Consider the following 72,089-nt stretch of genomic DNA (forward strand, 5'->3'; position numbering starts at 1 on the left):
ACGGTGGTGGCAGCATCATGCTGTGGGGATGTTTTTCAGTGGCAGGGACTGGGAGACTAGTCAGAATTGAGGGAAAGATAAACGGAGCAATGTAAGGAGAAATATTTGATGAAAACCTGCTCCAGAGCACTCAGGACCTCAGACTTGGACGAAGGTTCACCTTCCAACAGGACAACAACCCTAATCACACAGCCAAGACAATGAAGAAGTGGCTTTGGGACAAGTCTCTGAATTGCCTTGAGTGGCCCAGCCAGAGCCCGGACTTGAACCCGATTGAACATCTCTGGAGAGACCTGAAAATAGCTGTGGAGCGACACTTCCTATCCAACCTGACAGAGCTTGAGAGGATCTGCAGAGAAGAATGGGAGAAACTCCCTAAATACCGGTGTGCCAAGCTTGTAGCGTCATACCCAAGAAGTCTCAAGGCTGTAAAGGTACTTCAACAAAGTACTGAGTAAAGGGTCTGAAATATTTATGTAAATGTCTAAAAACAGTTTTTGCTTTATCATAATGGGCTATTGTAATAGATTGATGAGAAAAATAAAATATTTTATCAAATTTAGAATAATGATGTAACGTAACAAAATGTGGAAAAAGTCAATGCACTGTACATGAAAGGAGCAAAACCCAGATAAAAGGTTAGAGCAAAACTCGCCTCAGACTTCTGAAAACATGACCCTGGGATAGTTTTATTTCACAGCGGGACAATTGCACCAATTTTTATGCCAAAGACACACCAGAATGGCTTTCCAAGAGGTGTTGAGTGTTCTTGAATGGTCCAGTCTCAGTCCTGAATTAAATCTGCTTTAAAATTAGGGACAAGGTTTGAATATTGCTGTCCATCCGTGATTCCCAACCAAATGTACTCAGCCCGAGGAATTTTGAATCCTATTCACAGCTGTAATGGCTCCCAAAGGTGCTTCTACCAAGTATCAACTCTTGGGTTTGAAGATGCACTCAAGACATCGAAATAAAAATGTGAATATTTATATATATTATATATATATATTTTCTATTTCACTTTGAAAGCGTGGAGTAGGTTGTGTAGAAAAAATCTAATGTAATACCTTTTTAGATGACATTTCTATGCAGCAATATGTGAAAACTGTGCAAGGGCTGTGTAGACTTTCACCAGCGACTGTATTTTGCACATGTGTACAGTCGCGGGCGTAAGAAAAAAAGTTTGTTTTTAAAAACCCTTTACAAAAAAATATAATCCAGGAGAAGAGAGAGCGCCGTGTTGCACACACGTTGACGGCAATTGTTCTGCGAATACAGCGGTGCAATCTAACCTTATAGTACCCACAACTGTAGATTGAGTTCTTCACCATATTTAAACAAGCATTGGTTATTTTCATTTATTTTCATCAAAATTGTAACATTAGCTAATATGTTAGATGGATTAAAAAAAAAGTACATGTAAAGAGAACAAGAAGTAGCTTTTTCAAAGTAGTCCTACTTAACTGATATTTGGCCATATGTAGCTCATTGTTTCTCCCTCTCTTGGCATGTGCAACACAAGGTTAAAAATGGGGATGCGACAAGGAGCCAATCACTTCCATCTGATTGACAGCCACACAAAGGCATTTTAGCAGAGTGATTTGTCAATGGCTAAAATCAACACAAAGAGCCATTGATTGGCGGGAGAGAAAAGAGGACCGGGGACAATAAGCTGTGGCTAAAGAAGAGGTGGTGATCAATACTGTCAGTTCTGCTTGAGGGGTCTGTCCCACTCGATGTTTATATAGTGAGACACAGAGTAAAGAGCACCTATTGTACATCAGGCCACCACCGTCAATCAGTGTGGGACTACACAGTGGGGCGCTCACCAACGTGCGCAGAGATATGCACGCCATGCAACAAAAATACACACAGTGTTCACACAATTTCCAGTGGGTGGTGGTTGAGTGTGTGTTACTTGTGGATACGTGGGTCATATGTGCAGACAGTCATGTTTTACTGCCCATAGAACGTGTATGAGTCTGCTATAGGACCAGACGTGTTAGTCCAGAACATGTCCAGCCCGGCTCCATGTCTCTCCTGGGACACTGTATCATCCAATCCCTGTTACACACCAGTGGCTGTATGTATCAAATGTCTTCAATTAGGAGTGCTGATTTAGGATCAGTTTAGTCTTTTAGATCATAATGAATAAGGTCATATGTACAAAGAGGACTGGATCCTAGATCAGCAGTTTCTGCTCCTGTTGACATAAATAAAATGTTACGCAAAGATCTGAGTTGTGCGTGTGTGTAGATACACGTGTGCATGTGTCAGTGTATGCAGCAGCATTCCCAAAACTTGGGGTCGCAACCCCATGTGGGGTAGCCTGATTTGAAAATGGGGTCGCGAGAGAAACTCTGAAATTAAATACAAAAAAGTATGCCAGGTTTACGTCAGACTGGGGGGAAAAGAGAATCTTCAAGATCATACAAAATGATTGCCTGATGATCTTCTGAAATTCCGTAATACTTTTCTGATGCATTTCAGTCCCTTCAAACGAGAGGTCGACCGATTATGATTTTTCAAAGCAGATACTGATACCGATTATTGGAGGACCAAAAAAGCTGATACCGATTAATCAGACAATTTTTTTTGCTTGATTTGTAATAATGACAATTACAACAATACTGAATGAACACTTATTCTAACTTAATATAATACATCAATAAAATCAATTTAGCCTCAAATAAATAATGAAACATGTTCAATTTGGTTTAAATAATGCAAAAACAAAGTGTTGGAGAAGAAAGTAAAAGTGCAATATGTGCCATGTAAGAAAGCTAACGTTTAAGTTCCTTGCTCAGAACATGAGAACATATGAAAGCTGGTGGTTCCTTTTAACTAACATGAGTCTTCAATATTCCCAGGTAAGAAGTTTTAGGTTGTAGTTATTATAGGAATTATAGGACTATATCTCTCTATACCATTTGTATTTCATTAACCTTTGACTATTGGATGTTCTTATAGGCACTTTAGTATTGCCAGTGTAAGAGTATAGCTTCCGTCCCTCTCCTCGCTTCTCGCTCCTCCCTGGGCTCGAACCAGGAACGCAACGATAACAGCCACCCTCGAAGCAGCGTTACTCATCGCTCCACAAAAGCTGCGGCCCTTGCAGAGCAAGGGGAACAACCACTCCAAGTCTCAGAGCGAGTGATGTTTGAATCGCTATTAGCGCACACCCCGCTAAATATCTAGCCATTTCACATCGGTTACACGAGCCTAATCTCGGGAGTTGATAGGCATAGAAGTCGTAAACAGCGCAATGCTTGATGCACAATGAAGAGCTGCTGGCAAAACGTACGAAATTGCTGTTTGAATGAATGCTTATGAGCCTGCTGCTGCCTACCACCGCTCAGTCAGACTGCTCTATCAAATCATAGACTTAGTTATAACATAATAACTCACAGAAATACGAACCTTAGGTCATTAATGTGGTCGAATCCGGAAACTATCATCTCGAAAACAAGACGTTTATTATTTCAGTGAAATACGGAACCGTTCTGTATTTTATCTAAGGGGTGGCATCCATAAGTCAAAATATTCCTGTTACATTGCACAACCTTCTCAATGTATGTCAAAATTACGTAAAATTCTGGCAAATTAGGTGGCCCAAACTGTTGCATATATACTGACTCTGCGTGCAATGAACGCAGGAGACCTGACACAATTTCACCTGGTTAATATTGCCTGCTAAACTGGATTTCTTTTAGCTAAATATGCAGGTTTAAAAATATATACTTCTGTGTATTGATTTTAAGAAAGGCATTGACGGTCGTGGTTAGGTACACATTGGAGCAACGATACGCACCGCATGGATTATATGCAACACAGGACACGCTAGATAAACTAGTAATTTCATTAACCATGTGTAGTTAACTAGTGATTATGATTGATTGATTGATTGTTTTTTATAAGATACGTTTAATGCTAGCTAGCAACTTACCTTGGCTTACTGCATTCGCATAACAGGCAGTCTCCTTGTGGAGTGCAATGTAATTAGGTGGTTAGAGCGTTGGACTAGTTAACTGTAAGGTTGCAAGATTGAATCCCCCGAGCTGACAAGGTGAAAATCTGTCGTTCTGCCCCTGAACGAGGCAGTTCCTAGGCCGTCATTGAAAATAAGAATGTGTTCTAAGCTGACTTGCCTAGTTAAATAAAGATTAAGTAAAGGTGTAAAAAAAAAAAAAAAAATCATCCAAATCGGTCTCTAAAAATACCGATTTCCGATTGTTATGAAAACTTGAAATCAGCCATAATTAATCGGCCATTCCAATTAATCGGTCAACCTCTACTTCAAACCATACTTCCTTGAGATTGATTGGGTGGGTGGCTATGTCTGCCCATGTTAATAATCTTATCTGCCTACATGTATTTATCATGTAGCCTTGTCTCGAGGCCTCTCGAGAGCGGATGTAGACTCCAGATGAGTGGTTCTGGTGGAGGGGTGATCCATCCTCAGGTAATTGCTGTTAGACAGCGCCTGCGTCCCAAATGGAACCATATTCCCTATATACTGTAGCGCACTACTTTTGACCAGGACCATAGGGCTGTGGTCAAAAGTAGTGTGCTATGCAGGGAATAGGGTGCCTTTTGACACGGCATCTGGCAGAGAGGCTTGGAAGCCTCTGTTTATTCTCTGTCTGCTTGCAGCCAGCACCCATTGTAAAGGATCACTAAGGAGCTGTTTATTGTATCCGTACAGATACGGGAATGACATTGGGATGACTAAGTAGAAATAGGTCAAAACTTTTTTTTAAATCTCAGGATGCATGGAATAGGAATGGTATGATAAATAAAATTAAATTCACAATCGATTAAGTTGATGTCATTGTTGTCTATCTTGAATGAAGTCATTAGAAAATGTTATGTTTTTATTTTAATTTAAAAAAAAGTTTTATCAAAATGCTTTTTCATCCAAATTTTTAAATGTCCAGTGCAGGCAAAAACTTGATTATTCTGTGTTTTATATCTATTTCCACTCTATGAGGTTGGAATAATACTGTGATAGTGAAAATTTAGTGTAAGAGCTGTTTGAAAGGACCGTCTGAAATGTCTGCCTGTTTTGATGGGAGGGAGTTTTGGCCTTCCATGGTGATATCACCATGCAGTAAAATGTGTTAATAGACCAATAAGAAAGAGTTTGAAAACCTCTCTGCCCACTCTCTGCCCAAACCCTACCCAGACAGTCCAAGCAAAATTATTGCTTGAAAAAGCTACAAAGCTTAGCTACAAAGCAAGTTTTGTTTCTTTTTGAATTGAAAACAATCACAGTAAGGTACTTACAGAAAGGAAGGTACTTACATAAAATATTATTGAGATAAATAAATAAAAATGGCTGTATTGGACCTTTAAGAAACATTATTCACAAAAAATGTAAACTTCAATGTAGGTTGTAGTACGGCTGGGCAATATATCGAATTAATTCAATTAATTTCAATGTATGTTTTTGCGCGATATTCCAAATGCCTGAATATATTTTTTATGAGCGTTTATGTCTGCTTGAGTCTTTTTGGACTCATCTCCTTCGTTTGTTGTGTGCACCTTCCCATTTACACATACACATACACACCCAGCCCCTCCCCCCACCACTCACAACAACATACAGTGCCTTGCGAAAGTATTCGGCCCCCTTGAACTTTGCGACCTTTTGCCACATTTCAGGCTTCAAACATAAAGATATAAAACTGTATTTTTTTGTGAAGAATCAACAACAAGTGGGACACGATCATGAAGTGGAACGACATATATTGGATATTTCAAACTTTTTTAACAAATCAAAAACTGAAAAATTGGGCGTGCAAAATTATTCAGCCCCCTTAAGTTAATACTTTGTAGCGCCACCTTTTGCTGCGATTACAGCTGTAAGTCGCTTGGGGTATGTCTCTATCAGTTTTGCACATCGAGAGACTGACATTTTTTCCCATTCCTCCTTGCAAAACAGCTCGAGCTCAGTGAGGTTGGATGGAGAGCATTTGTGAACAGCAGTTTTCAGTTCTTTCCACAGATTCTTGATTGGATTCAGGTCTGGACTTTGACTTGGCCATTCTAACACCTGGATATGTTTATTTTTGAACCATTCCATTGTAGATTTTGCTTTATGTTTTGGATCATTGTCTTGTTGGAAGACAAATCTCCGTCCCAGTCTCAGGTCTTTTGCAGACTCCATCAGGTTTTCTTCCAGAATGGTCCTGTATTTGGCTCCATCCATCTTCCCATCAATTTTAACCATCTTCCCTGTCCCTGCTGAAGAAAAGCAGGCCCAAACCATGATGCTGCCACCACCATGTTTGACAGTGGGGATGGTGTGTTCAGCTGTGTTGCTTTTACGCCAAACATAACGTTTTGCATTGTTGCCAAAAAGTTCAATTTTGGTTTCATCTGACCAGAGCACCTTCTTCCACATGTTTGGTGTGTCTCCCAGGTGGCTTGTGGCAAACTTTAAACGACACTTTTTATGGATATCTTTAAGAAATGGCTTTTTCTTGCCACTCTTCCATAAAGGCCAGATTTGTGCAATATACGACTGATTGTTGTCCTATGGACAGAGTCTCCCACCTCAGCTGTAGATCTCTGCAGTTCATCCAGAGTGATCATGGGCCTCTTGGCTGCATCTCTGATCAGTCTTCTCCTTGTATGAGCTGAAAGTTTAGAGGGACGGCCAGGTCTTGGTAGATTTGCAGTGGTCTGATACTCCTTCCATTTCAATATTATCGCTTGCACAGTGCTCCTTGGGATGTTTAAAGCTTGGGAAATATTTTTGTATCCAAATCCGGCTTTAAACTTCTTCACAACAGTATCTCGGACCTGCCTGGTGTGTTCCTTGTTCTTCATGATGCTCTCTGCGCTTTTAACGGACCTCTGAGACTATCACAGTGCAGGTGCATTTATACGGAGACTTGATTACACACAGGTGGATTGTATTTATCATCATTAGTCATTTAGGTCAACATTGGATCATTCAGAGATCCTCACTGAACTTCTGGAGAGAGTTTGCTGCACTAAAAGTAAAGGGGCTGAATAATTTTGCACGGCCAATTTTTCAGTTTTTGATTTGTTAAAAAAGTTTGAAATATCCAATAAATGTCGTTCCACTTCATGATAGTGTCCCACTTGTTGTTGATTCTTCACAAAAAAATACAGTTTTATATCTTTATGTTTGAAGCCTGAAATGTGGCAAAAGGTCGCAAAGTTCAAGGGGGCCGAATACTTTCGCAAGGCACTGTAGATGAGAGATCACTTCTTCCCCTCTGACAAGCAGTTGCAACTTAGTACAGAATTCAAATTCTTACCTATGTGAGAATGCTATTCATAGACTACAGTTCAGCGTTCAACACCATAGTGCCCTCAAAGCTCATCAATAAGCTAAGGACCCTGGGACTAAACACCTCCCCCTACAACTGGATCCTGGACTTCCTGACAGGCCGCCCCCAGATGGTAAGGGTAGGTAACAACACATCTGCCACGCTGATCCTCAACACAGAGGCCCCTCAGGGGTGCGTGCTCAGTCCCCTCCTGTACTCCCTGTTCACTCATGACTGCACGGCCAGGTACAACACCAAAACCATCATTAAGTTTGCCGATGACACAACAGTGGTAAGCCTGATCACCAACAACGAGGAGACAGCATATAGAGAGGAGGTCAGAGACCTGCCCGTGTGGTGCCAGGACAACAACCTCTCTCTCAACATGATCAAGACTAAGGAGATGATTGTGGACTACAGGAAAAGGAGGACCGAGCATGCAACCATTCTCATCGACGGGGCTGTAGTGGAGCAGTTTCAGAGCTTCAAGTTCCTTGGTGTCCACATCACCAACAAACTAACATGGTCCAAGCACACCAAGACAGTCGTGAAGAGGGCACGATGAAACCTATTCCCCCTCCGGAGACTGAAAAGATTTTGCATGGGTTTTGCATGGGTCCAATTAACATTGATTCTGGAAAATGTATGTTCAGTTTGTCACTCACGGTATTGGACTACCATCCTCCATCGATGACGCCATCCCCACAGTGATTGTACGTACCTATCCCAACAAGAAGCCATGGATTATAGGCAACATCCGCACTGAGCTAAAGGCTAGAGCTGCTGCTTTCGAAGAGGAGGCCACTAAACCGGATGCTTATAAAAATCCCCCTACGACTTCCGACGAGCCATCAAACTGTCAAAAAACTATCACGGATTACAAAGGGAAACCCAGTTGCGAGCTGCCCAGTGACGTGAGCCTACCAGATGAGCTAAATTCTTTCTATGCTCGCTTCGAGGAAAGCAGATTCAAATTCACAAGGCTGTGGGGCCAGACAGATTATATTTTTTTTACATTGATTTAACTAGGCAAGTCAGTAAAGAACAAAGTATTTTTTACAATAACAGCCTACCCAGCCAAACCCTAACGACACCGGGCCAATTGTGCACTGCCCTACGGCTGGCTGTGATACAGCCTGGAATCGAACCAGGGTCTGTAGTGACACCTCTAGCACTGAGATGCAGTGCCTTAGACCGCTACGCCACTTGGGAGCGCAAAATGGATTACCAGAATGGGTGCTCAGAGCATGCGCGGACCAGCTGGCATCAGTCTTCACTGACATTTTCAACCTCTCCCTGACCCAGTCTGTAATATCTACATGTTTCAAACAGACCAGAATGCCATGTAACTTGTCTAAATGACAAAAGCCCCATAGCACTCATATCTGTAGCCATGAAGGCTGGTGGTCATGGCTCAAAATCAACACCATTATCCCAGACACCCTGGACCCACTCCAATTCGCATACTGCCCCAACAGATCCACAGGTATTGCAATCTCTATTGCACTTCCCACTGCCCTCTCCCACTTGGACAAGAGAAACATCTATGTGAGAATGCTGTTAATGAACTAAAGCTCAGCGTTCAACACCATAGTGCCCTCCAAGCTCATCACTAAGCTAAGGACCCTGGGACTGCAGTCTCCCTCTGCTACTGGATCCTGGATTTCCTGATGGGCCCCCCCCAGGTGGTGAGGGTAGACAACAACACATCCACCATGCTGACCCTCAACACGGGGGGCCTCAGGGGTGCGTGCTTAGCCCCCTTCTGCACTCCCTCTTCATGGCCGCGCACGACTACAACATCCTCATTAACTTTGCTGACAACACGACAGTGGTTGGCCTGATCACCAACAATGATGATACAGCCTACAGGAAGGAGGTCAGGCCAACAACCTCTCCCGCTTAACGTCAGCAAGGCAAAGGAGCTGATCGTTGACTACAGGAAATGATCACATCGACCGGCTGTTGTGGAGTGGGTCGAGAGCGTCAAGTTCCTCGGTGTCCACTTCACTAAGGAATTATCATGAACAAAACACACCAACACCGTCGTGAAGAAGACTCCTCTTCCCCCTCGAGGCAGAAAAGATTCAGCTTGACTGGCTGCACCACCACTTAGTATGTCAACTGCTTGGGGCCGAACTTCCTGCCATCCAGCACCTCTACACGAGGTGGTGTCAGAGAAAGGCCCTAAAAATTGTCAAACACACTAGCCGCCTATGTCATAGACTGTTGTCTCTGCTACTGCACTGCAAGAGGTACCGATGCAGCAACTCTTGAACCAAAACGACCCTGAACAGCTTCTACCCCCACATAGTTAATTAAATAGTTATCCAATAGCTAACCAAACTATCTGAATGGACCCTTTTTGTTCAAACTCTTTTGATTCATCACATATGCTGCTGCTACTGTTTATTTACTATCCTGGTGCCTAGTCACTTTATCCCTACCTGTATGTACATACAGTGCATTCGGGAAAGTATTCAGACCCTTTGACTTTTTCCACATTTTGTTAGGTTACAGCCTTCTTGTAAAATGTATTAAATCACTATTTTTCCTCATCAATCTCCGCACAATACCCCATGATGAAAAGCGATAACAGGTTTTTAGAAAGAAAAAAAAAAACTTTATTTGCAAGAGTATTCAGACCCTTTGCTATGAGACTCAAAATGTTGCTCAGATGCATCCTGTTTCCATTGATCAAACTTGAAATGTTTCTACATCTTGAATGGAGTTCACCTGTGGTAAATTCAATTTATTGGACATGATTTGGAAAGGCACATACCTATCTATATAAGGTCTCACAGTTGACAGTAAATGTCAGAGCAAAAACCAAGTCATGAGGTAGAAGGATTTGTCTGTAGAGCTCCGAGACAGGATTGTGTCGAAGTACAAATCTGGGGAAGGGTACCTTCCGGCGCCGACAGAGATGGCCGCCTCGCTTCGCGTTCCTAGGAAACTATGCAGTGTTTTGTTTTTTTTACATGTTATTTCTTACATTAGTACCCCAGGTCATCTTAGGTTTCATTACATACAGTCGAGAAGAACTACTGAATGTAAGATCAGCGTCAACTCACCATCAGTACGACCAAGAATATGTTTTTCGCGACGCGGATCCTGTGTTCTGCCTTTCACCCTGGACAACGGAATGGATCCCATGCAGCGACCCAAAAAAACGACTCCGAAAAAGAGGGAAACGAGGCGGTCTTCTGGTCAGACTCCGGAGACGGGCACATCGTGCACCACTCCCTAGCATTCTTCTCGCCAATGTCCAGTCTCTTGACAACAAGGTTGATGAAATCCGAGCAAGGGTAGCATTCCAGAGGGACATCAGAGACTGTAACGTTCTTTGCTTCACGGAAACATGGCTCACTGGAGAGACGCTATCCGAGGCGGTGCAGCCAGTGGGTTTCTCCACGCATCGCGCCGACAGAAACAAACATCTTTCTGGTAAGAAGAGGGGCGGGGGCGTATGCCTTATGGCTAAGGAGACATGGTGTGATGAAAGAAACATACAGGAACTCAAATCCTTCTGTTCACCTGATTTAGAATTCCTCACAATCAAATGTAGACCGCATTATCTACCAAGAGAATTATCTTCGATTATAATCACAGCCGTATATATCCCCCCCAAACAGACACATCGATGGCTCTGAACGAACTTTATTTGACTCTTTGCAAACTGGAATCCATTTATCCGGAGGCTGCATTCATTGTAGCTGGGGATTTTAACAAAGCTAATCTGAAAACAAGACTCCCTAAATTTTATCAGCATATCGATTGCGCAACCAGGGGTGGAAAAACCTTGGATCATTGTTACTCTAACTTCCGCGAAGCATATAAGGCCCTGCCCCGCCCTCCTTTCGGAAAAGCTGACCACGACTCCATTTTGTTGATCCCTGCCTACAGACAGAAACTAAAACAAGAGGCTCCCACGCTGAGGTCTGTCCAACGCTGGTCCGACCAAGCTGACTCCACACTCCAAGACTGCTTCCATCACGTGGACTGGGACATGTTTTGTATTGCGTCAGATAACAATATTGACCAATACGCTGATTCGGTGTGCGAGTTTATTAGAACGTGCGTTGAAGATGTCGTTCCCATAGCAACGATTAAAACATTCCCTAACCAGAAACCGTGGATTGTTGGCAGCATTTGCGTGAAACTGAGAGCGCGAACCACTGCTTTTAATCAGGGCAAGGTGACTGGTAACATGACCGAATACAAACAGTGCAGCTATTCCCTCCGCAAGGCTATCAAACAAGCTAAGCGTCAGTACAGAGACAAAGTAGAATCTCAATTCAACGGCTCAGACACAAGAGGCATGTGGCAGGGTCTACAGTCAATCACGGACTACAAGAAGAAATCCAACCAAGTCACGGACCAGGATGTCCTGCTCCCAGGCAGACTAAATAACTTTTTTGCCCGCTTTGAGGACAATACAGTGCCACTGACACGGCCTGCAACGAAAACATGCGGACTCTGCTTCACTGCAGCCGAGGTGAGTAAGACATTTAAACGTGTTAACCCTCGCAAGGCTGCAGGCCCAGACGGCATCCCCAGCCGCGCCCTCAGAGCATGCGCAGACCAGCTGGCCGGTGTGTTTACGGACATATTCAATCAATCCCTATACCAGTCTGCTGTTCCCACATGCTTCAAGAGGGCCACCATTGTTCCTGTTCCCAAGAAAGCTAAGGTAACTGAGCTAAACAACTACCGCCCCGTAGCACTTACTTCCGTCATCATGAAGTGCTTTGAGAGACTAGTCAAGGACCATATCACCTCCACCCTACCCGACATCCTAGACCCACTCCAATTTGCTTACCGCCCAAATAGGTCCACAGACGATGCAATCTCAACCACACTGCACACTGCCCTAACCCATCTGGACAAGAGGAATACCTATGTGAGAATGCTGTTCATCGACTACAGCTCGGCATTCAACACCATAGTACCCTCCAAGCTCGTCATCAAGCTCGAGACCCTGGGTCTCGACCCCGCCCTCTGCAACTGGGTACTGGACTTCCTGACGGGCCGCCCCCAGGTGGTGAGGGTAGGCAACAACATCTCCACCCCGCTGATCCTCAACACTGGGGCCCCACAAGGGTGCGTTCTGAGCCCTCTCCTGTACTCCCTGTTCACCCACGACTGCGTGGCCACGCACGCCTCCAACTCAATCATCAAGTTTGCGGACGACACAACAGTGGTAGGCTTGATTACCAACAACGACGAGACGGCCTACAGGGAGGAGGTGAGGTCCCTCGGAGTGTGGTGTCAGGAAAATAACCTCACACTCAACGTCAACAAAACTAAGGAGATGATTGTGGACTTCAGGAAACAGCAGAGGGAACACCCCCCTATCCACATCGATGGAACAGTAGTGGAGAGGGTAGCAAGTTTTAAGTTCCTCGGCATATACACCACAGACAAACTGAATTGGTCCACTCACACAGACAGCATCGTGAAGAAGGCGCAGCAGCGCCTCTTCAACCTCAGGAGGCTGAAGAAATTCGGTTAGTCACCAAAAGCACTCACAAACTTCTACAGATGCACAATCGAGAGCATCCTGTCGGGCTGTATCACCGCCTGGTACGGCAACTGCTCCGCCCACAACCGTAAGGCTCTCCAGAGGGTAGTGAGGTCTGCACAACGCATCACCGGGGGCAAATTACCTGCCCTCCAGGACACCTACACCACCCGATGTTACAGGAAGGCCATAAAGATCATCAAGGACATCAACCACCCGAGCCACTGCCTGTTCACCCCGCTATCATCCCGAAGGCGAGGTCAGTACAGGTGCATCAAAGCTGGGACCGAGAGACTGAAAAACAGCTTCTATCTCAAGGCCATCAGACTGTTAAACAGCCACCACTAACATTGAGTGGCTGCTGCCAACACACTGACACTGACACTGACTCAACTCCAGCCACTTTAATAATGGGAATTGATGGGAAATTATGTAAATATATCACTAGCCACCTTAAACAATGCTACCTTATATAATGTTACTTACCCTACATTATTCATCTCATATGCATACGTATATACTGTACTCTATATCATCGACTGCATCCTTATGTAATACATGTATCACTAGCCACTTTAACTATGCCACTTTGTTTACATACTCACCTCATGTATATACTGTACTCGATACCATCTACTGTATCCTGCCTATGCTGCTCTGTACCATCACTCATTCATATATCCTTATGTACATATTCTTTATCCCCTTACACTGTGTATAAGACAGTAGTTTTGGTATTGTTAGTTAGATTACTTGTTGGTTATTACTGCATTGTCGGAACTAGAAGCACAAGCATTTCGCTACACTCGCATTAACATCTGCTAACCATGTGTATGTGACAAATAAAATTTGATTTGATTTGATTTGAGAACATTTCTGCAGCATTGAAGGTCCCCAAGAACACAGTGGCCTCCATCATTCTTAAATAGAAGAACTTGGAACCACCAAGACATTTCCTATAGCTGGCCACCTTGCCAAACTGAGCAATCGGGGGAGAAGGGCCTTGGTCATGGAGTGACCAAGAACCCGATGGTCAGTCTGACAGAGCTCCAGAGTTCCTATGTGAAGATGGGAGAACCTTCCAGAAGGACAACCATCTCTGCAGCACTCCACCAATCAGGCCTTTATGTCAGAGTGGCCAGCCGGAAGCCACTCCTCAGTAAAAGGTACATAACAGCCCGCTTGGAGGTTGCCAAAAGGCACCTGAAGGACTCTCAGACCATGAGAAACAAGATTATCTTGTCTGATGAAATCAAGATTAAACTATTTGGCTTGAATGTCGGCGTCACGTCTGGAGGAAACCTGGCACCATCCCTACGGTGAAGCACAATTTTGGCAGCATCACACTGTGGGGATGTTTAGCAACAGGAACTGGGAGACTAGTCAGGATCGACGGAAAGATGAACAGAGCAAAGTACAGAGAGAGCCTTCATGAAAACCTGCTCCATAACGCTTAGGACCTCAGACTGGGGCGAAGGTTCACCTTCCAACAGGACAACAATCCTAAGCACACAGCCAAGACAATGCAGGAGTGGCTTCGGGATAAGTCTCTGAATGTTCTTGAGTGGCCCAGCCAGAGCCCGGACTTGAACCTGATTGAACATCTGTAGAGAGACCTGAAAATGTGTCTGCAGCAACGCTCCCCATCCAACCTGACAGAGCTTGAGAGGATCTGCAGAGAAGAATGGGAGAAGCTCCCTAAATGCAGGTGTGCCAAGCTTGTGGCGTCATAGCTAAAAAGACTCAAGGTTGTAATCAGGAGTAAAGGGCAGTGGTGGAAAATGACCCAACTGTCATACTTGTCATACTTGAGTAAATGTAAAGATTCCTTAATAGAATATGACTCAAGAAAAAGTATAAGTCACCCAGTAAAATTCTACTTGAGTAAAAGTATTTGGTTTAAAATACATGCAAGTATCAAAAGTATAAATCAAACCAGATGGCACCATTTTCTTGTTTTTTATTTTATTTATGGAAAGCCATGGGCACACTCCACTCAGACATAATTTACAAACATTTTGATAAGTGTGTGAATTTGACCATTTCTCTCCTGCTTAGCATTCAAAATGTAACTAGTACTTTTTGGTGTCAGGGAAAATGTATTGAGTAAAAAGTACAATATTTTCTTATGGAATGTAGTGAAGTAAAACTTAAATCTGTAAAAAAATATATAAATAGTAAAGTAAAGTACAGAGACCCCCAAAAACTATTTTAGTAGGATTTTAAAGGATTTTTACTCAAGTACTTTACACCACTGGTAAAGAGTCTGAATACTTATGTAAATGTGATATTTCTGTGATTTCAGTTTTTGCTTTTTCATTGTGGGGTATTGTGTGTAGATTGATGTGTAAAAAAAAAAAATAATAACAATAATAAAATTGAGCAAAAAAGTCAAGAGGTCTGAATACTTTCCGAATGCACTCTGTGTCACGTTTGTCATAACGAGGAGACCAAGGATACATACTTCCTTTAATGAAGAATGAACACTGAACAAACAAAATAAAACGAACGTGAAGCTGAGACACGAGTACTGGCAACTAACTACAGACAATAACCCACAAAACCAAAAATGGAAACTGGCAACCTAAATAGGATCCCCAATCAGAGACAACGATAAACAGCTGCCTCTGATTGGGAACCAATTCAGGCCACCATAGACCTACATATACCTAGACATACTAAAACCCCATAGATATACAAAAAACCCTAGACAGGACAAAAACACAGTGACAATACAAAAACTAAACCAACCACCCTTGTCACACCCTGACCTAACCAAAATAATAAAGAAAACAAAGATAACTAAGGTCAGGGCGTGACACTCTGTCTACCTCAATTACCTCAAATACCTGCACATCGACTCGGTACTGGTACCCAAGTGTATATATAGCCAAGTTATGATTACTCTTTGTGTATTTTTTCCTTGTGTTATTATTTTCTATTATTTCTCATTTTTCTTTCTGAATTGTTGGGAAGGGCTCGTAAGTAACATTAACATTTCACTGTTAGTCTACACATGTTGTTTACGAGGCATGTGACAAATAAAATTTGATTTGACACACATGCAAGCACACATGCACACACACACACACACACACACACACACACACACACACACACACACACACACACACACACAGCACTTATGTTGCTAGTGGCTGGAGGGAATTTACAATCCAAAGCCTCATGCGGGGAAATTGCACGATAAAGGAAAGAAGAAGAACAAGTTGGTCTTTTGCCATTACAAGGAAGGAAGACTCCATGGCTTGAAAGCAGTGGCATCTTTTCAAAAGCTGGTGACATCTGGTTAGAGGATTTTTTACATTATTATCCCTACACACACTGCTTCTGAGACACCAGTGACACTGTGTGTGTGCACGTGCGTGTGTGTGTGTATGCGTGCGTGTCAGACACCAAGACATCCTTTTTGGGGACAATGACCCCCCACTCTTAGGGCACGAGCGTGATAAAGTGATAATTGCCTTAACACAAGATTGCAGTCGTCACATAGTGACTGGGATCCAATCTCACCACTCAGCAGACAGAAATGATTGGGTTAGAAAGGTCAGAAAGTATCACCTCCAGAAATGGAGTGACATGCTCTTCTCTCTCCTCTATGAGGTTGATATTTAGCTCTCTTTCCAAAACAAAGTGTATTGATCAACATTGGGTAGTTGAAGTGTCATGATGTTTGTGAAAAGTAGAAGAAAAAAAACAATCTTACATAAGGACATAAATCATGTACCGAAACTCAGGGGTTAGACCCAACAGGGGCTGGCTCTCACTCACCTTAGCTGAACTTCTTGACAAGGTCACTAGGTGTTGGGTTAGTCACTACAATATCAAAAGAGACCACAGTCAAACATACTGTAGCTGTTTTGTATGGTTAAGTGTTTTAGGGGAGTGGATTTGCAGCTGTAATCGTTTCTTCCCTTCTTTAGGATTCTTTCCTCATTGTCCATGTTTTTCATTGTTTGATCATCTTTTCTGTTTTGCTTTAAAAGTGTTGACTAGCTGTGGCCCTGTAAACAAGCTCAGCATATCCTGTGTTTGACTGCAGTCAACGGATGTATCAATGAAATCAGTCACATTCTCTTTCTCACACTCTCTCTTTCACACACACACACACACACACACACACACACACACACACACACACACACACACACACACACACAAACACACACACACACACACACACACGCACGCACACACACACACGCACGCACGCACGCACACACACACACACACACACACACACACACACACACACACACACACACACACACACACACACACACACACTGTATGAGTCAGAGCAGTTAATAAGTTGCTCTCAGGTGTCAAATCTGGGGCATGTCTGGGCATGTGGTGAGTCTATGGCTTATTCATATATGCATGTGCGCAAACACACACACACACACACACACACACACACACACACACACACACACACACACACACACACACACACACACACACACACACACACATACCACTTCCGACACACACACCACCTTATATCTGGTTGGAGTCGTTTAAGTTTACACTTAAATGTTTTTTCATCCCAAAAATGATCTGCATTTTTTTTATACTGTGTTTAGGCAACCCGGGGAAAAAAATGCTTATAAGGCCCGCCCAAGGATTACAATGGCAGAAAAATCCTTGTTTGTCACTAACCAAAATTTCCACTTCAGTGTGAGAACAGATGGGAAAGGGTGCTTTGTACAAGCATGAGTTTGAGTGTTTGTTACATTTGTGACAACTGAATTTACACCTCACAAAAGGAGTTACAGTCAGTATCTGAATGGGAGATTAATAATAAACCGGTTTTAAATACATCTCAAAGTAAAAGCATTGAATAGGCTCAAAACATTCTCTAAGACCTACATTTTAACTTGAGTTGTGCATAATAGTTTGGGGATTTAATATTCATTTTTATTTCTATTAATTTTCAGATTTACTCATTTTCATTTAGTTTCAGTTTGATAAAAACATTTACATTTCGTTTTTATATTATGTAGTATCCGTTTTAGTGTTAGGGACAGAAACTAGCCTGTGCGTGGGAGGCTAGGATCCATTTATCTGTTCTAGGTCTGTAGTTAGTTTTTTGGGATGTCACTTCTTACCAATGGGGGGCAGTAATACATAAAGTTATGTGCCAGGACCATGGACTAGGATAGACATAACATCTCTCTATGTGTGTCGTGTGGGCATCTGTGAGAGCATGGGCCATATCCATCTTGAAATAGTCAATTTTCTTCTTCGCAAATAAAATTAATAACCTGTTATGGCTGCATCCCTTTGTTCTCAATTTCCGCCTGAAGACATACCCAAATCTAACTGCCTGTAGCTCAGCCCCAGAGGCAAGGATATGCATATTCTTGGTATCATTTGAATGGAAACACTCTGAAGTTTGTGGAAATGTTAATTGAATGTAGGAGAATATAACACAGTAGATCTGGTGGACGAAAAGAGAAAGAAAGAGCATACGTTTTCTGTTTTTTATTGTTGTAGCATCATCTTTCACATGTACTAGAATAGCCACACAGTCAGATAGGATGCTGGAGATCATTTTGATGGATAATACAAGAGGGCAACTGTAGGTGTGCAAAGTTTCAGACTGATAACTTCAGGAATGGGTGAGCTACATGACATTTAGCATGAAGTCACCCAGGTGTCCCACACAAGTTGCCCAAATGTACCCAAGTGGCCGAATTGGTGAAATGACCTATAACTACATACAGCAGTGCAAATAACTATATACAACACATCAAAAAGCAATTATAACACACACACACACAAACAAATGTTTAAAAAAATATTAGAAAATAAATATAGAAAAAAAAAACAGTACACCCCTTGGAAATCCTCGTCACAGTCGTCACAGTTCAGTTTTGCTGCCTGTGCCATGTCCCATAGCAGTCTCTTTCTGATGTAAAGCAGAGGCAAACTGAACAAGTGGTGCATTTCATGCGACACAGAACACAACGACGCCTCTATGCTGTGCCCTTTTGGCCCTGAGGCACAGTCATGCCTGCAGTAATGAACTGTGGCATATGAACATCACTGGGGGCACAGGTAGAGCGGGCAGCTTGGCACCGGGGCTTTCACTGTGAATCACTGTGAAATAAAACATTAAAAAAATATTTGTATTGTATGAGCCTTTTATCATCACATAAAATAAACAGATATGTATTGATTGTATAGAGCAGAGGGCACAGTCACTAAGGTGTTCCATTCAACTCCGGCCATTGTTATAGATATATATATATATATATATATATATATATATATATATATATATATATATATATATATATATATACACACACACACACACACACACACACATACACACACACACCCAAACAAACCAACACACACACCAAAACAAACTACACATTTCATTGCAAAAAAAATAATAATAATATTTTTTTTTTATATATATATATAATATATATATTTTTATATTTCATAAAACGGCATTAGCACTTACCCGTCCAGAAGTACGTCATGTCCTTGCAGAAACAGCTCCTTTGTTCGTTTGAATCATAACACTCTATTGTGGTCCAACCCCAAACCATTACATACTGCCGTTTACCTCAGCTCATTGGCAATCTACCCAGCTAGATTTCAAGAAGATCAGTGGTCATTGGGCAGAAATATAGTCAATCAATGAAGCTTCGCTAAAATTATTGGTGCATCAGGTAGTCATTTATCTTTGTCTTCAAATCAGCTCACTTCGGTCAATTCTCCCCGCAAAAAAAACAATGATGCTTGACTGTGTTGTGAACATCCAGAGGAATGCACTGAAACCCACCATGACTATATAAACGATTGTTTACATGGGCGAATCACGCCGAATGCTCCGTAAAAAAATGATAGAGATGGAATTCCCGGCACAAATAGTTTACAAAATGTTTAGATTTAGGCTATAAAAACGGATTTTATCAAAGAAAACGGCACTTCATTTGATCAATGGGATACTCAGGAAGAGAAATAAGAGCAAGATATCAGAATGTAAAGTCATAATTTTACCTTCAGATGTGAAAGTCTAAAAACTGTCATGGCGGAAAATGTTTCTGTTCTTGATTGCTCTTCTCAAACAAATATGGGATTTGTTCTCTGTAATAGCTATTTTAAATTGGAAAACGTAGTTTGATTACCAAGATTCTAATCTTTTGAAGGGTGTAAGACACTTGCATTTTCAAGAATGTTTAATGTTACGAAATTGTATTTTTAGTTGTCACTCTGAAAATTACCCCTGATGTTGGTACAGCATCAGGGGAAATTTCCCTGTATGGGGACAGCAGCCATAACAGGTTTTAACTGGCCGATCCGTCCTGTTGACCCACCTTTCGCAACTCTAAACGGGTCATCAGGTCATGCCAATCGGGTCATCAGGTGGGATCAGCTAATGAATTTGAAAGTTCCGCCGAGTTGACTATATCAAAATGGCAATGGCACTGCTCATGCTAACACAGACTTTTGGCCACAAGAGGACCATGGCCTGGACATTGTTTGGGTTTGGTTGGGTTTAGATTGTAATTCAATCCTAATGTGACTTGGATCTAAAAGATAAGCACCTAGACTGGTGCAAGAAATATGGTGGAAGGAAACTCTTGCCCATGTTTAGAACAATCCAATTCTTTTTTTACATTTTTTAGTAGTAGATGTAAGAAGAATCAATTACCTTTACCATTATCTGACAGAAAGAGAGAGGGAAAAAACGACAAATTCTGTGTTGCGAATCGATACCGTAATTTTATTGCTATTCAAAGTTCCAAACATATTGCACACCATATGTCTGCTGCAGAGAGACAAGCGAGAGACATGAGAACATCAGTTTTGATCAGTCATGGAAATAAAATTGCTGAAAAAAGGGGCTCACTATTTTTTTTTAAAGATGGAGAACTTTCTATGAACGAAAAACACTGGAGTTTGGCTGCAGGTACAGCAAACCAGTGCAAAAATAATATTGCGATATTGTCAAAACAATACTATATCATCAAAAAGATATTCTGATATATAACTGTATAGATTCTTTCCCCCGTCACTAATTTCACATGTTATGTTTATATAATATTAAATATGTATCACTGACTAATCCCTTTAACTAGGGTTAATAAAAACATCTGAAACAACAGCAAAAACATAAGAATGAACACTTCTTCACAAATCTATCAAGTCACAGCCAGCCAGCCAGCCTGCCTGCGTGCGTGTGTGTGTGTGTCTGTTCAACCAAACAACATTTTCTGGTTTATCTTCAAGAAGACTGCGTTCTGGGCTTCCCGAGAGGCGCAGTGGTCTAAGGCACTGCATCGCATACAGTGCTAGAGAAGTTACTACAGTCCCATAGGACGGCATACAATTGGCCCAGCATCGTAAGGGTTAAGGGAGGGTTTGGCCGGTGGGGCTTTACTTAGCTCATCGCGCTCTAGTGACTCCTTGTGGCTGGCCGGGTTTCTGCGGGCTGACCCCGGTCGCCAGTTAAACAGTGTTTCCTCAGACACATTGCTGCGGCTGGCTTCCAGGTTAAGCTGGCAGGTGTTAAGGAGCACGGTTAGGCTGGTCATGTTTCGGAGGACGCATGACTCCACCTTCACCTCTCCCGAGATTGTTGGGGAGTTGTAGCGATGAGACAAGATCAAAAATTGGGGAGAAAAAGGGGGTAAAATGAAAAGTTTTTTTTAAAAGACTGCGTTCCAGAGAGGTGGTCGTTCAGTTTCACAAGACTGATGACAGTTGTCCACAGACAACATTAAAACTAGATGCTGAACAGAAGTTTGTGCCCAGTGGGTAGGCTTTTTTAAAACATCGGCATCTACTGGGAGCATTTACCGGTAGGATTCAGGTGCTCGAAAACCCAATTAGAAAAAAGCTTGTAACCCCCATTACATTTTTGCCCAAAGTTCAGAAGAAAAAACTAAAACTAAACATAATTTTTTTTTTTTTAGTTAATTAGTTTTTGAAGTCAAAGATAATAGTTTCAGTTTTTGTTTTTCAAATGCGTTTTGTTTTATTTATATTTCAGTTCACTAAATTGTCACTTGAAAATGTTGTTTTTATTTTATTTTCAGTTTTCATTTACTATACTGAACAAAAATATAAATGCATGTAAAGGGTTGGTCCCGTGTTTCATGAGCTGAAATAAAATATCCCAGAAACGATTCCATACACACAAAAAGCTTATTTCTCTCAGATTTTGTGCACAATTTTTTTTCTATCCCTGGTAGTGAGAATTTATCCTTTGCCAAGTTAATACATCCACCTGGCAGGTGTGGCATATCAAAAAGCTGATTAAATTGCATGATCATTACACAGGTGCAACTTGTGCTGGGGACAATAAAAGGCCACTCTAAAATATGCAGTTTTGTCACACAACACAATGCCACAGATGTCTAAAGTTTTGAGAGAGTGTGCAATAGGCATGCTGACTGCAGGAATGTCCACCAGAGCTGTTCATTTCTCTACCATAAGCTGCCTCCAACGTCATTTTAGAGATTTTAGTAGTACGTCCAACCGTCCTCACAACCGTAGACCACGTGTAACCACACCAGCCAAGGACCTCCACATGCTGGAAATGTGTGCTTTTCACAGATGAATCCCAGTTTCAACTGTACCGGGCAGATAGCAGACAGCGTGTATGGTGTAGTGTGGTTGAGTGGTTTGCTGATGTCAATGTTGTGAACAGAGTGCCCCATGGTGGCGGTGGGGTTATGCTATGGGCAGGCATAAGCTACGGACAACGAACACAATTGCATTTTATCGATGGCAATTTGAATGCACAGAGATACGATGATGAGATCCTGAGGCTCGTTGTCATGCCATTCATCCGCCGCCATCGCCTCATGTTTCAGCATGAAATGCACGGCCCCGTGTCACAAGGATTTGTACACAATTTCTGGAAGCTGAAAACATCCCAGTTCTTCCATACTCACCAGACATGGCACCCATTGAGCATGTTTGGGATGCTCTGGATCGATGTGTACGGCAGCGTGTTCCAATTCCCACCAATAACCATCAACTTTGCACAGCCATTAAGATGAGTGGGACAACATTCCACAGGCCACAATCAAAAGCCTGATCAACTCTATGAGAAGGAGATGTGTTGCGCTGCATGAGGCAAATAGTGGTCACACCAGATACTGACTGGTTTTCTGATCCACGCCCCTACTTTGTTAAGGTATCTGTGACCAACAGATGCATATCTGTATTCCCAGTCATGTGAAATCCATAGAATAGGGCTTAATGGATTTATTTCAATTGACTGTCTTCCTTATATGAACTGTAATTGTTGCATGTTGTGTTTATATTTTTGTTCTGTGTATAATAACCTTGTGTGACCATTGAGCAAGTTGAGGAAGCCAAACTCCTAGGTATAACATTGGATAGTCATATTGACAAAGTTGTAAAGATGGGGAGGGGACCGTCTGTTATAAAAACATGTTCTGCGTTTTTGACACAAAAATCTACTGGACTAGTTGTTCAAGATCTGGTCTTGTCCCATCTGTCCGGTAATAGAGTCAAGTGCAGCAAAGAAATATCTAGCAAAGCTGCAGCTGGCTCAACACAGAGCAGCACACCTTGTCCTTAACTGCAGACACAGAACTAACATCAACAACATGCATGCCAATTACTCAAGCAAACAGTCAAACAACCTTTATAAGAACATCTAATGGAACTACAGGGACAGTGTGGGGACACAAACACACGCACACACAGACACACAAATTATTTTTGTTGTTGTATTGTTTGTATAATATTTTTTTGTATTGATGTTATATGATTGTATTTAAAATGTGTGTGACTGTCCTTGTCTATCAGTGTAATGTTACTTTTCATGTTTTGTGTTTTGTGTGGACCCCATGAAGAGTAGCTGCTGCTTCTGCAAAAGCTAATGGGGACCCAAATAAACAAATCAATAAACAAATAAACAAACAAAACCAGGGAATTTATTGGGATCAACACTGTTTGTTAATGAGTACTGCAGCTAGAGACAAACGTACTACAGTCATAGACAAAGCTGGATAGATTTAAACGCTATAGGGCAGCCTACTTGAGAATGGTTTATGTCAGTAAAACACACTGTATATACGGTATCCTAGTGAACCTCAAGCAGTTATTGCTAAGAGGCTCCTGGTACAGTGCATCCCTCATAATTTGAGACTGCTGTTGTCATGACAGAACAGAACAGAACCTTTTGGAGAGAGCTTTAGAATTGAGAAGGAAACCATGACAGCCATGTGTGTAGGCCTACTGAGGACAGTATGCATAAAGAAGTACAGTATGCTCCAACATTGTTGCAGTTCTCTGTCTAATGTTTTAAACAGATTGATCAAGATTGCACCTGCTAACGTGCAAAGTCCACTAACATAGATTTTCCTTCACTTCCACACCTCAGATAATCTGAATCTAATGATGTAATGATGTCTAATGATGTCAAAAAACTATAATTACTGTATAGCTGATTAATATATGGCAAGAACAAGCACAATTCATCATTTGCGCAAAGTACAGAAGACCAGACTATTTATCTGAAATATAGCTTTCATAGTTTATGCAATCGATCATTTCACCAATCTGTGTTTAATTTTTGCACAATTTAAATTTTGACTTCTGTGCTTAGTTCTCCCCCTATTTTACTGTCTCTCGCTCTTTCTTATCATCTCTATCGGTCTCTTCCCTCCCTCCCTCTCACTCTGTCCCTCCCTCCCCTCAAGAAAACAGGTGCAAGGAGAATGAGTGTCACCCTCTCTTTTCCGGAATAACCCCTCTCCTCTCCTCTCACCCCTCCACCCCCACCTTTCCCGCATCCATAGCCAAGCATGCTGAGTAATTCCTTCTGTGTCCATGAATGCGTCTTCGGTCTGGAGAGCAAATTTAGCCAGACCTCCATGTGAAAGTGGATGTGGTATCGCTCAGTCACAATCCCCCCTCAACCTTACTCAGAGGACTAGGTTGAGTGCTTTTTCTAGCTTGCCAGGAGTGCCAGGTGGGCAGGTTTGCCCTTTTGGGTCTATTCTAGTGGCTCTATTCTTCATAAGGTATTCTCACCACTTGACCTTTCCCACATTTTGTTGTGTTACACAGTGGGATTATAATGTATTTAATTGCCCCCCACCCCTGCCCCCCAACGATTTACACAAAATACTCTGTAATGTCATGAAGAAATACAATTTTAAAATAGTTTAATTTAATGGAAAATAACACTAACATATTTTGATTAGATAAGTACTCAACCCACTGAGTCAATAAATGTTAGAATCACCTTTGGCAGCGATTACAGTTGTGAGTCTTTCTGGGTTAGTCTTTTAAGAGCTTTGCAAACGTGGATTGTATAATATTTGCCCATTTTTCTTGATACAATTCTTCAAGCTCTCAAGTTGATTGTTGATGATTGCTAGACGGCCATTTTCAAGTCTTGCCATAGATTTTCAAGCCGATTTAAGTCCAAACTGTAACTCGGCCACTCAAGGTAAGTAACTCCAATAACTTTAGGTCCTGCTGAAAGGTTTATTTGACTCCTGGTGTCTGTTGGAAAGCAGACTGAACCAGGTTTTCCTCTAGGACTTTGCCTGTGCTTAGGCCTATTCCTTTTCTGTTTATCCTAAAAAGAAAATACCTTGCTGATGACAAGCATACCCATAACATGTTGCAGCCACCACCATTCTTGAAATTATGAAGAGTGGCACTCAGTGATGTGTTGTGTTGGATTTGCCCCAAACATAATGCTTTGTATTCAGGACAAAGTTAATTTCTATGCCACATTTTGTTTCAGTTCTACTTTAGTGACTTTTGGCAAACAGGATGCATGTTTTGGAATATTTTTATTCTGTACAGGGTTCCTTCTTTTGACTCTGTCATTTAGGTTTGTATTGTGGAGTAACTATAATGTTGTTGATCCATCCTCAGTTTTTCCCTATCACAGTCATTAAACTATGTAATTGTTTTAAAGTCAGCATTGGCCTCATGGTGAAATCCCATGAGTGTTTTCCTTCCTCTACGTCAACTGAGTTATTATGGAAGCCTGTATCTTGTAGTGACTGGGTGTACTGACACAACATCCAAAGTGTAATTAATTTCAGCTTTTCATTCATTTGTAAAATGTTTTAAAAGCATCATTCTACATTGACATTATGGGGTATTGTGTGTAGACGAGTGACACAAAATCTAGAATGTGTCCATTTAAATTCAGGCTGTAACAACAACATTTACATCACTTCTCACAATGGTGCTTGTTTAGTAAAGTTAGATCAAAGCTGAATCAATGTCTTGCAAGATAACATAACGATTAATTTGTATTTTATGTAACAGAACCGAATAGCATAGCAGGCCTACAACATTACTTTTACACCAAAAACATCAGATTTCTAATGAGATTTTAGGATGGTTAGCTAAGGCTGAATAGTAAAAAAAATGAAATCATCATGAGACAAAACTCAAGAGTCACTATGCAAGATATATGGTTTGATTCGCTCACGAAACAGTAATTCAAGAAGATTGAAATGCATAGGCTATTCCCATGACACTGATTGAGATCAATCAAATGATTGGCATGCAGATGCAGTTTCACCATTAAAATGTGAAAAATGATCAGTCATGATTGACATTGATGATGGCGTATTTTGAAATCAGTTATGCATAACTTGGGGTTTGAGGGTATTGAAAATATACACTTTTCTTGAGACACAATGTGTGGGCATAGGCAGATGTTGCAATTGTAAAATGCATTATATGCATATTTTATAACAGGGCTCTCCAACCCTGTTCCTGGAGAGCTGCCATCCTGTAGGTTTTCATTCCAAGCATAATCTAGTGCACCTGATTCTAATAATTAGGTGGTTTATAGAATGAATCGGGTTAGTTACAACTTAGTTTGGAACGAAACCCTACAGGACCGTAGCACTCCAGGAAATAGGGTTGGAGTGCAATGATAGGTAATTCAATAGGCTGCATCTCTCAGTACAAACTTTGATTGAGGAAATGATGACCTCATTTACATATTTTGTTGCACACCCTCATCAAAAAAATGGTCTGTAGCCGGTGGTGCCTGTATGCTGCAGGTGTTCCCCGCTGGCTTCATCCATCTGAGCAGAGGTCCAAATGCAACAGTCTGTGCTCATTAGGAACAGGGTAAATAAAGGACATTGAATGACAGCACCATTGACAACTCCTCCGTTCACCCGGAGATTTCGTTCCACTATTTTGATCTGCCGATAACAACATTTTAGCCTTCTTCTCCATTTACATTGTATCATAGCCTATACATGGATTAGTCTACACTGTAATTCATTAAACTGACTGGATTATTTTACTGCACCTGCATTGCAATCCAATGCATGCACGATTTATGCAATAAACTGATATATATTGTGGCACTGTACATTTTTTTTTTGGGGGGGGGGGGGGGGGGGGGGGGGGGGACTAGTGCACTACTTTTGTGAGGAAAACAACTAACAATATATACAGTACCAGTCAAAAGTTTGGACACTCCTACTCATTCAAGGGTTTTTCTTAATTTGTACTATTTTCTACATTGTAGAATAATAGTGAAGACATCAAAACTATGAAATAACACATATGGAATCGTTTAGTAACCAATAAAGTGTTAAACAAATGAAAATATATTTTATATCAGAAATTCTTCAAAGTAGCCACCCTTTGCCTTAATGACAACTTTGCACACTCTTGGCATTCTCTCAACCAGCTTCATGAGGTAGTCATATGGAATGCTTTTTGAAGGAGTTCCCACAATGTAGAAAATAGTAAAAAATAAAGAAAAACCCTTGAATGAGTAGGTGAGCCCAAACGTTTGACTGGCACTGTATATATAGCCCTATATTATTCATATGACATTTTTCAGGGGGTGCTGCAGCACCCTCAGCACCCCTGATTCCCACGGCTATGGAGATATGGTGTTTACGAGAATCTACAATGTTAACTTAATGAGAATGATAATTTGTCAGCTCAAATAAGGCAACCCTGACCCCTTCAATAGCATCATCTCCCACCGGACACCATTGCGCTACTCCCCCAGGGCGCTCTATCCTCTGAAGGAATGATATTGGTCCCCAAGCACACCAGAAAAGGCGGTGAATTCGCGCGTATTTCTTATTAACTTGCCTTTAAGACTGGTCGTTCCCATTGTACATGAATGCATTAATAATAGTATGTGATATTTTACATGTTGCCTCACTTAACTTACTTTCTGACTCGCTTAACTTCCTGCATATCCAAATATAACATTTAGCCTATAGGCATACTTTGTTAGTTGCTGCTGCCATATAAAGAAGGAAGGACTCAATAAACTCCCTCTGGGCCTGTCGGGTGGGTGTGTGCTCGAGCTCTGTCCAGCTTCATTTCTGTTTACACCAGTACAGGCTCACTTCTTGGCGGCCTGCACGCCTCCTCACCTCTGGAGAATGGAGCGCGGCCCAGTGCACGACCCGGCCTGCCAGCGGGGATTTACTGATTGGCGCTCTGCCCGGCTGCAAGCAGTCTAGTTCGCTCGGTTCTCACGACCCCAGCACCACAAAGGCATCTCTGAACTATTAACTTAGACACGCAGGCACAAGGAACAAGGAACAGCCGCAGAGCCCACACACTGCCAACTTGTGTTTCAGTTATGCCTCTGTGCAGAAGCAGCCTGTTATACATTGCTGGCTGGAAGTTTCAGAATGCCATTTTCGGAGAGTGTCATTGAAGGGGCACCGAGAGAAAAGTAAAAAAGAAACTACATAAATGAACAAAACACAAATTTCATGGTTATTGTCATATACAGTTAAACGGTCAAACAGGCATCATCCCCAGTCCATCCCCAGTCCATGAGATACCAACTTCTCATTATTAGATATGGAGAAGCTAAAATTGAACATTTTACACACGATGAGTTGTATTGGCAATCCAATTGGAAAAATAGGTGCTCTAATAACATTATTATAGGCTATAGTGAAAAGATATGTTCATGTACTTTCGAGTCCAAATGCTCAACATAAATAGTAAAAAAAAAAAAAAATGCTTCCAAGACGCATTCATTCTATTATGGACATAATATTGGACTTTACGTGCACTCGCACTGGCGTGAGTCGATTGGTGAGCCTATCTGACCAGCGGTAAAGCGGGCCTGTCATGCCAAATAGTGTCCCCCGCCCAAATAGTGTCCTACTCTGCGTCACAATGGGATTCTATTTGCACAAATCTAACCGGATTACGTAACGAACCAAAGCGTCCGTTTCTATGCTGGTTGCTTGTCTCTATTTTACCTCGTAGCGGTAGCGAAGGCAGGAGGACGCTGATAGTTCTAGTTCTATTTCACCTCAAGCGCTCTCTCAGTCCGCGCAAAAGGATTACCTCACAATTGCTCTCCAATTACGGTGTTTTTGACGGTGACAACCTGCTGACTACCTGCTGCTTCAGAGGACCGAAAAGACTGGAAAGAGAACACTCTTTCTGTATTTGGCATGACATGCCCTCTGAATGCAAGTGGTTGACACATGCCGCCCGCCACAGCAACACGTCCCCCAGTTCCGGAACGCACTCACTGGGGAAAGATACGTTTACATCCAGGGATAACATGGAGAAGGACGGAGAGAGAGGGAGAGAGGGGGGAGAGAGAGAAAGAGAGAGAGAGAGAGAGAGAGAGGGGGCGAGAGAGAGAGGGGGCGAGAGAGAGAGAGAGAGAGAGAGGGGAGAGAGAGAGAGAGAGAGAGAGAGGGCGAGAGAGTGAGAGTTTGGATTGGTTGGAGAGATGAGGGTGCTATTTTGTTTCATTCAGGAGTTATTTGGAACATGAATCCATACTTCAAAAGGAAATTTCGAATTTAACATGTATTATGTAAATTCAAAGTCATGAGGTCCAAGAGAACTGCTTTGATCAATTCAACTCTTCCATCCAATTTACCCGCCAAGGCACTAAACTCCCCATTTTCCCTCGTTTTCCGCTATTCACTTATGCCTACATGGGTTAACTGAACAATGGTTGCACAAAAGGAAGCGAGGATCCTTCCATATTCTCATTTCAGCGAGGCAATCTGTTAGTGACATTAACCCCAAAGCGCATTTCCCAGGCTCATGAATAGGGTTTTAGACTTCTTAGAGATCCCGCTGCATACAGGATGAGACCCCTTTCAAACTTGTAATTACCTTTTTGCAAAAGAAAAAATACACCCCCGCCATTGTCATTTCAACCCATTCTGCATTTTAGAGGACACCGGAATGACTAACTTCCCGCCACAGTTCAGAAAAATTGTAAACAAGTGAATTGTCAGGACTTTCACCATCCTATCTCACTAGGGATGAAGATTACAGGGTCGTTTTTGGCCTATAACTACCTAACCTGCACTGATATGAGCCTAGACCCTGACAGACATTAAGCCTATATCTGATGTTCAACTGGCTATTCAACTTTTACACACAAGACTAAACAAGAAGATAGCCTACTTAATATTTACTTTTACACATGACCCTTATAGAAACAATAAATCCTAAACCTGTATAACTATGTTCTAAGTGTAAAGTAACTAAGTAAAAATACTTTGAAGTAGCCTACTACTTATCGTTTTGGGGGTATCTGTAATTTACTATTTATATTTGACAACTTTTACTCCACTACATTCCTAAAGAAAATGTGAACTTTGTATTATTTTTACTTACATTTCGAATGCTTAGCTGGACAGGAAAATGGTCCAATTCACGCGTTAATCAAGATAACATGTGTTCATCCCTACTGCCTCTGATCTGGCTGACTCACTAAACACAAATGCTTCGTTTGTAAATTATACCTGAGTGTTGGATAGCCCTCGGCTATATTTAAAAAAAAAACGTGCTCTCTGGTTTTCTTAATATAAGGCATTTTAAACGATTTATAGCATTTACTTTTATGTTTGATACTTAAGCATATTTAAAGCCAGATAGCCTACTTTTAGTCAAGTAGTTTTAAACTTTTACTTGAGTCATTTTCTATTAAGGTATCTTTACTTTTACTAAAGTATGACAATTGGGTACTTTTTTCACCACTGTAAGGGTTATAGCAGTGATATGGAAGTGAAGACAAAATTGTTAATTTCTGACAACTGATTTATTAGGTCAATGGGCCACTGCCCAACATCAATTTCCAAACATAAACGACAAACAATATAAAAACACACAGCTTTGGTATAACAATCAATATCAACTTTGTACAAAACTAAATATTTCCATAAAAAGTACTTCATCACAAACATTTGAATAAATCTTCCATTGCATGGACACCATATTTATCACCAACATCCAAATTTTGGAATCAGCCAATAACTTAAACAAACGTTTACCGTGTCCAACAAATGAAACTATGTCCCCTAGAACGGAACTATTTACTTAATGAAAATAACTTTCATTATTGTAGAGTCCATTTCAACCAAACTACCAGGGTCGCCAAACAGCCTCCGTGCTCTCCGAACCAGTGCTGACACCGACAGGGCTGACGGCCTGAGAAACACCGACGAATGATGTCATCCCATGGACTGGGGATGATGCTGTTGGCGCAGAGCTGCAGTGGACAGGACTGGCGTTAATCGACATGGGTACACCTGCGTTAGCATACAGAGGGATGACTGGGGTTGATGCTGAGGCGAATGCAGGGTTGGGAATAAGAAAAGCAAACTGTCCATCGGTGGCAGGCACAAGCTGGAACCCCCCGAAAACTTTTGGAGACAAGGCTTCCACGGTGCTGAGTTTGGAACCCATAGAGACACTGCTGGGCACGGTAGAAGGTAGCTGCACGTGAAGAGGCTGCGCAAGGTGAGCCTGTTGAGTTGGGGTTGGCTGTGAGTAGTTCATGGCGATCATCTGGCCTAGGGAACCTGACAGGTGGTTGAGAAGCCGCGACTTCACCTCCGTGTTCACCCCCTCGCTGGTGGACAAGAAGCGAGTGACCTCGTTCATGCATTCGTTGAATCCCGCCCGGTATTTACTGAGGACAGTATTGTCTGCTGACAACGCTGCTGAGGAAAAAGAACATGAGAGCATTAGAAATCGTGTCTATTCGATGAAAATGTAAAAATGAAGTGTTGATCAGATGTCAAATTAGATATTCGCATTGCAATTTACCAGTCATCTGCACACGCTGTAAATTCCGTAAGTGCTTTACTGTCATTTCCAGAATATCGGCTTTCTCCAATTTAGAATGTCTGGAACTCTGTGGATAAGAACATAGCAAAGTTAAGGAGTGTGCATTAATACCACATTAAATCCCAGGAATAATGAACTAAACAGTCATTTTCAATTGTGAAATCACTTTGACTTACATCTTTTTTAAGTGCATCGAGGATGAGTGTCTTGAGTTGGCCAAGGCTTTCGTTTATCCTCGCTCTCCTACGTTTCTCCATGATTGGCTTTGAGGACTGCAAAATAAATGTTTTTGCATGTTCATGGATAATTGCATGTTCATGGATAATTCTGAGTATCTCAAGTAAAATGTCGTTAGCCTACCTACAGTTTAATTTGCAACAACATTAGCCTAGCATAGCAGGTCTATGCTGAATATATTAGATTCATTTTAAATCCATAGGCAGTTTTAGAAGTGTACCTTTCTATGCTCGCTGGCATTCTTGGGTTTGTCTGGAGTATGGGAAGCATTTGCAGGTGCACCAGCAATAGGGGATGCCGTTTGTTTCTCCATGGTGTCGGCTGGCATTTTGGATTAAATGACCTCCTCCGGCAGATAGAAAAAATATATCCTTTTGGAGATGTTGGAAAATATTTCTGCTTCTTTATGTTTAGATCAAATTGTAACCAGTGTGAAAGATATCCTACGACAGTCACGCAGAAGTGAGCAAGTCCCACTGATCAGCTGTATCACTCGCGAGTATAAGAGAGTGCGCTGTGCCAAGCTACGTTGGGCAGGTCGAGTCTGCTCTGCTGCCGACACACGCCAGCCGTACTTATAGACGGTTCGCATGCTCCCAGTTCGTGTGAAACCCTCTCTGCATTCTTTCCCACACTCGTCTCAGCCAATGGGCGTGCGGACTCACCCATTGGGCGCGGGGCAGACTGCTGATTGGACAACACCCCCGCGGGCTGTCAGTCACGCGCTGCTCAATCGGCACTGGAGGGACAAACAACAAAGCGGCGAGTGCAGTCGGTCTGTCTGTGAAGTGATAAGGCGAATTGGGGGAATGCGCTGGCGGTTTACTTCCAATTTCTTCATACCCTTAAAAAAATGTATGCTTTTTGTGTTCACAAATATTCACGATGCTTAAAGATACTGTATTTTACAAAGCCTCACGTTGCTATTATTACTATGTTGATATAAATAGCCTACCTTTGAAATAATGTTGCATGTGTATTTTTTCAATAGTTTCTATAGGCCGATCCCAAATGTCAAAAATAAATAATTTTTTCCTAATGGGACGAAGGCAAGACTATAGCCTACATTCAAAAAGTGTGTGTAGGTTTATACTAAAGTACCCAATAAATACATTTAGACTATTTTAATATTCACTGATGCAAATGCTTAAAATGCATCTATATTTGGATAAACATGAGGGTTGTAATAACTATACATTAATACTTAAATGATATAGGTTAATATTTCAGTATAGCTGTTCACTTCGTCTTAACCTATTAATTATTAGTGTTAATATTTTATCAGTAGCTAGGCCTAATCCAGAGATCCAATTGCGCCTCAGAACAACAACTGTAATGGCACGCGAGGCTGTTTGCAGGGGCACGCAGTCAACCAATGGCAGGCTGCCACTTTATGCAGATCTAACTGAGCTACGTCTTATTGGCTGTATGAACATCTAAGTGCCAATCATTCCAGCGCGGAAGCTGTGAAGGGTGCGGAGGAAGAGCGATGCGACATCTGTCCGCTTGCCAAGTCGCACCGTGTGCGCCTGCTCAGTACACTTGAGCCTCCACTGAGCACGTGCCGAAACGGATTTCCCTTATTACAGCCTAGAGGGGGACTTTTCATTGGATCCTTGGGACGTCCCTACCCTATTGAAGTTGACGCTGAAAATGATTCGGGCTAGATAAGGGTTATGGTTAGGGTAAGGGTTATGATTAGGATTTAGTGTAGGGACGTCCCAGGGATCTCAGATAGCACTGACCCTTTTCTTCCCGAACTCGTTAATTCCTCTATGGAGAATGGAAGCCGTTTGGCTAAGGGTTATGATTAGGGTTTCGTGTAGGGACGTCCCAAGGATCTCAGATAGCACTCACCCTTTTCTTCCCGAACTCGTTAATTCCTCTATGGAGAATGGAAGCCATTTGGCCTAGGCTACAAAACAATGCAGGTCACACAACACATTGAAAGCAGAAATATAATAACAGAAAATAATAGTATTATGTAATAACCTTACATAATAGCATAAGTAATATATCACTTTTGAAATTTACAAGGATAATGTGGTGAGAGCCTGAGTTTGAAGGAAAAGGGCGCCATCTACTGACTAATTTTTTCTGGTTTCTCAAATCCAGAACTGACAACAGCGAGGTATGTGCCGTTGACCATAGATGTTCAGCGGTTTACCACTCAAACGAAGAGTGTAATGAATTATCAACAGCTAGGCTATAGGCCTAATCATGGATGACTGGCATGAGAATGACTATAATGTGTTCTTTTTTTAGCAAACATTTCTTAGATGGGGGGAGTACAGCTTGTTTTTGTGCATTCAGTACTTATTGGTTACATAATGAATTAATTAATGAAAAATCACAAGAGGGAAAGGAAGCACCCTATAGTTGATGTCGACAAGTAAGCCTATCACTTGTCTACAGTGTATGTATACCACAGATGTATTTCTGACGAACTCCACACATGCTCACAAAGAATGTGTTTCTGCTTACATTGGCCACAAGGTGGCACAGTGAAGCCCAACTCACTAGTTGAATCATTACAATTATGATAAATACTGTATACCCCGCTAACAGGCCTAGATTCTTGTGGATTTAACAGAGTAATGGGCAATTCCATGGTAACATAGTGACACCAAGACTCTGATCTTTCACCTTGAAATGTATGTGAAACAACAACCAATGATTTTAAAGTTAAACAAACTATATAAATGAATGCACAAGTACAACTTTTAACAATTTCCATAGAACATTTAAAAAAACATTTACTTGAACAACATTGCGGATGCAAAGTTTGGTAACAGAATTACGGTTTGTGTTGTTTGTACCATTGTTCTGTTACCAAACTTTGTATCTGCACTTTGCAATCATTGTTTTTTGTTTGACATAGATTTTAAAGGGAAAAATTGGAGTCTTATAGTGTCACTCTGTTACTGTGGAATTACCCTAATCTTAAAACCCCTGTCTGAGTCCATGATCCAGAGTTCACCACAAGTTTATTGACAAGTACCAAATGTAATAAAAGTTTGTTAAGCCTTAGTTCTGCATATTCTCTGGCCTGGTGTCGTATCAGTCATTGTTCATGAGCTCTAGTCCTCGGTGGGTGAGCTCTGCCAGAGCATGTTGGACACTTGTTTACCCGGGATCCCCAAGTCTCAAGGGCCAGCTGTGTGTACTTGAGCTCACGTTTACTTCATTTGCTTTGGGATCAGAGCAAATGATGCATACCTAGTTCTATGGGGTTTGTTGGGAGAGCATAGGTTTCCCACTACCACTGCCCCCTATTGTAGTGGTATGCATTGACATGTTTAGGGATTTTATTTGTGTGATTGGATGTTGTTGGATGACAACCCATTTTTCTGGTCTGGATTCGCTCTCTAATCTTTTTTTTTTTTTTACTCTGACAATTCAAGAGATCAAATGATTCAAAGGCATTTCAGTTGACTAGCGAAGGGCAACTTGAAAAAAATTAACATCCATAATTCTGTCCACGTTCCGGAATTTCAAACTTGGAAGTCTTTGTGGTGCACAACAAAGAAAACAGGAATCCCCTTCCAACTGGTTGAAACATTCCAAATGCCTCCCATCATTATTACATCCTTGAAACACTTGTCGACACTGACAATACCATGCAGTGGAATGCAGAGTACAGGAATCACTGTTGAGAGCTGATCTAGCCTACATTCATCAAACAAGTAAAGCGAAAGTACTTGCTGTTTGACTTAAGTTTATGAGGGAGTGAAGAGAAGCCGGGGAGATGAAAAGACCAAAGGGAAGGGGCTGTGTTTGCAGATTTATCACAGTCCAGTAGGCTGTTGTCCTGCTTCAGAGTGAGCTCAACAGCTCCTTTTCACCGGCGCCTGGTTAGTTTGTCATTGGGTAATGAGCCACCCTCTGCTCTCCCCCAAATCCGTGTGCAGAATGCAGAAAATAGAGTCAATTATATCTGTATTAGCTGCTGTTGGCCAGCCAATCCCCTCGCATACTCTTTAATTGCAGTTCTCATAATTGTGTTTACTATGGTCAATCCTCGCACAAGGCAGCCTGCAAAGGTGACTTGTGTTCTTCCTCCAGATGACTACTGTGGCTACTTTACAAGGACCAAAACACCAGGCAAAACAGAGAAATACTGTTAAACATAGATTATCACGCTCTAGGTGTCCAATGTTAGATAACTTCCCAGGCCAATTTCTCAACTTTTAGTAATAAGTTATGATGAACTGATCCTTTGTGTTTGTAGAATATGATTGACAGAGTACTTGCTGCTGGAAAGATTGACATCAGTTTTGAGAGTCCAGGTGTAGTCTATTGTCTTAAGGTTTGTTATGTACACATTTTTTTTTTTTTAAAGCCTCCAAGTTTTTTGTTGTTGAAAGACCATAGAAATGAAAGACGCTCATGTTTGCTCAAAATAAATACATTTTGACAGCAGCATCTTGGTAAGTGTTTATATAAAGGCAAGGAAAAGTGCCAAAAGAGGATGCAGACAGCACCATTAACGATTTACTCATATACAAAGGACTTGAATCAGCCAAACATAGCCACCTACAGCAGTGCAGCTACTGATTTATTGTTAAATGTATACTAAGCACATGCACAGACAGAACACTTATCCACCTAAGATATTATTGTTGCTAGGGATTTTTTCCTATTTGGAATAACTTGATGTATTAAACGTTTTGTATAGGTATTAAAACACCTTGTTTCCCTGGTCTTGATTTTCTTGTTTGATGTGTTACTAGCTCTGTTAGGGGTTTTATAAGTTGTCAAAAAATGTATTAATTCATATAAAGCGGGTGATATTTCTCATAGCGTGAAAGGGGGCGGCTGCATTCAAAGACGTCAAAGCAGAATGTTAGCACCACAAACGTGACAGAGTGGTGTTTTTCGTGAACTTTCACCTTATTCTTTCTTAATCTCATTACTCCCTTTATTGTTCTCGTATCTGAAAAAAAAACTTGGATCAATTATATTTGCTTCGCTTTTTAAGCAGTTTGTTGTCATTTTGCCATCTGCAGACCAGCATGTCTAGTATAATGTGATGTATTCACAGAGCCTCAGTTTTCTGAGCAAAGAGAGACCCCTTTCTCTCGCTTCTTAGCCCAATTCATGGCTTTCTTCTCCCTTTTAAGTGGGCTGTTGATGAGGTTAGCCTAATCAGATTAAGTCAACTCACATTGGTCGCCGCAGTTTGTTTTCCTTCCAAAGGCGTCCTGACATCTCCTATACTTTTTCTTTATCCTCATTTTTTTTTGGGGGGGGGGGGGGCACTTTTCATCAAGGCTTCCACCAAATTCCACCAAGTCCTTTGAGCACAGATTCCAATGGACTCCTTTATAAACCTCTGTACCTCAATGATATAGGTTATTTAGAATGGGTCACTAAACTGAAATACTTTGGGGGAGTGCATTAAAGTTGTTCAATGATGCATTTGGGAATTTCCACTGGTGTCTGTGTAAAGAGGCTGAACGCCACAGATTAGCAATACAAAAAACACCAAATTCAATTCTGGAAATCACTGGAACCTTTAATTTGATTCCCAAATAAATGTTTGAAGGATGTTGAATTAACTACAATTCTTAATGCAATCTTCCCTGATTTCAAGACACAGAGAGAGGACCAACGTTTTCACAGCAAGTTAACTAGTCTTTTAGTGCAATAAGCATCCATTGTTTATATTGCATTAATGGATGTAAATACTACGCCCACTGAATTTAAACATCTACAATTATCCAATTCATCATTCATTATTTTGTAAAAAAATTGAATGTTTCTGTAGATCCCTTAGGGACTTCATTTGAGTTCTAAACTTTCCCTATTTTTCAATGTGCTAGCCATAGACCCGTTTTGTCACCAAAGGACAATGTTAGTTCAACAAAAAATATATTCTTGTAATAGCAGTGTGAATTACTCTGTTTGGTTAATCGTCCAATTTGCCTATAAAATATAAATGTTTATTTTAGAGAAGACATTGCAATAAATGTCTGTCAAATTATTTAACTCAACATTGATCATTTTTAGAGGAGGTATTCCTGGTATTTGAACCCTGAGCTGAGATGCCCAGTTGAACAGACATTCCCCTATCTATAATCGTACATCTCTGTTGTTCTCATCAGTGGTGTGCCGTAACTTGATTCTCCCGCTAATAGCATGCTTACAAAGACAATGAGTACAATCAGTACAGAAGACGCCTTTTCATGAGACTTAAGAGGCCTCCCTTGAGAAAAGACATGGCAGCCCACTGAGTGAATGGTGACTGTGGAACCATTTAAAGTTAATGGATCTGAGAGTTTGTTGCCATAATTACATTATAGGGTTTCAGCAGCCCTTTGAATTCCACACTTACAGTTTGGGCACACCACTGCCCTTCAGTCATATCAGCGCTCTGAACTGGAATTCACTATGAGAGATATTTCCCTCTTGAGCACTGTTGAACTAGGTTGCCCTCCATGCAATGGGGCAACCCCCTCTCCCTCCTGCCTGCAAATTTCAAGAGTTAAAAGAGAGGGTGGGAACTACAAAGACTATGGATCAAACACTGAGGGCAAAGCAGATCGGAAATCTAATTATTACAAAGGCATGTGTCAAATATAACTACTGTTTGAGGCCATCTACAGTACATGGCATGCCTCTTCCCAATGCTGCTGCTACACAAGGGAAATTGCAATAATGGCATTGTGCTGAGACTCAGATTTTTCACTTTAAAATGTACACTACAGTTCAAAAGTTATTGGTCACTTGTCCTTGTTTTTGAAAGAAAAGCACATTTTTTGTCCATTAAAATAACATGAAATTGATCAGAAATATAGTGTAGACATTGTTAATGTTGTAAATGACTATTGTAGCTGGAAATGGCGGATTTCATATGGAATGTCTACATAGGCGAACAGAGGCCCATTATCAGCAACCATCACTCCTGTGTTCCAATGGCATGTTGTGTTAGCTAATCCAAGTTTATCATTTTAAAAGGCTAATTGATCATTTTGAAAACCAATTTGCAATTATGTTAGCACAGCTGAAAACTGTTGTGGCTTTCGGCTTTCAGAGCCTTCATCGACTCAGTGGGTTTTGTCCAACATGTCTCTGGACCTACTCACTGTCACAGTCATACTCTGGACCTAGTTTTGTCCCATGGAATAAATGTTGTAGATCTTAATGTTTTTCCTCATAATCCTGAACTATCGGACCACCATTTTATTACGTTTGCAATTGCAACAAATAATCTGCTCAGACCCCAACCAAGGAGCATCAAAAGTCGTGCTATAAATTCACAGACAACACAAAGATTCCTTGATGCCCTTCCAGACTCCCTCTGTCTACCCAAGGACGTCAGAGGACAAAAATCAGTTAACCATCTAACTGAGGAACTCAATTGAACCTTGCACAATACCCTAGATGCAGTTGCACCCCTAAAAACTAAAAACATTTATAATAAGAAACTAGCTCCCTGGTATACAGAAAATACCCCAGCTCTGAAGTAAGCTTCCAGAAAATTGGAACGGAAATGGCGCCACACCAAACTGGAAGTCTTCTGACTAGCTTGGAAAGACAGTACCGTGCAGTATCGAAGAGCCCTCACTGCTGCTCGATCATTCTATTTTTCCAACTTAATTGAGGAAAATAAGAACAATCCAAAATAGATTTTTGATACTGTCGCAAAGCTAACTAAAAAGCAGCATTCCCCAAGAGAGGATGGCTTTCACTTCAGCAGTAATAAATTAATAAATTTCTTTGAGGAAAAGATCATGATTATCAGAAAGCAAATTACGGACTCCTCTTTAAATCTGCGTATTCCTTCAAAGCTCAGTTGTCCTGAGTCTGCACAACTCTGCCAGGACCTAGGATCAAGAGAGACACTCAAGTGTTTTAGTACTATATCTCTTCTCTTGACACAATGATGAAAATAATCATGGCCTCTAAACCTTCAAACTGCATACTGGACCCTATTCCAACTAAACTACTGAAAGAGCTGCTTCCTGTGCTTGGCCCTCCTATGTTGAACATAATAAACTGCTCTCTATCCACCGGATGTGTACCAAACTCACTAAAAGTGGCAGTAATAAAGCCTCTCTTGAAAAAGCCAAACCTTGCCCCAGAAAATATTTTAAAAACTATCGGCCTATATCGAATCTTCCATTCCTCTCAAAAATTTTAGAAAAGGCTGTTGCGCAGCAACTCACTGCCTTCCTGAAGACAAACAATGTATACGAAATGCTTCAGTCTGGTTTTAGACCCCATCATAGCACTAAGACTGCACTTGTGAAGGTGGTAAATTACCTTTTAATGGCATCAGACCGAGGCTTTGCATCTGTCCTCGTGCTCCTAGACCTTAGTGCTGCTTTTGATACCATCGATCACCACATTCTTTTAGAGAGATTGGAAACCGAAATTGGTCTACACGGACAAGTTCTGGCCTGGTTTAGATCTTATCTGTCGGAAAGATATCAGTTTGTCTCTGTGAATGGTTTGTCCTCTGACAAATCAACTGTATATTTCGGTGTTCCTCAAGGTTCCGTTATAGGACCACTATTGTTTTCACTATATATTTTAGCTCTTGGGGATGTCATTCGAAAACATAATGTTAACTTTCACTGCTATGTGGATGACACACAGCTGTACATTTCAATTAAACATGGTGAAGCTCCAAAATTGCCCTCTAGAAGCCTGTGTTTCAGACATAAGAAAGGGGATGGCTGCAAACGTTCTACTTTTAAACTCGGACAAAACAGAGATGCTTGTTCTAGGTCCCGAGAAACAAAGAGATCTTCTGTTGAATCTGACAATTAATATATTTTTTTAATAATATGTTTATTATTTTCCAATAAAAAATAAAATAAAAAAGACAGCAATACAAACAATGACATTCATTGTACTGTTGAATGGGATGGCCAATTTAGAGGACAAAACAAAACTTAACTCACACATACACAAAATAAAACAAAATCCTATTAGGTGGTACATGTATAAGAAGACAGCATATAGTCATTACAAGCAGTGTAGTTAAGCCAAAAATAAATATTGAGTGGAGTACAGCACAGAGTAGCAGCAGATCGTCAACCCAGTTATGAAGCGGGACTAGACCATTTATCCAGTATCGGCTGCCATATTTTGTAAAACATTGGACTTCTATTGGAGGTATTGTATCGAGTATTTTCCATATGTATTACATTCCCTAAATCCCGTAACCACATTTCAAAGGTAGGTACAGTCTCCAATTTCCAAAATTGCAATATGAGCCTTTTGGCTAATAGAGTACAAAGAAAGACAGCCTTCCCTTCGTGGTTATTCCCATCAACTGTACCAAACAGAGCGATCAATGGGTCTGGGGCTAGAACTCTATCAAAGGCTCTAGATAAGTTATCAAAAATGAGAGCCCAGTAAGCATGTAACTTAGGACATGTCCAGAATAAGTGGGTCAACGTCCCCTCATCCTGCTTGCACCTCTCACACAGTGGTGAGGTGTCCGGGAATATTTTATGCAGTATTACTTTTGAGTAATGTAACCTGTGTATCACCTTAAACTGTACAAGGTTGTGTCTGGCATTCACTGAACTGTGGTTTATATTCATGAGAGCTTCTACCCAGTCCTCATCTGAGATTTCTGAACCAAGTTCTTGTTCCCAATCCCTTTTAATGGTGTCTGTGGATACCTCTATGTGGGCCTGCAGCACATCATACAGTCTAGAGACCGACCCTTTTGAACGGGGTTTGACAAGGATCAAGCTATCTAATGTAGGACTATTTGGATTCATGCCATACTGTGGGATATGTGTCCTTACGAAATTCCTGATTTGGAGGTATCTGAAAACATTTGTTGTTGGCATGTTGAACTTTCCCTGTAATTGTTGAAATGAAGCTAACTGACCATCTATGTATAGATTACCAATTGTTGTGAGCCCCTTCTCCCTCCACTGTGAAAACACCACATCATCCAATGCAGGGTGGAAAGCATGATTCAGGCAAATTGGGCGGTCAATGTATACAGTGGGTATGTTAAGAAAATACCTAATCTGTTTCCAGATCCTAAGCGTATGACAAATGACTGGGTTAGAGTGATAAGTGGATTTTTTCACATATGATGGGCTATTAACAAGTGCAGGGAGTGAGGAAAGTTGACAGGAGGCCTGCTCAATCAAAAGCCATGAAGGCACATCATTCTGTCTCATCGCAGATAAACTTTCCCTCCAGAAAGACACCATTTTCAGATTAGCAGCCCAATAATACAGTTTAAAGTGAGGAAGGCCAAAGCCCCCCTCTATCTTGTACTTGCATAAATGCTTCTTTGAAATTCTGGCTGCCTTGTTATCCCATAAAAATGGAGTTACTATTGAATCCAGTTTCTTAAAATAGCTTTGTGGTATGAAATTGGGTAGACATTGGAAGAGGTAGAGAAACCTGGGTAGGACAACCATTTTAATAGCGTTTATACGACCAACCAAGGAGATAGGCAGAGTCTTCCAAAAATCTATATTTTGTTTAAGCTGATATATTTTCATGTCCCAATTCACTTTCAATAGCTGATCAAGGTCTCTTGTCACTACAATGCCAAGGCTTGTGAACTTGTCCATCACTGTTCTAAACGGGGTAGATTGCAGAAATTACATATCCACAGGCCGTGATATTGGCATCAACTCACTTTTTTGCCAGTTTATCTTGTAGCCAGAGAAGGAGCCAAATGTGTTTATCAAGTTAAGTAAGGGTGGAACAGAAGTTTTAGGCTTGGACAAAAACAAAAGAACAACATTTTGTGCTGTGTGTCCTTTATTTTAACAGAAGCTATATCGACACATGCCCGAATGCGAGTAGCAAGGGGTTCCATGGCTATAGCAAAGAGAGCAGGCGAAATAGGGCACCCCTGTCGGCACCCATTGAACAAGCGGAATGACTGCGACATTTCTTGATTGGTTACCACGGACGCCATTGGGTGTACATAAATAATTCTTATCCAATTAATAGATTCCTTTCCAAACCCGAAGTGCTCCAGAACCGACATCATATACTTCCACTCAATCCGATCAAACGCCTTCTCTGCGTCAAGAGCTATTACCACTGCCTCAACCTTATGATCGTGATACATTACGTTGAAAAGGCGTCTCAAATTGTAGTATATATGTCGGCCCGGGATAAAACCTGTCTGGTCAGGGTGTATGATGTCGGAAATATATGTTTTCAATCGGTTTGCCAATATCTTTGTCAACACCTTGTTTTCTATGGGGAGTAACGACACGGGGCGATAAGACAACATCTCCATGGAATCTGTCACGTTCTGACCATAGTTCTTTTGTATTTTCTTTGTTTTAGTGTGGTCAGGGCGTGAGTTGGGTGGGCAGTCTATGTTTTCTGTTTCTATGTGGGGTTTCTTGTTTGGCCTGATATGGTTCTCAATCAGAGGCAGGTGTTAGTCATTGTCTCTGATTGGGAACCATATTTAGGTAGCCTGTTTTCTGTTGGGGTTTGTGGGTGGTTGTTTTCAGTCTTTGTGTGTCTGCACCAGATAGAACTGTTTCGGTTGTCACTTTTGTTGTTTTGTATTTGAAATGTTCAGTTTTTGACTATTATTAAATTAAGATGAACACTAACCATGCTGCGCTTTGGTCCTCTCTATCTCCAGATGACAACCGTTACAGAATCTCTATCTTTTTTCAAGATCAGTACTATTGTAGCCTCATGCGGTGTTTGCGGGAGTTTGGCATTTTCTTTGGATTGTTTAAACATTCGCAACATAAGTGGAGATAGACTGGTGCAGTACTTCATATAGAATTATATTACATATCCATTGGGCCCAGGGGCCTTGCTGTTTGGAAATGGTACTATCGCTGTGTTAATTTCCTCCAAAGTTATCCCTGCATCGAGTGCAGCAGCTGCCCCCCCGTCTAGTTTAGGAAGTTCACATTTTATTAACCTTAGCTCGTTTCACCACATGCCCTAAGCCATTACAGTTCCAGCTGACTGTCTTTATTCCACCTGGTCTACTCTGTGCTCTGTCACTGTGGCATTTCTTATTTTAGAGCAAATTGTTGTCCTACAAAACCCAGAAGAAAACCGTCCCACCGTGCGGGAGCTTGTCATGCCACCTGTATTAATAAATGTGAACATAAAACACAGACCCCATCCCCCCCTCCCGTCCCTTTACTGAGTGACTTCCCCAAACGAAGCACTCCTTGGCTAACACACAAACCTTAGGGTGTCTAGACATACAGCTTGAACTAACTCGTTGTCTATAGATGCTCCACATATAAACTAATATTAAATAACACAACACTTAACTCTCACGTTAAGGGGTGAGTGGCGCTAAAACATGATATGCTAAACAATGCTATATTAGCCACAACATCTCACCTATCATATAAGTCCCAATTTCTGATCTTCTAATCGAAAAGACATAGGCCGGAAACTCAAACACATTCCTGGCCTGTATTTGGCCATTTAGCCGGCTGACACAGCCCTTCTGTATCCTCAGCCAGGGACCTTGCTTATCAAGAACAGATCGGCCTCTTTTGGGTTGTCAAACGTACGTGTTGATCCTTCGACTGTCACCTTAAACCGGGCTGGGAAGAGGAATCCATATTGGATGTTGGCCGCCCTGCATTTGTTGCGTACCTCATCATACTCTTTCCGTTGGTTCCTCCAAGGTAAGATCTGGGTAGAAAGACACCCTGGCTCCGTTGTAGTTAAGGGGGAACTTTTGACTAGCCAGCTTGAGGATGAGATCCCTGGTCTGGGAATAGTGCAGCCGTACAATGAATGGCCTTGGTGGCCCGCCCTTGGCCGGCTTCGTTGCCTGAGATCTGTGTACGCGGTCGACCAGGATGGCCGTTTTAAAGTGTTCACTCCCCAGCAATGCCTGTATCAGCTCCGAGACAAATTCAGTGGGTTTCCCTTTCTCAGTGTCCTCCTGGATCCCACATATTCGGATGTTCTGGCATCTTGAATGCGACTCGAGCATTTCCAGTCAGGCTTTCAGGGTTTTGTTGTCATTTTTGAACGTTGGGCACTGTCTCTCTATGTCCTGTAGCCTGGCCTCGTGATCGACTGTCGTCTGCTCAACCTCATGCACCCTTCCCTTAGTTGCCTTCACAGTTTCGGCCAAAGTCCCAATACTCTTTGAGATATCAGCCAGCCTTGTGTCCACCTTTTTGCTTAGTGAGTTTATGGCAGCCAGTATGTCACTTTGAGTAGGCTCTGTGGGGATCTCTTGGAAGCTAGCCTCTTCAGCTAACTCCTCGTGGGTCGGCGACGTTGAAATTGGTTCGTGGTCTATCTCATTCAAATTATCTTGTTTAGCGCCCCCTTTTTTGGTGCCTTTTCCCTTTGTCATATTTGTTTGAAGTTATAGGTTGTGAGAGGTTAAGATAAATACTAATTTGTTTCAAAATAGAGCGGAGCTCTAGCAAAGCACGTCAACTCCATAGCACGCTCTCTAGCGCCCCCTGACAATTAATCTTAATGGTTGTACAGTCGTCTGAAATAAAACTGTGAAGGACCTTGGCGTTACTCTGGACCCTGATCTCTCTTTTGACTAACATATCAAGACTGTTTCAAGGACAGCTTTTTTCCATCTACTTAACGATGATGCAGAAAAGTTAAGCCATGCTTTTGTTACTTATAGGTTGGACTACTGCAATGCTCTACTTTCCGGCTACCCGGATAAAGCACTAAATAAACTTCAGTTAGTGCTAAATAAGGCTGCTAGAATCCTGACTAGAACCAAACAACTTGATCATATTACTCCAGTGCTAGCCTCCCTACAATGGCTTCCTGTCAAGGCAAGGGCTGATTTCAAGGTTTTACTGCTAACCTACAAAGCATGGGCTTGCTCCTACCCATCTCTCTGATTTGGTCCTGCTGTACATACCTACACGTACGCTACGGTCACAAGACGCAGGCCTCCTAATTGTCCCTAGAATTTCTAAGCAAACAGCTGGAGGCTTTCTCCTATAGACCTCAATTTTTATGGAACGATCTGCCTACCCATGTGAGAGACGCAAACTCGGTCTCAACCTTTAAGTCTTTACTGAAGACTCATCTCTTCAGTGGGTCATATGATTGAGTGTAGTCTGGCCCAGGAGTGTGAAGGTGAACAGAAAGGCTCTGGAGCAACAAACCACCCTTGCTGTCTCTGCCTGGCCGGTTCCTTTCTTTCCACTGGGATTCTCTGCCTCTAACCATATTACAGGGGCTGAGTCACTGGCTTACTGGTGCTCTTTCATGCTGTCCCAAGGAGGGGTGCGTCACTTGAGTGGGTTGAGTCGCTGATGTGATCTTCCTGTCTGGGTTGGCGCCCCCCCTTGGGTTGTGCCGTGGCGGAGATCTTTGTGGGCTATACTCGGCCTTGTCTCAGGATGGTAAGTTGGTGGTTAAAGATATCCCTCTAGTGGTGTGGGGGCTGTGCTTTGGCAAAGTGCGTGGGGTTATATCCTTCCTGTTTGGCCCTGTCCGGGGGTATCATTGGATGGGGCCACAGTGTCTCCTGACCCCTCCTGTCACAGCCTCCAGTATTTATGCTGCAGTAGTTTATGTGTCGGGGGGCTAGGGTCAGTTTGTTATATCTGGAGTACTTCTCCTGTCTTATCCGGTGTCCTGTGTGAATTTAAGTATACTCTCTCTAATTCTCTCTTTCTCTATTTCTTTCTCTCTCTCGGAGGACTTGAGCCCTAGGACCATACCTCAGGACTACCTGGCATGATAACTCCTTGCTGTCCCCAGTCCACCTGGCCGTGCTGCTGCTCCAGTTTCAACTGTTCTGCCTGTGATTATTATTATTTGACCATGCTGGTCATTTATGAACATTTGAACATCTTGGCCATGTTCTGTTATAATCTCCACCCGGCACAGCCAGAAGAGGACTGGCCACCCCTCATAGCCTGGTTCCTCTCTAGGTTTCCTCCTAGGTTCTGGCCTTTCTAGGGAGTTTTTCCTAGCCACCGTGCTTCTACACCTGCATTGCTTGCTGTTTGGGGTTTTAGGCTGGGTTTCTGTACAGCACTTTGAGATATCAGCTGATGTACGAAGGGCTATATAAATACATTTGATTTGATTTGTGCTGATTAAGGAAGCAATATAACGGGCCTTCTTTAGACTGGTTGAGTATCTGGAGCATCAGAATTTGTGAGTTCAATTACAGGCTCAAAATGGCTAGAAACAAAGACCTTTCTTCTGAAACTCATCAGTCTATTCTTGTTCTGAGAAATTAAGGCTATTCCATGTGAGAAATTGCCAAGAAACTGAAGATCTCGTACAATGCTGTCTACTACTCCATTCACAGAACAGTGCAAACTGGCTCTAACCAGAATAGAAAGAGAGTGGGAGGCCCTGGTGCACAACTGAGCACGAGGACAAGTACATTAGAGTATCTAGTTTGAGAAACAGATGCCTTACAAGTCCTTAACTGGCAGCTTCATTAAATAGTACCCGCAAAACACCAGTCTCAACGTCAACAGTGAACTGTTGAAATTGAGACTGGTGTTCACTGCTTCTTGATGCACTGTTTACTGGACAGAGGAACTCTACCTAGAAGGCCAGCATCCCGGTGTCGCCCCTTGACACACTGCATCCCTTGACACACTGCTCGCTTAACCCAGAAGCCAGCCACATAATGTGTTGGAGGAAACACTGTACAACTGGTGACCAGGTCAGCTTGCAGGTGCCCAGCCCACCAAAAGGAGTCGCTAGAGCACAATGACATTGAGAAAGCATGCAGTTTATTAGGCTACAGATTAAATAAATTATTATGAACTTCACAGGGTGCTGAAAGTGCAAGATGATGAGCTTGATGCTTCTTTCCAATCAATATTGAGGGACTTATTCTGGTGACAATAATAGTCGATGCTTGGCTGCCATTTGACAAATAAAAATGATCTAACTTCCCCCCCCCATAATAATAATTTAATCATGTAGGCCAGAGGTCACCAACAGTGGTCTATCTTCAAGGCATTGCTAGTGGATCACCAAACATTTATGTAAAAAAGCCAATGATAAACGCTTTAAAAGTATTATTTGTTATGCGCTGTTGCCACTAGGTGCACTTGTTTCAGAAGCCCTGCGCACCAGGTAGACAAATTATTCCCGATTTTGAACCATTTAATTTGTCTTAAAAGACCAACTCTGCCTACCCGGCAGACCAGGATATCTGTTGATAAATCGAGTGTGCCTACTGTGCTGGCCAATCTGATAGCTCAAATCACCATGCCTACAAATGTTAGACTAGCTTTCACAACTTTTAAAACCATGACCGGAGAGACTGTCAAAGAATACAGCAAAGAGCTGCTGTTTTTACGAGTGAGTTCATGTTTAATTGTGTATTCAGTATTGTCAACACTGTTTTTATTCAACACTATTACAAAACGCCAACTCACGCTGCAGCTGCAATGACTGAGTAGCCAAGTATATCGATAGCCAAGCGTTTATATAAATAAGCTATTATTATCAGCTCGCCATATCTATTTTAATATCAAGGAATGTTTCACTTTCTCTGGTCATAGGAACAACATGAATTTGTGCTTGAGGCATATGCGAGTTACACCATCAGGTGGAAGACTGTCCGTTCTCTCTCATCAGTCCCACTGGAGGAAATGAAGGCGATAGCAGGGACCGTGAGACACTGACCATCTGCTGCTCTCTCCCTCCCTCCGCTGAGATTAATGCCGTGTTCATATCAACTGGGTACTCGGAACACCGACAACTCCTACATCAGTGTGTTCAAGACAACTGGGAACTCAGAAAATACATAGTTTTGAACAGTCATATTAGGCTACTCGGAATTCCAAGTTGGAAACTCGGGTATCTACAGTATATATAGCCCCAACTTTCCGACCTGAACATCACTGGTGTTGTGATTTTACCTCGTTGTTTTACTATTTCTCAGTTGTCTTGAAAGCACCATGACCATCAAATGCAGGTATCCTACCATCAGTCTAGTAAAATAAAAAATACAATTATTTGCAAATGATTTCAATTTATACTCGGCTGTGCCGCTGTGCCTCGCAAGTGCTACACTAACTGATCCAGGGCTTAAAACTAACACCCATAATTCCGTTCGATTTTGCAATTGGTGGGTAAAATCTATAGGCTACAACGTTTGCGGGTGGTCAGGGAACCACAGTGCAAGCATTTCATTCGTATTTGCAAAGAAAAAATATTAGTGGTCAAGTGTGAGCACATTTATAGCAAAATAAATCATGCAGTTGATTTTTTAAAAGTGTTTCTGTATTTGTGTTTCAGAGCTGGTAGCTAATCACACAAAGACCTACGACTCTTATATATCCAACCTCGCGCAACGCTCATCAACACTGCTCGGCTGAGGACCTGTGCGTCCAGTCATTGAAGTGATTCGTTTTTAGAAGCGCAGCGCACAGGCACACGAGTTGGTCTAATTTACTTGAAAGTGTACTAAAGTGAACCTTTGTCCTTTTGTTTCTTGGCTAGTTACATTGTTTTGAGTGTATGCTTCAGTGAAGACAACAGCTACTAATCAGATTATCATATCTCACAGGCAGGCACACTGTAACTAAAGACTCCAGCGGCTGGAGTGCCCTCGTTGCCACGGTAACCTCCTGCGCTTAAAGGGTTAAAGGGGCAGCTGAACATTTGTCTCATCTGTGATATTTTGGTTAAAAGACTCGGGTCACAAAAAATGAAATACAATTTTGCAATATACCACATCACTTACTAGAAATACATGTATTGTTTTAGAAACATAAGCATGCTCATCTGTTTTTAGTTTTTAGTGTAATTATGGTAGTAAAAAATATTTGGCCTGTAAACAATTTGAGCGTCTGGTAGACCAAAAAAGTTAGTTTCAGGCCCTGAACTGACCTATTTTATCAAAGATTGAATTTTGAAGTAGCCATTATGCTGTGATAATGTATTATGCCTGCCTATGTAACAGTATTGCTTCCGTCCCTCTCCTTGCCCCAACCTGGGCTCGAACCAGGGACCATCTGCACACAGACAACAGTCACCCTCGAAGCATCGTTACCCATCGCTCCACAACAAAATATCCTACAGAGCAAGGGGAACCACTACTTCAAGGTCTCAAAGCGAGTGATGTCACCGATTGAAACTCTATTAGCGCGCACCTTAGCGGTAGATCTCGGCTTGCTTTTTGACTGCAAAAGAGATCTTTACTCAGAACAGGTTGGTGACCACTAATATAGGCTATTACGTGTGCTCTAGCCAACAGTGCTCAGATAGCAGTATTGGTTAGCACACATGCCAATACCAGGGTGGGCACATAATGCAATTTTTTGGGTGAGAAAACAGTATAGTTGAAAATAAGATTGAAATCCATTTAACTTGAAAATAAGATTGAAATCCATTTAACTTTATTCGATACATGGGAATTTAACCGTACAATTTATTTTATGTGCTCTATGTCATCACACACAGGCTTTTATCTGCAACAAGTCAATTTGATGGAAACAAATATCTGGAGGGAAAAATGTGATTTTGCAATATTCACATGAAAATCTTTCACCGACTGGATGGAAACCTAGCATCCTAAAGCCTCCTCTGAGCTGGGTGTTTTTTGTTGTTGTCTTGGTTAATTGTTAAATGTAGTACTTGTGCAAAGAGTTTTGTTTAACCATGAAATCTTTGCCTCCTGAGTGTCACAGCGATCTAAGGCAATGCATCGCAGTGCTTGAGGTGTCACTATAGCCCCGGGTTCGATCCCAGGCTGTGTCACAGGCTGTGACTGTCCCTTGATATTTATTGGAAAGGCTCATCACCTTGCACACTCAGCACCCTGTGAAGTTCATAATCATTTATTTCATCTGTAGCCTAATAAACTGCATGCTTTCTCAACGTCATAGTGGGAGGACCACACAACATGCCATTGCGTGACTCCAAGTCAAACATCTTCAGGATTGGTGGGTCCCCCACGGGATGGTTGAGCTAACGTAGGCTATTGCGATTAGCATGAGGTTGTAAGTAACAAGAAAATATCCTACATTAATTTCACATTTCCTTAAACTTCAAAGTGTTTCCTTTCAAATAGTATCAAGAATATGCATATCCTTTCTTCAATGACTGAACTACAGGCAAAAAGGTCCGATCCTTTTAACTTCGACATCATTGGTTGTTAGGCCTATATCAATATTTGCACATAAAAGCATTTCCACCGACATTTCTTGCATAAATGTAACGGCCGTTGTTGGTGGAAGAACCAATGCGCAGCGTGGTAAGTGTCCATATTGATAATTTATTATCATGAACACAAAACAAAATAACGAGAACGAAACAGTCCTGAACGGTGAATACAACAAAAAAAAAACACTGAACAGAAAATAATCACCACAACTCAAAGGTGAAACCAGGCTACCTAAGTATGGTTCTCTATCAGGGACAACGATTGACAGCTGCCTCTGATTGAGAACCATAGCAGGCCAAACACAGAAATCCCAAATTATAGAAAAAATAACATAGACTGCCCACCCCAACTCACGCCCTGAACATACTAAAACAAAGACAAAACAAAGGAACTAAGGTCAGAACGTGACAATAAATTATTTTACCAACACAAAAAGATGCCACGGGTGGATGGTTACTTTTGCAAATGATTGGGAATAACCAATTGCAATGAGGCTTTGCCAGATGTGAACTCTATAGCACTTCAGACAACCACGTTGAATGTTGCAATGGTAAAACTTTTGACATAATTTACGCCTGACATGATCACTTTTCCTACTCTTAATTATTGCATAATATGTTGCCTTGCATAACTTAATTTATTTTATTATAATATATATTTTTGGGACCAATTCTGATATTTTGAATAATACTGAATCATACAGTATGATGGTTGTTAAAATTTGAATTTTTACAATATTACTGTTATATCAACACACTCATCACTCCCGTTCAATAACACTAAATCGCTTTTGGCACAATAGGCATCAAGTCACTTGTCAATAATGTTGCATAAAATGTTTGAAAGGTCTACCACTAATCACTGAACACATAGGCCCTAAATGCTGTCAATTGCCAAACTTATAGGCATGTCCAATTTAGGCACTGTTTTTAACAACCTGATATTGCTCTCCACATGTATAACTTGAAATAACATGATGTGGGTTAATGAAATAATCAATATCAAAATATGCCTAATGTAAAATCCTTGTCAAAAACGCAAGAGATACTGTTTCATGCTCATATAAAATTATCCAAACATTCAACTCCAAAGCAATTGCCTATCTATGGTGCAGCAACCAATGACTCAAGCTTCCTTTTTTCTATAATCAAGACACCTGCTGGTAACTCAGCTCATGAGGTTTCCTAAATATCGAATGACTAAAGAGGCTTTCTAACTAGCTTTCATTTTTACCCATAAGAGTAGGAGTAACTTCACATGTTGGTGCTCATGGGTCCTTTAATGGTACACACACACCAAGAAATCTGACTGCAGATAGGTACTTAGCACAGTAGGAGGCCATTCCTTCTGTTGCTAGAACAAAATAGGTCACTGCTGTGTACCTACCTGGTACAGACTAACCTGCTGGTTCTACTTGTAGAACCACAATGCTCATCAGTGGCTTAGAACTTGACTTTGAGCCAATCAGAGAGTGCAAACCTCCACGTGAGGGAGCCGACAGAAGTAATCTACCCCCTTTTATCAGAATTGTTATACTTAAACTGGTGTAGCTGCATAATACATATTCTGTTCTAGTGCAAGTCTTCACATCTTTTACATCTAGCTAAGGAGTTTTGTGCTTGAAGAAGGATTTGTTTTGTTAAGTTCAAGTTTGATAATGTGCAGTCACACACACTTCATATGAAATTAAGGAATTGTGTGCACGCAAACTGGTCTCAGAGCAGTTAGTATTATTCTGTACGTAAATCATACACACCATTTAGTATGATATTATACATTTGGTTTAGTTACATAAGACAGATGATTACTGGTTGGTTGGAGTGGATGGGTGGGCGTATAACACAAACATTTAGCCTACGAGTTTGAATCTCATAACAGACAACTTTTGTATTTTAGCTGTTGGGGTGGATGGGTGGGCGTATAACACGAACATTTAGCATACGAGTTCGAATCTCATAACAGACAACTTTTGTATTTTAGCAACTTTTAAACTACTCACTACTTTTAGGTACTTTGCAACTACTTAGCATGTTAGCTAACCCTTCCTCTAACTCCTAAACTTAACCCCTAGCCTAGCCAATGTTAGCCACCTAGCTAGAATTCGTAACATATCATACGTTTTGCAAATTCGCAACGTATAATACAAATTGTAATTCATAACATATCATACAAAATGGTGATGGACATCCACAAATTAATACATACCAAATGAAATATAACTTATACTAAATGGAGTGTCTAGGATTTACATACAGAATAATATGAAGTGCTCAGAGACAAGGTTGGTGCACAATGCACAGAACACTAAATTGTTTACCAAGCTATCTATCTAGCAAGATGGTGAAAAAATAATTAAATCACATACTGCCAATGCCAGTTTGCTTGCTAGCTAATGTTAGCTAAACAGTTAGCATTGCCATTTAGCACAACATAGCTAGCTACTCCACCGTCTCTCGACAGCTAACAGGCATTAAAATTCATTAAAAACAAATATCATTTAATTTATAATTTAACAATTTTGCTAGTTTTCTAGTTATGGCCATCTGGTTAGTATCAACAAGGGCTTACTACAAATTCTAGCTAGCTAGCTAGGAACAACAATAGCACAGCTTTCTAGTTAGCTTACAGTAGCTACAGCAGGCACAAGCCAAACAAGCTACTGTCACCTTGTGGCCTGGGGTATTTAAACAAAGCAAATCGGAGGTTAAACTGTTCCATGTGAACAACAAAAAGTTAACTGACGACACTCTGGGAAATGGTGCTAATTACCTTTCTCTGTGTATCTGAACCTTTACATGGAAATGGCCATATGTTGTTGGGCAATATGTTTAAGTTTACTGTGTTGTGTTTGGATTTGTTCAAATTTTTATGATAAAGTTTACTACTACCTCTTTGAAAACTGTAACTATGTGCAATGGTCTATATGATATTAGCTTATATAATGCAGGCATAATTTGACATGTATTTCCCGTGCCTGTCATCCTAACTAGTTGGCCACAATGTTCAGAGTGATGAGACTATCAAGCTATTCAAACTATTACTCAAATACACTGAGTGTACAAAACATGCTCTTTCCATGACATAGAACAGGTGAATCCAGGTGAAAGCTATGATCCCTTGTTGATGTCACTTGTTAAATCTGCTTCGATCAGTGTAGAAGAAGGGAAGAAGCATTTTTAAAGCCTTGTGACAATTGAGACATGGATTGTGTATGTGTGCCATTCAGAGGGTGAATGGGCAAGACAAAATATTTAATGGCCTTTGAACAGAGTATGGTTGGAGGTGCCAGGCTCACCAGTTTGAGTGTGTCAAGATCTGCAACGCTGCTGGATTTTTTTCACGCTCGACAGTTTACAGTGTGTATCAAGAATTGTGAACCACCCAAAGGACATCCAGCCAACTTGACAAGTGTGGGAAGCATTAGAGTCAACATGGGCCAGCATCACTGTGGAATGCTTTCAACACCTTGTAGAGTTCATGCCCCCAAAAAATAGAGGCTGTTCTGAGGGCAAAAGGGGGTGGTACAACTCTACATTAAGAATACAAATAGGTTATAGGGATTTATAACTCTAACACTTTTCTCAATGTTCCTACATTTTGGGATATACTACCTAATTATTTATTGCAGTACAACTTTTTGTTGAGAATATTTTTGCCAATCTGCCTTTAATCTAAAGGTTTCCTCCTTCAAATTAGTTTTTGGTATTTGTAAATGTTCCCTTTCTCCCCTTTAGTGAAGACATGAACTCTGAAGTAATTGCCAGAACTGCAGATTACACAAATTGTATTTGAGAAGGTGTCATTTGTTTATTTCAACATGTTTCCCCCATTCATTTAGTGAAAAAAGATATACGTCACTTCAAACTTGTAATGATATGGTTGTGAATTAAATACCGGAAGAAAAATAAGGCAGAAAATGCATTTTTTTTGTCTTTCGGCTTGAATTGAGCTTGTGTCGAATCCATTTGGCCAAACTAAAACAGATGTAAAAAGGCGAACAGGACTTTTCATAGGCTGTGGCGAATGGTGTTGGTTAAGTCAAACAAACTAACACAGAGCAGAAAAAGCAAATTTCTCACTGCATTACCGTGCTGAATTCAATCCCAATGTGTTTGATTTATAAAGAACCTCTCCAGACCTTCACAAGCCAAATTATTCAAATTTAGACTGATGTTTCTATATCTTGTGATTAAACGTGCACATTCCATAGAAAAGTCACAGAAAAGCTATGGCTACAGACCAAGTGGAAAATCCTCCAAAACGAATAATACACAAAGGACCAATTTCAAGATTTTCCTTCTTGATAGCCATATTAAACGGTGCCATTGATTGTTTTGTTCTATTTGGTTGGTTGGAAAAAACACTTTGTTCTCTAGTTTTTGGGGACAAAAAAATGACTTCTTTTGTAAAGGGGCAAAATCAATGCAAATTAATCCTTTATGCATTTCCTTTTTGTTTGGTGCCCGCCGCTAGCTAAACAAAATCATAAGAAAAGGTGGAGAATGCAAGCGTTTATCGGGCCAGTGGAGGAGAGAGATGACCCTGCTCTCGGGTTAACAATGAGCCCTTTATGGCAACTGAGCATTTCTATGAAGCACGGGTATTCCACTCTGCCTGACCAACACCACGGGAGACCTCAACACGTGCAGATGGTCCCCAGCAGAATCAGCTCTATTTACTCACATAAAGGGAAAGGAAAATCAACCAAGCACATCTATGGCCAGGAGCCATTCTTGGCCAATATTCCCAGGGATAATCAGACAGGCCAGAACTAGAAGGACAGAGGAAAGGATGCAGATTTGTTGGCAGACAGTACTGTATTGTTGGGTGCATTGACAGCTGACCAGAGTGAGGAGGCTCTCAGAAGAATGGCAAGCCAGGAGATGCTGCTGACAAAATAAATCACAGTCGGCTGTGTGGCTGAAACTGAAAACGTGGAGTTTACCCAAGAGACTAGAGAAATAACAATCCCTGAATCATCACTTTTTGGCCTCTAAGCTCACCGACTGAGGTTGAACCATGCATGCTCCACAGAGTGCAATGAGACCTGAGATAAAACAAAGGCCATACTAACAGTACAAGTTTTCAGGATGTAATGCATATTATATACACCAAGGGTTTGGACACACCTAAACATTCAAGGGTTTTTCTTTATTTTAACTATTTTCTACATTGTAAAATAAAAGTGAATAAATCAAACCTATGAAATAACACATATGGAATCATGTAGTAACCAAAAAAGTGTTAAACAAATCCAAATATTTTTTAGATTTTAGATTCTTCATAGTAGCACTCTTTCCCTTGACAGCTTTGCACACTCTTGGCATTCTCTCAACCAGCTTCATGAGGTAGTCACCTGCAATGCATTTCAATTAACAGGTATGCCTTGTTAAAAGTTCATTTGTGAAATGTATTTCCTTAATGCATTTGAGCCAATCAGTTGTGTTGTGACAAGGTAAGGGTGGTATACAGACGATAGCCTTATTTGGTAAAAGACCAAGTCCATATTATGGCAAGAACAGCTCAAATAAGCAAAGAGAAACAACAGTCCATCATTACTATTTGGTAAAAGACCAAGTCCATATTATGGCAAGAACAGCTCAAATAAGAAAAGAGAAACAACAGTTCATCATTACTTTAGGACATGAAGGTCAGTCAATCTGGAACATTTTAAGACCTTTGAAAGTTTCTTCAAGTGCAGTGCTATGATGAAACTGGCTCTCATGAGGACTTGCTTGGGCCAAGAAACACTAGCAATGGATATTAGACTGGTTGAAATCTGTCCTTTGGTCTGATGAGTCCAAATCTGAGATGTTTGGTTCCAACCGCTGTGTCTTTGTGAGACACAGAGTAGGTGAACGGATGATCTCTGCATGTGTGGCTCCCACTGTGAAGCATGGAGGAGGAGGTGTGATGGTGTGGGGGTGCTTTGCTGGTGACACTGTCAGTGATTTATTTACAATTCAAGGCACACTTAACCAGCATGTGTACCACAGCATTCTGCAGCAATACGCCATCACATCTGGTTTGCACTTAGTGGGACTATAATTTATTTTTCAACAGGGCAATGACCCAAAACACACCTCCAAGCTGTGTAAGGGCTATTTGACCAAGAAGGAGAGTGATTGAGTGCTGCATAAGATGACTTGGCCTGCACAATCACCCAACCTCAAAACAATTGAGAAGGTTTGGGATGAGTTGGAGCGCAGAGTGAAGGAAAAGTAGCAAGTGCTCAGCGTATGTCGGAACTCCTTCAAGACTTTTGGAAAGCATTCCAGGTTAAGCTGGTTGAGAGAATGTCAAGAGTGTGCAAAGCTGTCAAGGCAATGGGTGGCTACATTGAAGAATCTAAAATATAAACTATATTTTGATATGTTTAACACTTCTTTGGTTACTACATGTTTCCATGTGTTATTTCTTAGTTTGGATGTCTTCACTATTATTCTACAATATAGAAAATAGTAAAACATAAATAAAAACATTTGAATGAGTGGGTGTGTCAGAACTTTTGACTGGAACTATATATATATACAGTGGGGAGAACAAGTATTTGATACACTGCCGATTTTGCAGGTTTTCCTACTTACAAAGCATGTAGAGGTCTGTAATTTTTTATCATAGGCACACTTCAACTGTGAGAGACGGAATCTAAAACAAGAATCCAGAAAATCACATTGTATGATTTTTAATCATACGTTTCCTGTAGTTGTTGACCAGGTTTGCACACACTGCAGCAGGGATTTTGGCCCACTCCTCCATACAGACCTTCTCCAGATCCTCCAGGTTTCGGGGCTGTCGCTGGGCAATAAGGACGTCCAGCTCCCAAAGATTTTCTATTGGGTTCAGGTCTGGAGACTGGCTAGGCTACTCCAGGACCTTGAGATGCTTCTTACGGAGCCACTCCTTAGTTGCCCTGGCTGTGTGTTTCGGGTCATTGTCATGCTGGAAGACCCAGCCAAGACCCATCTTCAATGCTCTTACTGAGGGAAGGAGGTTGTTGGCCAAGATCTCGCGATACATGGCCCCATCCATCCTCCCCTCAATATGGTGCAGTCGTCCTGTCCCCTTTGCAGAAAAGCATCCCCAAAGAATGATGTTTCCACCTCCATGCTTCACGGTTGGGATGGTGTTCTTGGGGTTGTACTCATCCTTCTTCTTCCTCCAAACACGGCGAGTGGAGTTTAGACCAAAAAGCTCTATTTTTGTCTCATCAGACCACATGACCTTCTCCCATTCCTCCTCTGGATCATCCAAATGGTCATTGGCAAACTTCAGACGGGCCTGGACATGCGCTGGCTTGAGCAGGGGGACATTGCGTGTGCTGCAGGATTTTAATCCATGAAGGTGTAGTGTGTTACTAATGTTTTTCTTTGAGACTGTGGTCCCAGCTCTCTTCAGGTCATTGACCAGGTCCTGCCGTGTAGTTCTGGGCTGATCCCTCACCTTCCTCATGATCATTGATGCCCCACGAGGTGAGAGCATGGAGCCCCAGACCGAGGGTGATTGACCGTCATCTTGAACTTTTTCCATTTTCTAATAATTGCGCCAACAGTTGTTGCCTTCTCACCAAGCTGCTTGCCTACTGTCCTGTAGCCCATCCCAGCATTGTGCAGGTCTACAATTTTATCCCTGATGTCCTTTCACAGCTCTCTGGTCTTGGCCATTGTGGAGAGGTTAGAGTCTGTTTGATTGAGTGTATGGACAGGTGTCTTTTATACAGGTAACGAGTTCAAACAGGTGCAGTTAATACCACTAATGAGTGGAGAACAGGTGGGCTTCTTAATGAAAAACTAACAGGTCTGTGAGAGCCGGAATTCTTACTGGTTGGTAGGTGAACAAATACTTATGTCATGCAATAAAATGCAAATGAATTACTTAAAAATCATACAATGTGATTTTCTGGATTTTTGCTTTAGATTCTCTCTCACAGCTGAAGTGTACCTATGATAAAAATTACAGACCTCTACATGCTTTGTAAGTAGGAAAACCTGCAAAATCGGCAGTGTTTCAAATACTTGTTCTCCCCACTGTATATATATATATATATATATATATATATATATATATGCATTAATATGGAGTTCTTCCCCCCTTTGCTGCTACAACAGCCTCCACTCTTCTGGGAAGGCTTTACACGAGATGTTGGAACATTGCTGTGGGGACTTTATTTAATTCAGCCACAAGAACATTAGTGAGGTCGGGCACTGATGTTGGCCGATTAGGCCTGGTTCGTAGTCGGCGTTCCAATTCTCCCGAAAGGTGTTCGATGGGGTTGAGGTCACGACTCTGTGCAGACCAGTCAAGTTCTTCCACACCGATCTCGACAAACTATTTCTGTTTGGATTTCACTTTGTGCATGGGGGCATTGTCATGCTGAAACAGAAAAGGGCCTTCCCCAAACTGTTGCCACAAAGTTGGAACCACAGAATCATCTAGAAAGTCATTGTATGCTGTAGCTTTAAGATTTCCCTTCACTAAGCCTAGTCCTAACCAAAACAACCCCAGACCATTATTCCCCCTCCACTAAACATTAAGGTTGGCACTATGCATTGGAGAAGGTAGTGCTCTTCTGGCATCCGCCAAACCCATATTCATCCGTTGAACTGCCAGATGGTGAAGTGCGATTCATCACTCCAGAAAACAGAGTCCAATGGCGGCAAGCTTTACACCACTCCAGCTGACACTTGGCATCACTCATGGTGATCTTAGGCTTGTGTGCAGCTGCTCGGCCATGGAAACCCATTTAATGAAGCTCCCGATTAACAGTTTTTTTACTGATGTTGCTTCCAGAGGCAGTTTGAAACTTGGTAGTGAGTTGTTGCAACCGAGGACCAACGATCTTTACACACTACGAGCTTCAGCACTCTGCGGTTCCATTCGGTGAGCTTGTGTGGCCTACCACTTGGCAGATGATCGGTTGTTGCTCCTAGATGTTTCCACTTCACAATAACAGCACTTATAGTTGGCCAGGGCAGCTCTAGCAGGGCAGACTTTTTGGAAAGCAGGCATCCTATGACAGTGCCATGTTGAAAGTCACTCACCTCTTCAGTAAGGCCATTCTACTGCCAGTGTTTGTCTATGGAGATTGCATGACTGTGTGCTTGATTTTATACACCTGTCAGCAACGGGTGTGGCTGAAATAGCCGAATCCACTAATTTTAAGTAGTGTCCACATACTTTTGTATATATATTTTATATCATTCCATTGTCAATGCGACTTATTATTTTTATAGGAGTGTTATCTTACTTCATTGTGATATTGATTCATTACTATATCCTAAATATGATTCTAATTCCTACTAATTCATCTTCATCCTGTACATTCAGAAACCACACACACACAAACCGTATTGAACATGATTTGCCAACATCATAATTGGAACCGGACATCTTTCTTGCTGAAGATTGAGGCCAGCTTTTGTATGCTAGCAACATACTGTTTGAACGTATATTCCTTTACTGTTTTACTGGATGAAAAACTGCAAAAAGACAGGCCTATATGTAATGGTTGTCTATTTTATTGAATGGTCGTAGTGGTTGAACTGTCACCGATCCCTCCGGGAACTTTCATTATGCACACCTGGCCCCTATTCCCATTGATTAGTAATTGTATAAGTGTGCCCTTTGTCCTGTTGATTATTGTTCCAATGTCCGTTGGTTCGTGTGAGTACCATGTATGTTGTGCAGATAATTACGGGTCTCGCCCCGTGGGATAATCATTGTGTGATTGTGTATTTTTTCGAGGTACTCCTCACTCTTTTGTTTGGGTTTCTACCCTGTGTTTTGTATGCGTGTTTGTTTGGTCTTCGTCCCCGTAACTGTACATGGTACGCTGTAATTTGAGTAAGAAATAAAAAAAACTATTACGCGTTCTTGCGCCTGTCTCCCGACCCTTTATACCAACATGATATGAACAGCAACGACAAGTTTAACTAGAGAAAACGAACTGACAGTTAATTTCATTATAAATATGCATAACCTAGATTTCAATATTCATTAAATGATTGAACAACAAAAACTGCACCTCAAGCCCCTCATAATGTTGGATGTCAGTGGTGGACCCTGTGTAGACTATAATGTCCTGGACAAATACTGTCTTCACGTCTCACATAGCAAAATAACTTGACCCCAAACCTGGTCCTTTTGGAAGGAATGTATTGGTGGAATGCCAGCCTACCCTTTGATAACATCATAGACTCGTCAATGCATAGGTCCTTGTATGGCACAAAGACCCTACCAAATGCTGATGTTTGTCTCTTCCACAATGTCTCCCATCAGCTCCTCTGTCATAAACAGCTTGAACCACTCTGGGAGATGGCAAGGGGCTTTGCACTCCAGACTGGGACTCATCAAAACCAATAGCCGGGCCAGAATGGGTGAAATGGCTGGCGGCTTTCTAGCTACCGCAGGCCTCCTGTACAGTCGTGGCCAAAAGTATTGAAAATGACACAAATATTAATTTCCACAAAGTTTGCTGCTTCAGTGTCTTTAGATATTTTTGTCAGATGTTACTATGGAATACTGAAGTATAATTACAAGCATTTCACAAGAGTCAAAGGCTTTTATTGACAATTACATGAATTTGATAAAGAAAAGAAAATAATCAATATTTGCAGTGTTGACCCTTCTTTTTGAATACCTCTGCAATCCGCCCTGGCATGCTGTCAATTAACTTCTGGGCCACTGATGGCAGCCCATTCTTGCATAATCAATGCTTGGCCTTTGTCAGAATTTGTGGGGTTTTGTTTGTCCACCCGCCTCTTGAGGATTGACCACAAGTTGTCAATGGGATTAAGGTCTGGGGATTTTCCTGGCCATGGACCCAAAATATCGATGTTTTGTTCCCCGAGCCACTTAGTTTTCACTTTTGCCTTATGGCAAGGTGCTCCATCATGCTGGAAAAGGTATTGTTCATCACCAAACTGTTCCTGGATGGTTGGGAGAAGTTGCTCTCGGAGGATGTGTTGGTACCATTCTTTATTCATGGCTGTGTTCTTAGGCAAAATTGTGAGTGAGCCCACTCCCTTGGCAGAGAAGCAACCCCACACATGAATGGTCTCAGGATGCTTTACTGTTGGCATGACACAGGACTGATGGTAGCGGTCACCTTGTCTTCTCCGGACAAGCTTTTTTCGATTGCCCCAAACAATGGGAAAGGGAATTCATCAGAGAAAATGACTTTACCCCAGTCCTCAGCAGTCCAATCCCTGTACCTTTTGCAGAATATCAGTTTGTCCCTGATGTTTTTCCTGGAGAGAAGTGGCTTCGTTGCTGCCCTTCTTGACACCAGGCCATCCTCAAAGTCTTTGCCTCACTGTGCGTGCAGATGCACTCACACCTGCCTGCTGCCATTCCTGAGCAAGCTCTGTACTGGTGGTACCCCGATCCCGCAGCTGAATCAACTTTAGGAGACGGTCCTGGCGCTTGCTGGACTTTCTTGTGCGCCCTGAAGTCTTCTTCACAACAATTGAACCGCTCTTCTTGATTATCCGATAAATGGTTGATTTTGGTGCAATCTTACTGGCAGAAATGTCCTTGCCTGTGAAGCCCTTTTTGTGCAAAGTAATGATGACGGCACATGTTTCCGTGCAGGTAACCATCGTTGACAGAGGAAGAACAATGATTCCAAGCACCACCCTCCTTTTCAAGCTTCCAGTCTGTTATTCAAACTCAATTAGCGTGACCAAGTGATCTCCAGCCTTGTCCTCGTCAACACTCACACCTGTGTAAACGAGAGAATCACTAACATGATGTTAGCTGGTCCTTTTGTGGCAGGGCTGAAATGCAGTGGAAATGTTTTTTGGGGATTCAGTTAATTTGCAAGTAATTGCAATTCTTCTCATCACTCTTCATAACATTCTGGAGTATATGCAAATTGCCATCATACAAACTGAGGCAGCAGACTTTGTGAAAATGAATGTTTGTCATTCTCAAAACTTTTGGCCACGACTGTACTCCGCCACTGTTGGTTTGCTTCCATCACCACCAGCAACTTTAGAGGGACCTGGGACTTCGATGGGAAAGTGGTCCTCAGATTTTGGATTTTAAAAGATCACAAGGTTTGGGGCAGATCTTCACTGTTACTGCCAGAATCTGATTCCTCACTTTCATACTCAGACTCATTGTCAGAATTGACAAAACTGTCCAGAATTTCCGCATTTGTGAGTTGTCTCCTTTTGAAAGACGTTGCCCAATGCCACATCTTAGCCCACTAGCTACATGCATGAATAACAACACTGAATGGCTCCGAGTGAATGTCAGAGGTGACGTGATTGACTGCCACTAAATCATTATCAGAATTATGGTTTGTGGTAATAATAATAAATACATTCAAATGTTCAAGTACTGGTGACAAATCATGCATTCTCATTATTGCATAGATTGTAATGGACACATATGATGTGGGTTATATACAGTGTATATATATATATATATATATTTATTTTTTAAAGTTATGATTATGATGAGCTAATGCTAAGCTAAAGTATTCATACCCCTTGACTTAATCCACATTTTGTTGTGTTACATACAGCCTGAATTCCACCCTGGTGGAATAAAGTGATGTTAATCTATTGTCCTGCTGAAAGGCGAATTGTGTGGTGTCTGGTGTCTGGTGGAATGTCTGGTGTCCCAGTGTCTGGTGGAAAGCAAACAACCAGGTTTCCCACTACGATTTTGCCTGTACTTAGCTCCATTCATTTTTTTTTTTATCCTGAAACTCCTCAGTCCTTAATGATTATAACCATACCCATAACATGATGCAGCCACTACTACGCTTGAAAACATGGAGTGTGGTACTCAGTAATGGGCAAATCCATTGCAACACAAACACTTTGTATTCAAGACAAAAAGGTAATTGCTTTGCCACATTTTTTTTAGCAGTATTACTTTAGTGCCTTGTTTGAAAAAGAAAAAGGATGCATGTTTTGGAATATTTTGTACAGGTTTCCTTCTTTTCACTTTGTAAGTTAGGTTAGTTTTTTGGTGTAACTACAATGTTGTTGATCCATCCTCAGTTTTCTGTAACTGTTTTAAAGTCACCGCTGGCCTCAGTTGCGTGTATTCATAGATGCCAAGGGAAGCCAGGCTTCCCAAAAATAAAAAATAAAAAAACCAACATACAATTGAGCTTTCATCTCCCTGTGTTTCATAAATGTCCTTCAACTCGTAAGAGGCTCAATGTATCTCCCTGGGGAAAGCGTCAGAGCGAATGAAACAGTGCCCCTCAGTCTCAATATGTGTAGCCCAGCTATCTGATGCTGTTGGTTCAAAAAGAGTATGACAGTGTTGCCGCCTGTAACATTGAATGCAACGGTAGCCAGTAAGCATTTGGCCTCTTTTTGATAACAAAAACATCTAAAATAATAGCCAATCAGCGTTGCGCTAAATTGAGTGAGCTCAGTGTATGCAGTTTATTATGTGACGTGTTAAGGACATTTTTACTCCTAAACCTTTTAGGCTTGATATAACAAAGAGGTTAAATACTTACACTTAAGTCATTTCAGCCTATTTTTTTTATTAATTTGTAAAAAATTATTTAAACTATTCAATTTTGACGTTATTGTGTGTAGGCCAGTGACAAATCTCAATTGAATTCATTTTAAATTCAGGATCTAATGACAAAATGTGGAAAAAGTCATGGGGTGTGAATACTTTCTGGAGGCACTGTATATGTGTGGATCCATGTTTGTTGACATCACACAATGTATTCTGGGTGTCAGACCAAAGATGTTATAACAAAACGAGGTGAAGGGATGGTTCACTCGTCTTTCGAGTAAACTTCCATTGGGAAATGAATTATGGTAGACACACCCCCTTCAACATGCATTTTGCAATCAGACCCAACTAATCTTGTCACCTCTTATCTTTGGTTGTCGGGCGCACAAACTCTACCCACCGTTGGGTTACTTTCGACGTTTAGAAAGTGTTTCACTCAATTATTTCGACCACTGATGAGCACACCCGTGATATGATGAATTGTAAATGATAATTGCTCTTACCTAATTCATATTATGATTTCTGTCAGCCGAGAGTTAGCTAAATATGACCGCTTGTGTTATGTAAATCTTTCCTCAGTTAGCGCTAGGACTAATGTAGCCTACGGAAAAAAATAATAATAATGTAGCCTAGGTGTTTCGATTCGGTGGAGAATTGTGTTACGCTTTTGGTACTTCTGTGAATGTCTGAACATTTCATCCAAAAATAACCTGCTCACATTGAGGACATAAAGTTGTAAAGACTGTGTTTGAGCAAAATGTTTCAGTGAAAAAACAGTGTGACCAGCTCAAACGCTGACTGTTGCGACAATCTTAAGTAGACATAATAAATGGTTATAATCACACGGGTTTGTGCGTGTTCATTTATACAGTAATTATTATTCAACATGTCCTCACTTGGGATTTGAACTCACAACCTCTTGGTTCACGATACTTAGATCTTCATGTATCAGTTATTCTGACAGCTCTCATCACTGATTTGATTTAGGCCTACTTATTTCAGCAATTTCAGCAATATGGGCTTTCAGTATAGTTGTCTAATGTTGGTGGGGCATGTTAACCTGTTTTAATGATACTCCTGAATCACAATGATCAATATTTTTTTTGTTGTGTGTACTTTTAACAGAGCTGAGATTTACTTAAGTACATTCACCTAATTGCTAACAGCCTTTACACCTATCAAGCTGTTTCAGATCTACACACGTGTAAAGGGAGGAGGGGGTAGAGTTTATTCTGAATATTGGCCCAATAAGCACGTCCTAGATATATTCTTTGGACAGTGGTTAGGGCGTTTGTCATTGGTGCTGTTGGCCTAGGTTTGAGACCCGCTAAGGCAGCCACCCTTCTCTCACATTCTTAGCGAATTGTGTTAATGCAATTATCTGGCATAAGTTACAACACACATCTGATCTAATTAAAATTAGTTTCTCATTGAAAGATGGGAGTCTGTAGGATTTCACCTTGAGCATGAATTATGATCACATTTCCACTACCTCATAAATTATCAGTATTTATTAGTTGTATATAGCTGAGCATCTAAAAGAGAATTCCTGTATTTTTTTGAATCTACACCTCACATAACATTTATAACAAACGTGTCATTGACAAACTCATTTTAATTAGATAAGATAGGTGTTTTGTAACTGTTGCCAAGTAATTACATTAAAGGGATACTTTGGGATTTTGGCAATGAGGTCCTTTATATACTTCCCCAGCGTCAGATGAACTTGTGGATACTATTTGTATGTCTCTGTGTCCAGTATGAAGGAAGTTAGAGGTAGTTTTGAGAGCCAATGCTAACTAATGTTAGCACAATGACTGGAAGTCTATGGGTATCAGCTAGAGTGCTAAATTTGGGACCATTAAGCAACGTCCAGCCAACTGACACACAGAAATGTTCCTGTACTTTCCCATGAAACAAATCTACAACATTAATATCTTATATTCTGAGAACATGGCAACTATATTCTGTGTATGTTTGGTGGGATGTTGATGGAATATTTTCCTAACCCTCAGAAAACTGGACATGAATGTTCTTGCAACGTTCCCATGAAACATGTCTAGAACATTTACAGTGGGGCAAAAAAAGTATTTAGTCAGCCACCAATTGTGCAAGTTTTCCCACTTAAAAAGACGAGAGAGGCTTGTAATTTTCATCATAGATACACTTCAACTATGACAGACAAAATTAGGAAAAAAAATCCAGAAAATCACATTGTAGGATTTTTTATAAATTTATTTGCAAATTATGGTGGAAAATAAGTATTTGGTCAATAACAAAAGTTTATCTCAATACTTTGTTATATACCCTTTGGAGGCAATGACAGAGGTTAAATGTTTTCTGTAAGTCTTCACAAGGTTTTCACACACTGTTGCTGGTATTTTGGCCCATTCCTCCATGCAGATCTCCTCTAGAGCAGTGATGTTTTGGGGCTGTTGCTGGGCAACACAGACTTTCAACTCCCCCCAAAGATTTTCTATGGGGTTGAGATCTGGAGACTGGCTAGGCCACTCCAGGACCTTGAAATGCTTCTTACAAAGCCACTCCTTCGTTGCCCGGGCGGTGTGTTTGGGATCATTGTCATGCTTAAAGACCCAGCCACGTTTCATCTTCAATGCCCTTGCTGATGGAAGGATGTTTTCACTCAAAATCTCACGATACATGGCCCCATTCATTCTTTCCTTTACACGGATAGTCGTCCTGGTCCCTTTGCAGAAAAACTGCCCCAAAGCAGGATGTTTCCACCCCCATGCTTCACAGTAGGTATGGTGTTATTTGGAGGCAACTCGCCATTCTTTGTCCTCCAAACACGACGGGTTGAGTTTTTACCAAAAAGTTATATTTTGGTTTCATCTGACCATATGACATTCTCCCAATCTTCTGCTGGATCATCCAAATGCTCTCTAGCAAACTTCAGACGGGCCTGGACATGTACTGGCTTAAGCAGGGGGACGTCTGGCACTGCAGAATTTGAGTCCCTTGCGGCGTAGTGTGTTACTGATGGTAGGCTTTGTTACTTTGGTCCCAGCTCTCTGCAGGTCATTCACTAGGTCCCCCCATGCGGTTCTGGGATTTTTGCTCACAGTTCTTGTGATCATTTTGACCCCACGGGGTGAGATGTTGCGTGGAGCCCCAGATAGAGGGAGATGATCAGTGGTCTTGTATGTCTTCCATGTATGTCTTGATTTCTTCAAACCAAGCTGCTTACCTATTTTGCAGATTCAGTCTTCCCAGCCTGGTGCTGGTCTACAATTTTGTTTCTGGTGTCCTTTGACAGCTCTTTGGTCTTGGCCATAGTGGAGTTTGGAGTGTGATTGTTTGAGGTTGTGGACAGGTGTCTTTTATACTGATAACAAGTTCAAACAGGTGCCATTAATACAGGTAACGAGTGGAGGACAGAGGAGCCTTTTAAAGAAGTTACAGGTCTGTGAGAGCCAGAAATCTTGCTTGTTTGTAGGTGACCAAATATTTATTTTCCACCATAATTTGCAAATAAATACATAAAAAATCCTACAATGTGATTTTCTGGATTTTTTTTCTCATTTTGTCTGTCATAGTTGAAGAGTACCTATGATGAAAATTACAGGCCTCTCTCATCTTTTTAAGTGGGAGAACTTGCACAATTGGTGGCTGACTAAATACTTTTTTGCCCCACTGTATATCTTAAATTATGAGAACATGGTAAGCACATTCTGGGTAAGATCTATTTGACATTAAGGGGATGGTCTCTTGGAAACATTCTTTGCACATCATGGCTATATTCCTACGAAAACATTATTTGATAACCTAATGAGACTCTTAAGAGAACTTTCTTCAAGGTTGTTGTAATATTTGTTGTTAGCTGGGAAGCAAACAACTAGGCTACACTAGTCACTATAAAAGTAGTAGGAGACCACAAACCCAACATTTTATTCATCTTGTAATTAGAACAAAGTGTCAGTGAATCCTTTTCCATCTGAAGAAACCAAAGCAACCCCCCCCGCCCATCTTCTCTTTCCCACACACACACACACTCCTACCAAAGTTCATACTCAAATGTATGATCCTCAATAAGAACCGCCATCCTTCTCTCCCTGAGACTGGCATGCGTTCCTCTCATCCTCCCATCTCCAGCCCCCTGCCTGTGGTTGACCCTGTGGTTGACCCTTTACCCGGCCGTCAGGCTCCCTCCGGCCCCCTGTGGGTCCCCTCCCCACCCAGGCTGGGGAGGCCCATGGCAGAGTTGCAGTTCGGGCTCATTAGCAGGGGCCATCTGGAGGCTTGCCAGGGGCCAGCAGAGGGCCCGGTCCCTTGATCTGTGGTCTATGAGCAGCAGTGTGACACGCTGGGGCTGGTCGGCTGGGCTAACATTACAGCCCACCCCAACCAGGCCAGCACACAGCCTATCGAATAAAGAGCACTCTCCAGCCTTCAGCCAACTGCAGCCCAATAACTTACAGTCGAAAACAAGCCACCCTCCTATGTCCCCCTCTTCTGACTCCACCTGGAGCTTCCATTCGCCCACTTCAAACACAAACTTTTTTTGAGGAAATGTAGGACATCTTAGCATGAGTTTTTTAATTTTTTAATTTATGTATTTACTGTTGCTGTTAGTGATATCATTGTTAAAGTTTTTGCATAAAATGCTGGTGGAAATGGTCAGGTTTTTCATGTTTTCAAATAAATAAAAGAAAATGTATTTTTCACATGAGTCGAATACAACATATCACTTTATCGTGAAACGCTTACTCACAAGCGCTTAACCAACAATGCAGTTAAGAAAATGTTTACTAAATAAACTAAAGTAAAACAATATATAAATAAATTAAAGTACAATAACGAGACTATACAGTGCATTCGGAAAGTATTCAGACCCCGTGACTTTTTCCACATTTTGTTACCTTACACAGCCTTATTCTAAAATGGATTAAATAATCCCCCCCCCCATCAATCTACACACAATACACCATAATGAGAAAGCGAAAACAGGTTTTTTAAAAGAGATACCTGATTTGCATAAGTATTCAGAACCGAAATTGAGACTCAAATTTGAGCTCAGGTGCATCCTGTTTCCATTGATCATCCTTGAGATGTTTCTACAACTTGATTGGAGTCCACCTGTGGAAAAATTCAATTGAATGGACATTATTTGGAAAGGCACACATCTATCTATATAAGGTAGTGTGGATGTCAGAGCAAAAGTCAACCAATGAGATCGAAGGAATTGTTCGCAGAGCTCCGATTTGTGTCAAGGCACAGATCTGGGGAAGGGTACCAAAACATTTCTGCATCATTGAGGTCCCTCAAGAACACAGTGGCCTCCATCATTTTTAAATGGAATAAGTTTGGAACCACCAAGACTCTCCCTACAGCTGGCCGCCCGGCCAAACTGAACAAGCGGGGGAGAAGGGCCTTGGTCAGGGATGTGAACCCCTTGGTCACTCTGACAGAGCTCCAGAGTTCCTCTGTGGAGATGGGAGAACCTTCCAGAAGGACAACCATCTCTGCAGCACTACACCAATCAGGCCTTTATGGTAGAGTGGCCAGACGGAAGTTACTCCTTAGTAAAATGCACATGACAGCCCGCTTGGAGTTTGCCAAAAGGCACCCAAAGGACTCTCAGACCTTGAGAAACAAGATGTTTTGGTCTGATGAAATCAAGATTGACCTCTTTGGCCTGAATGCCAAGCGTCACGTCTGGAGGAAACTTGGCACCATCCCTACGGTGAAGCTTGCTGGTGGAAATATCATGCTGTGCGGATGTTTTTCAGCGGCAGGGACTGGGAGACTAGTCAGGATCGAGGGAAAGATGAACAGAGAAAAGTACAGAGAGATCCTTGATGAAAACTTGCTCAAGAGCACTCAGGACCTCAGACTTGGGCGAAGGTTTACCTTCCATCAGGACAATGACCGTAAGCACACAGCCAAGACAACGCAGGAGTGATTTCGGGACAAGTCTCTGAATGTCCTTGAGTGGCCTAGTCAGAGCTGGGACTTCAACCCAATCGAACATACCTATCTAAAAATAGGTGTGCAGAGACGCTCCCCATCCAACCTGACAGCTTGTGAGGATCTGCAGAGAAGGCTGTCAAAGGTGCCAAAGGTGCCTTAAAAAATAACTGAGTAAAGGGTCTGAATACTTACGTAAATGTGATATTTCAGTTTTCTTTTTACATACAGTACAAGTTAAAAGTTTGGAAACACCTAATTCAAGGGGTTTTTCAGTATTTTTTTACTATTTTCTACGTTGTAAGACATCAAAAAGTTTAAATAACGCACATGGAATCATGTAGTTACCAACATTTGTTTGATCAAATCAAAATATATTTTAGATTTTAGATTCTTCATTGTAGCTACCCTTTGTTTTGATGACAGCTTTGCACACTCTTGGCATTCTCTCAACCAGCTTCATGAGGAATGCCTTTCCAACAGTCTTGAAGAAATTCTCACAGATGCTGAGCACTTGTTGGCTGCTTTTACTTCACTCTGCAGTCCAACTCATCCCAAACCATCTCAATTGGGTTGAGGTCAGGTGATTGGGTAGGCCAGGTCATCTAATGCAGCACTCCATCACTCTCCGTCTTGGTCAAATAGCCCTTACACAGCTTGGAGGTGTGTTTTGGGTCATTGCCCTGTTGAAAATCAAATTATAGTCCCACTAAGTGCAAACCAGATGGGATGGCGTATCACTGCAGAATGCTGTGGTAGCCATGCTGGTTAAGTGTGCCTTGAATTCTAAATAAGTCACTGACAGTGTCACCAGCAAAGCACACCCACACCATAACACCTCCTCCTCCATGCACCATGGTGTGAACCACACATGCAGAGATCATCCATTCACCTACTCTGCTCTCAGAAAGACACAGTGGTTGGAACCAAAAATCTCAAATTTGGACTCATCAGACCAAAGGACATAATGTCCATTGCTCTTGTTTCTTGGCCCAAACAAGTATCTTCTTCTTATTGGTGTTTTTTAGTAGTGGTTTCTTTGCTGCAATTTGACCACAAAGGCCTTATTCACGCAGTCTCCTCTGAACAGTTGATGTTGAGGTGTGTCTGTTACTTGAACTCTGTGAAGCATTTATTTGGGCTGCAATCTGAGGTGCAGTTAACTCTAATGACCTTATCCTTTGCAGCACAGGTGACTCTGGGTCTTCCTTTCCTGTGGCGATCCTCATGAGAGCCAGTTTCATCACATCTCTTGATGGTTTTTGCGACTGCACTTGAACAAACTTTCAAAGTTCTTGAAATTTTCCGGATTGACTGACCCTCATGTCCTAAAGTAATGACGGACTGTCGTTTCTCTTTGCTTATTTGAGCTGTTCTTGCCATAAAATGGACTTGGTCTTTTCCA

The 72,089-nt window shown here is 41.5% G+C and overlaps 1 protein-coding gene across 2 annotated transcripts; it reads right to left on the minus strand.

Annotated features, from left to right (window-relative positions):
• Positions 1–30,891: 30,891 nt before the first annotated feature.
• Positions 30,892–32,754, minus strand: her9 (hairy-related 9). 2 transcript variants are annotated; one of them, XM_021615959.2, is made up of 4 exons: positions 32,399–32,754; positions 32,118–32,213; positions 31,921–32,008; positions 30,892–31,814 (listed from the first exon to the last, which is right to left on the minus strand). In XM_021615959.2, the coding sequence occupies exons 1-4, from the start codon at positions 32,504–32,506 to the stop codon at positions 31,234–31,236; spliced, it is 873 nt and encodes a 290-aa protein (XP_021471634.2). In that variant the 5' UTR covers positions 32,507–32,754; the 3' UTR covers positions 30,892–31,233. The 2 variants fall into 2 exon arrangements, with proteins under 2 accessions (XP_021471634.2, XP_021471635.2); XM_021615960.2 differs by having other exon boundaries at positions 31,234–31,811.
• Between the last annotated feature and the right edge of the window lie 39,335 nt (positions 32,755–72,089).

This window comes from Oncorhynchus mykiss, chromosome 9 (assembly GCF_013265735.2).
Source record: "Oncorhynchus mykiss isolate Arlee chromosome 9, USDA_OmykA_1.1, whole genome shotgun sequence".
Classification (NCBI taxonomy): Eukaryota; Metazoa; Chordata; class Actinopteri; order Salmoniformes; family Salmonidae; genus Oncorhynchus; species Oncorhynchus mykiss.

Excerpts from the sequence above, each read along its gene's own strand:
- her9 (XM_021615959.2), bottom strand. The coding sequence starts at position 32,506 with ATGCCAGCCGACACCATGGAGAAACAAACGGCATCCCCTATTGCTGGT. Across the intron at positions 32,214-32,398 it reads ATGCCAGCGAGCATAGAAAG|TCCTCAAAGCCAATCATGGA; the intron begins GTACACTTCTAA and ends TTTATTTTGCAG. Across the intron at positions 31,815-31,920 it reads ACAGCGTGTGCAGATGACTG|CAGCGTTGTCAGCAGACAAT; the intron begins GTAAATTGCAAT and ends CTTTTTCCTCAG.